At 42.0% G+C, this 72089-nt stretch overlaps 1 protein-coding gene across 1 annotated transcript; it reads right to left on the reverse strand.

The window, feature by feature from the left end:
* Positions 1-1287: 1287 nt before the first annotated feature.
* Positions 1288-32603, reverse strand: LOC309340085 (amine oxidase [flavin-containing] A-like). Its single transcript, XM_081858596.1, has 15 exons — positions 32416-32603; positions 20450-20544; positions 19699-19836; positions 15859-15963; positions 14467-14558; positions 12065-12206; positions 11058-11207; positions 10427-10586; positions 9136-9232; positions 8645-8698; positions 8170-8227; positions 6026-6123; positions 4674-4785; positions 3703-3765; positions 1288-3171 (listed from the first exon to the last, which is right to left on the reverse strand). The coding sequence occupies exons 1-15, from the start codon at positions 32459-32461 to the stop codon at positions 3010-3012; spliced, it is 1572 nt and encodes a 523-aa protein (XP_081714722.1). The 5' UTR covers positions 32462-32603; the 3' UTR covers positions 1288-3009.
* Between the last annotated feature and the right edge of the window lie 39486 nt (positions 32604-72089).

Here is a 72089-nt window from a genome sequence, read left to right on the forward strand (position 1 = left end):
AACAACAGATCCATAGTGTCACATCTTCTCTGACTCAGGGCACTTATTCACACACAGCAGTTCTATGGCAACAGTACTTGGATTCAGCCCAGTGTTCTGAGAAGAATGGTTTTGTCCTTGCAGCTAAAGCTCAGCATGTTCTTCACTGTATCTACTTTACAGAAAGATTTAAGTTTACTTCTGTTAAGTTTGAGCTGGTTGTCAGAAACATCAAAAAGTAGGAAGAAATTGGATGTATAAATTTATTCCGCAGCAAAAGAAAGATGTTGCTTCCAGCAGGAGCATCATGTCAGCAAGCAGCAGGATACTGCCAATTTTAATGAAAGTCTTTTAGTCGAAATCCCATTTGCAGCTCCCACAGTCATGAGAAGTGCTTTTCTCTGTGTGAAGTTTTGGAACACAGCACAAGGCAATGTTAAGTGATTGAAGATAGCAGCTGCAGAACAATACAACCACTTCACAAGCCAATAAAAGGTTCCCCCTAAATGCCCCAAATCAGCAAGGCTGATCCACTTGCAGAAGAAGTGGGCTGCACAAAGCAAAAGGCCATTCTGCATTGGAGCCATAACACACAACAGGAACTTCAACATGAAGTTGCACCAAAGAGAGAGATTTCTAAATGGATACTAATCTTGGGGATACAAAGTCATGTCTTCTCTTCAATGCTTCTTGGAGCCGGAGCCAGCCCACCCATGAGTCGTGGTGAAGCACCCACCTCAGGCAGAAGTGCAAGAGGCAGTCCTCTGCCCACCCCACCACTTCCACTGCCGAGAGGGAGGCTCTCCAGCATGCGTCATAGATGTTCATCTTCCCTGCCCTTGCTGAAGAAGCCAGGTAATCAGCATTGTTTTGAAGAACACCCTGGCTCCCGCTGAGTTCAGAGAGAGCCGGGACATTCCTGAGTGTCACAACATTCCTGAGTGCCACATTGCCATCTGGCCGTCCCTCCTCAAACACCCGCCCCCAAGAAATAATCTGAACACCCAACTCCCCCAGAGTTGTGCACATATCATGCTTGTTTCAATTCAGAGAGCCACAAACATAGCAAAATTCTGTGTGTACCCATTGCTGCACTTGTGAGAGCGTCACCCTTCTGTCCAAATGCCTCACTCCCCCTCTCCCTGCACCAAGGTCATTAGCATCTAGAGCTGTCACATCCTCTTTTACAGAGCTCTGAAATGTTTCCTAAAAGCTGTGCGTATATGCATTTGCAGGGAGGGTGTAATTTGCAGCAGACAAATTGCCCTTCAATAGACATAAAAATGACACAGCTTGAATGATCTGGAGTGTTTTAAATGGATACTTTAATGGCAATTCAAGGAATGTTCAAAGGCACATTTCACTAAATTACACAGATAAGAGGCACAAATCGTATCTACCATTTTATAAAGGTAGTTAATGATGAGAGGAGCACCCAACAGACTTGGATACCCTTATCACCAAATTGTCAGTTATCTACATACCTGTATAACATTGCCTGAAGTAAATTGTCTTTTCCAGGAACCATTGGTCACATTATCATTGGACATTAACAACATAAGAAAAAGCTGCTGGATCAGGGCAGTGGCCCATCTAGTCCAGCAACATATTCTCACAGCGGCTAATCAGATGCCTGTGGAAAACCCACAAACAGGACCTGAACACAAGATAACTCTCCCTTCCTGTGATTTCCAACAACTGGTATTCAGAAGTATCATGGTGGAGGCAGAGTATAGCCATCGTGGCTAGTAGCCACTGATTACCCGTAGAGTACTGTGTAAGGCTGAGAAGAACAGGGTTCAAATGCCTGTCCAGCCACCATGCTCACTAGATGACCATGGGTCAGTTTCTGGGGGACAGTCAACTAAGTTTTACTCAGAACAGACCAACTGAAAGTAATGGATCTAACTCAGTCATGCTCATCAATTTCAGTGGGTCTACTCTGAGAAACTTAGTTTAATTCCACTCACTGTCTGTCAACTTAAACTATCCCACAGTGTTATGAGAAATAAGGACGCTTAGCAGAATACAACCCATTTTCATTTAGCTGATTTATTTTTATTTGTTTGTGTCAGAAGGGAAACATTTTGTCTAGCTTTCTACACAAATGTGACTCTACTTCCCTAGTTTCTATTTTTAATTAAGGGGTTTGTAAGTTACTCCTATTTTAAAAATGGCAAAGCAACATCTTATGTGTTCAGAACATAGTGAGGGATTCTATACCTTTTTCTGTAAAGTAATACATGTAAAATAATTACACACATCTCGTATCGTAACCCCACTTTTATTTATAGAGCCTTGGGAATCCTAAATTATCTCTCTTGCCAACTTTATTACCTTGCTTTTGCACTTAATGCTAGTTATTTCTCTTTAGTCAAATCCATGCTGAACCTCATATCTTATAATAGCTGAAACTACATTTACAGTTGCAAAATTTACAAAATTACAGTTTTGTCATTTTAAATGGCAGTACACTAAGTACAACAGGCACTTGACAGCATAAACATCTAGTTTAATGAGCCACTAGAGTAAGCCTTTAACATTGATTTGTTCACTGTGAGATTTAAAAAAAAATATATTAAGACAAACAGAATTTTCCCAAAAGCATTGTGAAATGTGCAAAGTATCTGTTCTGGCTTGTTCTCAAAAGGCATAAGGGATAAAAGGCCACTGACTTTAATCAATAAAAGTAAGTGAGGAATGATAGAATTGTGGAGTTGGAAGGGACCATGTGAGTCCTCTAGTCCAACCCCCAGCTATGCAGGATCCTTTTGCCCAACATGGGGCTTGAACTAGAAAATAGAACTTTTGCTTCACTACTACTTGATTTTTAAATGGACACTAAAACTCTTTTTGATGTGTTGATACCTCTCTCCAAGAACAACATTTGTTCATTGAAAATATTTATAGGTAACCTTTATGGGTAAAACTCACCCACTCAAGGCCACTTATAAAAGCAACAGATAAAAATACAGTTCCCATGATAAAAATACAATACCCAGCATGAAGGGCGAAATGGAAACATTTTCTTCAGAAGCATTCTCGGAAGATAAGTCCCTTTTTATAGGCAAGAAGTCCAGCTGCAGCCAGCGAGGTGAGGAAAGCAGAACATCCAAGGAACCCCAAGAGGCCTGGGACAGATGGCAAGTTCCTCTCCAAAAACGTGGTAGTGATTGGGAAAGCTGGGACATCCTAGGTAGAATGTGCAGTCATTTTTAGAGCACAGCAATTTCAACAACAAAGAAAGCAACTGTACAATGCAGTTAAACAGGGCGCCAGAAACTAACTCTTGCTAGATGAAAGCTAGAAGAACCCCTATCTGGTATGTAAGCAAATGAGTGAGACTGCAAGACTATCAGGAACTAGAAGGAGGTGGAGACAGGTACTATGGGATAGAGATGGGCAGTTTGAGGAGCAGAATGAGAGACTTGCAAAGCATGGGAATGACTTTTCCCACTGTACTTAACTAACTGGAAACTATTTATGTGCAATTTTTCCAGTGGGAGAATGCAGGGCTGTTTGGGCTTCTGCTAATGAAATATGCCCACCTTGAATGCACACACTAGAAACTAGGCCAAGATTTCCATTTTAAGTTCATGGCTATTTTTCTATCAGGTATCCTCATAATAATATGGCAATCAATTATAGTGATGCAGTCATATAAGCCAGACAATGAAATGTTGGGTTCAGCCGTACAAAAAGAGCATGAGAAATCATACTTGCCTTTGATTCTGGTTCTGTCGCCCAAATTTCATTTTTTGAAATCCTTCCCATACTGCACAGTATCTGGAAGACAGAAAATGATATCCCACTAACAGTAATTCTTTTCATCACCATGCAAGTCATGAAGGCAGAAATGAGATAAAGACAACTGAGGGCCATTTCCTGCATCGCACATGGTGTTCAGACACTGTTTCCACATACTAGAATCCCACATTGCAAGGACAGATCTAAGATCAGAGACAGATCATACACTTAACTTCCATGCTAACTCTCTTGGCTTCCCAGAAGGTACACCACTGATGTGGTAAGCACCACATCGTCTGACCATCCTAAATGATCCGAATTTCAAACATTACCAGTATGTTGGTGGTGCAAAACCAGACCATGTGGAAAAATAAACACACCACAAGGGCAACTCATAATTCAGTAGGACAATGAGGTGAGATACGAATTGGTTCCATGTTTACTTCCCACAAATACGGCAAGCTAGGAAGATTCATAGATCCAAGTCCTCAATATCTAGCCTATACAGAAAATACCGCAACATTAACTGACACACACCTAATACCTTTATCGTTTGAGTCATCTGAAGTGGTTTACTTGATAGCTGAATGGTGCACATTTGACTACAAAGAGCTATTGTTTAAATTAAAGCAGCTGCTCCACGCCATTCAAGTTTATTCTGGCTTAATTAGCATTCTGTTTGAAAAAATCCTATTGTACATAAAAACTTTGATTCAGGCATTTCAAGGATACATTAAACAACAATAGCTGGGATTCATTAGCAGCTGATTGTTATAAAAGAATGTTAGTTTCTTTTGTTCTTCTTCGGTCCTTCTGATTTGCTGAGAATTCTCTCTTTAGCACAGTGACATTGAATTTGAATACCAAGAAGACCCAAAATCTCATTGGTACAGCTATATCATTTAGGTCTTTAATGAAGATGCCCAGTGAGTTCTGGCTCTCTTTACCTCTCTGGCAGCTCTCTCTCCAGCTTGCACTGCACCTTCCATGTAGCCACTCCACTGAGTAGCTGTCTCTGTGCCAGCAAAGTAGACCCTACCTACTGGCTGACGAATGACCCTGTAAAACAAACATTGCAACACATAAGTCCCACTTGGTAGGCACTGAGAGCAAAGAGATTTAGGCTACTGAACAGTAGCAGGCAGTATAGCATCAAATATTCATAATGTTCAACTTTTGCTATTGTTACAGATCTGGTATAAATATGTGTAAACATGTGTAAATAACTCAGATTTCAAAGACATTGCCGACTCTACTGTGTCTCATTTTCTCCAAAGGAACACAGACCCTGGTTGAGTGCCAAGACCCTCTTTGAAATCTCATGCACTGCTTGGCAGAGATTGGGGTGGCCAGTAACACTGTGAAAGTTGTTTCAGGGAAGGTGCAAATGTTTGGAAAACTCACAGAACCTTCCACTTCACTGTTCATTTTTTCCCCTCCCATTCATGATTACGCCATTACCCTAATTGGCTATTGTTTCAAATGGAAAGGAAAAGCATCTCTGCTTCCCAACTGTGCCACCCTTGACTGTTGACAGCATCATTGTCAATTTGTATTGTGCAGCAAGACTCTGCCCTGCCTCCAATTATCACATCTAATTATGCAGTACTAATCGTTGCAGGATGTGGACTTGGTTGAACATTCAGATGTGAATCTCTGTCCACATTCCAGTCCAAATATTCTGCTAATTGTGACTGGAGCTGAAGGAGAGAACACTGGGTCCAGTTGCCTAGCCAATGGTGACATACCATCTAACCTAACACAGTAAAAAAGGAATGAGTGGGTGATGTGTTCTGCAAGAAACAAAAATGCAGCCTTCCCATTTTGCCTCAGCACTAGTAATCCCCAGTTCCAGAGGTTTAAATATATCCAACATCTATTAATAGGAATCAGACAAAGGGAACTGGACATATGTGGGCCATTTCGGGGGTGGGAATCTCCAAACTGCCCCCCTGCCCCCCCGCAACTGTCTTCTCCTTCAGAGGTCCCAAGCCACATATTTGCTAGTAATCTGTAGTTAAGCCCCATGTCTGTAATTGAATTGTTTCTCCTCAATGATGCCTAAATCAGGAGCATGTTATCTACAACCTTAAAATAGATTATTATGCTTTTACAGAGTGCTTTACAGCATATTATTATTTTGCCTGCTGGCAATAGCTTCAGTTTTCTGGCATTTTTCTCACTAGGATAGTGTATTAGTATGCCTAAGTGTAGCAGGCTTCATATCTAGAAGGTTTTATAGTTCAACAAATTTCTGCTAGCAACAACAGAACAAGAGTATATTATTAGCTAGTTGTACCTTCCATATTGGCACATAATGCCTGGTGGCAAATAGGCTGAATAGCAGCCACCAGAATATTGTTCGGCACCCCAGTTCTTTTCTTCATAATGCACTGGCTGCAGGAATAAATCAAACAAAGTTTTTTTGTTTGTTTTTTAAGGCATTGATTCATGGCAGAATTTACATTGTAAATGCTGGATATTTTTCCAGGTTTCCATTACTGGATTACAGGGAGGTGTGTTAATTTACAAACGGAATACAATTCATATAAATCAGAGAAGGAGGTTATGCTACTTCACAGTGCTGACTCAATACTTTGGACTAAGCTGGGTTTCACTGTTACTGGCTATGAACCAGGCTGTGATTTTTCAAGCATTTCTCTAACACAAAGCCTGATTCATATCTCCGAAGAGCCGAGTGCTTTGAGGATTGGTAGGTAAGAGAAATGACTATTCTTGCAGTATGTCTATGAAGAAATGGTAATAATGGAGCAGAACTTTAATTTCCAGAACTTGCATTGTTTTCACATGTTGCAGTCCCATGGTATGGACTCATAGGTTATGCTCCTCAACCCCACGGGGCAGTCCTTGGTAGAAGTGACCCCCCTGCAATTTCCCCCCTCCAGGAAAAAGTGAGAGTCTTCATGCAAATGGGAAAAGTCTGCATTAATTTGTTCCTATCAGTATTGAACAGAATCTACTTTTTTCTAAACTTTATTGATTTGGCTTATTTTTTTTTTATTTAAATGATTTATATACTGCTTAACTATAATCATCTCTAAGATGTGTACAAGGAATACAGTACAGAAAATATAAAAAAATGTGCTACAACTATAAAACCAGACTTCAGTTAAAATGTCTTTTGGAACAAACAAAAAAGGTATTAAACAGGTATTGGAAGTTCAACGGGGGAGGGGGGCCTGCCTGACCTCAGCTGAAAGGGAATTTCATAAGATTGGAACCACAATGCTGAATGCACAGCTCTTGGTGGATATGAGCTGTTTTCATCCAAGCCATGGACAGTCGTTAATAGTGACTCCTCTGAAGATTTCAATGATGGGATACAAGGGATTAGGCTATGCTTCATAAACAAAGTGTTTCAACAGTACAAAAGAATATGGCAGTTGCCTTCTGAAACAATGTTCTAAGAGTAACGGTTAACATGTTTTAAGAAAGCATAATTCCACCTCTCAGGGTTGCCTTTGGATAGTCTGTAAGATAGGCAAACAAGTTCTGATCATCTTTAGATGTATAGAGATTGGTATGATTGCCATTGAGATTATGGTTGCTTCCACATAGATCCAAAGTAAAAGTAAGTTTTACCAACTAAGTTTTGCTCATAGGTAGTCCTATTGAAATTAATAAACTTAATTTAGCTTTGTTCTTACGTAAATATCAATGGAGCAACTCTGATTAAAAGGTAGTTGACTATCACTACATGGTTCTTCCTGCATCAGATCCCCAAACAACATTCCTCAAAGATACCTGCCTCTTTCTGCCTCTGAGATTCTAAATAATTAAAGACCATCAAGCTTCTTTTGCTAATCACCCATTTGAGGCAAGATAGGCACATAAACATTAATCAAAACCATTAACAAGATTGCTGTCATATGATAAATTACACTTCCCTATAACAGAAGCACTGCTTTCAAGCTAGATTTGTATTTTGCTTTACAAGGAAAAATAAACAAAAGAACACTACATTATTCAATTACATGCTGTAAAATATATATTTCCAAATAAAAAGAAAAGATTGCTTTTACAAAAAGGGGAGTTTTCCAGTACCTTATTTTGTCTTGCATTCTAATATAATATAAAAGGTCTTCATTCATTTTCAAAAAGATTGTTATCACATACCCTATTCCACCTGTAATGATTGTGCTAATTTACTTAACACACCTGTATCTCCTAATTTGTGGCATGCAATTTTGCATTTTCCTCTTATTGATTCTGAGGGGTCTGCTCTGAATATGACTGGATATCACCTGATATTTACATTTAAGGATTTCATTCAGATGGCAAGGGATAAAATAGTTGTCATCTATTACCTTTTCACCTAAGAAACAAATAATAATATGAACACAGACCTCAAATGTTCATATAGCTAAACCATAAGTTGTAATAATTAATACTCCACCAATTTTAGATGCTCTTCTTCCTTACATGTAAAGCTTCTTCTGATCCAAAGACTTTTGCATAGAGTTCACAGATTTTTCTCTTCCTACATGAAGAAGCAAAAGGAACAGACAAAATGTGAAAGGGCCCAAATCCATAATCATCCGGTTTTTGAAACTAATAGGATAGCAAAATAAGATTTCAAACAACTATCAAAACCACTGAACAACTCAAATCTTCCAGTGAGTGTATTTACTCAAAAGACTACATTTTTTGTACTAAACTGAAGTTCATACACAAAGATGGCAGACTTTCGCCTCTTCCAGAGAGTTAGAGCATGCTATTTAGTTGCTGCTCAGCTTGTTAGGTGACCTTGTCCAAGCTACTAACTCATAACAACCATGAAGTTAGGTTTGATTGTATGTATCTTAAAAATCTGACTTCTGCATCTTAAAAATGCGCCCATATACAACGATAAAGAATTAGTTATTGTTAGAGAATACAAACAGTTGCTTATTCTTACCTCTCCTCTTTGCTAAGATCTGCTAGTCTAAATGCCTTTCTTGTAAGGATAAAGCTAAACAGGGAGGAAAGTACATGTCAATATTGCATACACAAAGGTACCAATTGGGGGGGAAAGATACATGCGACCAAAATGTTTAGAAAAACCCAACAGCAATATGTAAGAGCTACATGCAACTAGTCTTATACTTCAGAAATTGGTAACTTCAATACAGTGCTGGATTCCTGCAATGGCATGTAGATTCCCTTGTGGTATGTGAGGATTTGTGGGCACAGCAACAAGTGCTAAAAGATAATGTTTGCATGTGTGTGAAATGAAGGACAGAGTTCAGGATATGCATGATGGAACTAATAGCAAGGCATAAATACATTTTTCTATAGGGTTCTCTAATGTTACCTAGCATATATTCCATATATTCACACCAGCTGGTCTTGCACAAGTCTTTCTGTCAATATTTTTTGCATCTAATATATAAATGCAGGCTTCATTACCCCATAATAGCAGGTACAGAGTCATCAGGTTTAGTATCATCTAAGGTGATTGAAATTGGAGCCTCTTCATCCAAAATCATTGCACAGCCACAAAAATCTGAAAGGAAAAATAGAATGGCCACCAGAAATACTCAGTGTGGAGTACTATTTCCAGGCACAAATGTACATTAATTTTAACATTAAGTATCCTGTTAGCCATTGCACATTTAGAACTCTTGTGCTGCATAAATCTTCCTGTTCAAACTTCCAAGGAATGCACTTTCTAATCTTAAATTCTTTACAATAATCATTTTTTGCTCATTGCAATATTCAAAAACTCTTTGATATGCCTCCCTGTCTCCCATTGTCATATACAATGATAATTATATTAAACACAGTTACTGAGATAATACACTGCATATCTATGTTGTGATTAATATGGGTTAGAAAGGGAAAGTGCATCAACACTAGTGATTGTACATATTGACAGGATTACACAACTTGTGTACCCGCCCATCAGACGAAACTTAGATGCTTGTTAACTCCACCTTTATTACAGTTTTACTTTGAATGTTGTTAGCTTTCTTGAGCTCTACCAGAGGCAGATTTAGGGCAGCATAACTGGGTGGTGCTGTGGTCTAAACCACTGAGCCTAGGGCTTGCTGATCGGAAGGTCGGCGATTCGAATCCCCATGATGGGGTGAGCTCCCGTTGCTCGGACCCAGCTCCTGCCCACCTAGCAGTTTGAAAGCATGTCAAGTGCAAGTAGATAAATAGGTGCCGCTCTGGCACGAAGGTAAATGGCGTTTACGTGCACTGCTCTGGTTCACCAGAAGCGGCTTAGTCATGCTGGCAGCATGACCTGGAAGCTGTCTGCAGACAAACGTCGGCTCCCTCGGCCAGTAAAGCGAGATGAGAGCCCCAACTCCAGAGTCGTCCGCGACTCTTTAAGTGGTTCTGCTACACTAGATGGATAGCCTAGGGGGCGCCACATGGCATTACAAGTATGACACAGTGAATTGAGCAAGATGGAAGGTGAGAGGTGGGTGCTCGTTTCGGCAGCACATATACTAAAATTGGAACGATACAGAGAAGATTAGCATGGCCCCTGCGCAAGGATGACACGCAAATTCGTGAAGCGTTCCATTTTTTAAAAAAAAAAAAAGAAAAAAAAGAAGGTGAGAGGTGGGGGGGGGGCCACAAGATTTTCACCTTGCACAGTGTGCTACTCAAATTTGAAAGGCCAAAGTCTACTCTGTTTTAGTAAGCAGAAAGTGGGATATAAATGAATCAATTCTTAAAGCACACATACCTGACTTCTTCCAAAAGGCTTCTTTGTAGTACATCATGCATTTGATAACGAAGCCCATGGGAATACGCTGGATTAACTGGTTTCTTTTTGTTGGTAGTTCTGGCTTGAAATGGATCTTTGTGGTTAAGGCTGGTGGGATGGCACTAATCACGTACTTGCTCTGCAAAATGTAAACAGGAAAACATAAGACGCATATCCCAGAAGAGCAACCATGGCAGTTAAAGGCTAACGCTGCTTTGTTAAATGTTGAAAGAGTAACATTTATCGTGGCATAAGCTTTTCATACAGATCTGTACGAGAAAATGTTACACACTTTTGAGAGATGTTCGCTCAGTACTTCAATCATTCTGACATTTACATTTGTACTGGATAAAAGCTGTGAGCACTGTAGTGGAAGTCCAGTGACATAAATATAAAAGAAAGGAAGGAAGCAAGTGACAGTGAGGACAGGAAAATGTCAGAGGCTGATGAAGCTCTCATAAATAGATCAATAAAATAGATTTCAAAGATTTTCTCAGTACTGAGAAAAGCAGAGTAACACACAAGGGTGGGGCTGATTACATTGGCTTAAAAGCTATAGCGGACATGCCCCCTATTAAATGCATACTATGTTTTATTCTTATTGGATTACCTTATATGTCTCATGGTTCAGTGTCTCCACAATGACACTATCACCTGATTGATCAATGTGGATTACAGGCCTCTCCAGTTTCACAGTGCCTTTGAGTAGTGCCATTATCTTCTCTGTTATCTGTCCAGAACCCCCGACAAACTTCCTCTCCTGGGAACACCAGCACCATCAGAGAAATAAGATAACAATGTTGTTATTTTATTTTATTTTAAATGGTGTAGTCCATCTTTAGTTAAGCTTGATAGAAAAAGACATTGAAAGCTGGATTTCCCAAGTAATCAAAATCAGCAAACATCTTCAACATGTGCTTGACCTGGTTGACTACTGGCGTCAGCCCTGAACCAGAACCATATCTGGACAAAAGCACATTAGTTCTCTTCTATGGGATATGGTATCTCTAATACATTTAGTATAATTATGAAAGAGGTAATCATAGACAGTATTTTGCTATCATTTCTAGGTCAGAAGAATTCACAATTAATACAAGCACAGGGAAAGCATAAAGCTTCCAGCTTATGAAATATTGCTTTTACTGGGGACAGCAGTGCTCCCGACAAAGTTTTCCTTGAAATATTGTCTCTTTATTACTTTCATGTTCTCAGAAATTATACAAACTATTTTATAAATTCTGCTCTAATTGAGGGACCTTCCCAAAGACCCTTGTGATTAGGTCAGGCAATAAGTAGCACTGTACTTTGGGTGCATGTTTATTAAACTAGAGACTCTGGGCAGGAGGTGGTGGTGATGAGATACAGAATTCTTAAGAACAGAGGTAACTGGCTAGTAACCATAGAAACTAAACTGGATCATTATCAGAATAGCACAGTAAAGCCTCCATAGTATGGGGTGTGTGAATGTGGGAGAGGAAATAATATTAATCTAATTTCAACAAGAGTCTAAATGTTCAAAATAGCATGGTCTTCTGTTTGTTTATTCCGGCACATTGAGTTCTTGTCAAATGCTCTTTCTCCATCAGTTAGGAAGAATCCATGTATGATTTCACATACCTGCCCTCCATTGGTTACAGAAAATATCCTGGTTGTTCCTCCACACAGCTTCACATACCACAGGAACCAGAGAGCAGAGACCATGTGTGACTCCGAAGTGACGTTGATATCAACAAAGAGTGTAGCAAAATCCCTAGTGGTTCTTTATACAATGAAGAGGTAGAAACAACAAAGATTGAGAGCTATTGATATTAATTTGATATTATCAACAGTACTTTTCTCTACAATTTTTTTATATATTATTATTAGGAGACCAAGCAAAGATTTATTTAATTGGCCTTCTTGGTAGTTCTGTCACCCTCGGAAGCTTGAGGGGTGGCAATGTGAGATAAGAGTAGCCCATAAACTGTGGAATTCCAACCAAACAGAGGTGTGCCTCCTGCAGCATCATTATTTGGCTTTTATCACGCATTGAAGATGCACTTATTTATCCAGGGCTTTGATAACTCAATAGTATTATTTTGGCCTACCTGAAAATTGTGAATTAATGTAAGGATTTTAAAATATTATTATTGATTGTTGGTTTTCTTTTGTTTTAAACTCTATTGTTTCTGCCATTACAACCTGCCCTGGGATCTTATGGTGAAGGGTAGGTAAGAAATCTAATAAATAATAATAGAAGAGAGTGAAGTGTTTTCTTAATCTGATGAGGAAAGATCATTTTAATGAGTGACAGCTCCTCCTTTGTTCATTAATTTTGTACTGCTATTGATTTGTTCAGAATTTATTGCCTTTATTACATTCCTAGATGTTATCACTTCCACTAAAAATAAATTGTCCAAAATCTCTGTTAATTGCAAAGATCTTAAAACTGCAGATAGCATATTAATATTGGTCTAGACCAGAATTGGCCAGCTGATGATCTGAGGTAGCTCCCAACTAGGCTGTTAGTCTACAAAAGCAATATGAATGTACAAATTATATGGATTCAACGTACTGTAGCCTTATTTATTCAATGGTTGCAGTCAATGATTAATATTTGCTTTGGGGAAAACTATATTTCACATTAAGGACACGGGTGGCGCTGTGGGTTAAACCACAGAGCCTAGGACTTGCTGATCAGAAGGTCGGCGGTTCAAATCCCTGTGACGGGGTGAGCTCCCGTCGCTCAGTCCCTGCTCCTGCCAACCTAGCAGTTCAAAAGCACATCAAAGTGCAAGTAGATAAATAGGTACTGCTCCGGCAGGAAGGTAAACGGCATTTCCGTGCACTGCTCTGGTTTGCCAGAAGCGGCTTAGTCATACTTGCCACATGACCTGGAAGCTGTATGCTGGTTCCCTCAGCCAATAAACCGAGATGAGCGCCGCAACCCCAGAGGCGGTCATGACTGGACCTAATGATAAGGGGTTCCTTTACCCTTTACCTTTATATTTCACATTTAGTGGTGATGTTTGCCTCTGCCCTCCAAGGAAGCCTCATTAAGCTCATCATTTATGTAATTGAAAAGGTTTTCAGCATCTCTTTTGAACCCTCAGTACTGGTGTGTGTGGTGGGGCATGGCATGGCTGGGGCATCATGGCTCCTTGTCTGGACAGGGTTGGGCTGGGGTGAGGCCAGGAGCATACAGCAGCAGCACTGTCACAAATCCAGCAACTCTGCCAGTGCAACCATGTAGTCCCAACCTCACCATGGCCCTGCCAAGATAAGCAGCAATGGCGTCAATGGCAGGAGGGTGGCTGTGCCCCACCACACGCAGTGCAGATACGCCTCATTGTGAGGAGTCTTCCCTTGAAGTCCACCAAAGTTCTCCCTATTCCTGTCTCTCAATGCATGCATACATTGAGATGTGGGGAAACAAGTGGAACTACCTCTTAAACTGTGGGGAATGGTAATAGGTACTATAATACCATATCCCAAAGCCCCTCCTTTCACCTTCAGAATCAGGAACGCGTTTTCTATACATCTTCCAGTATTCATGTTTATTATTCATTGATGCAATGAATGCACTTTTTAAAAAAACAGATTTTATGGAAGTGATGGGGAAAGCACTGAAACGTGTGAGATGGACCAATGTTTACCGGGAAGAAGTGTGAACACCCTGAAAACAAATCAGAATGACTACTCATTGTTGCATAACTGCCCACCAAAGAAATCAGAATGAATGCTCAGTAAAGACTAGGTATTGTCTAACCTGTGCATAAGCTTTGCACAAGCAAATCAGGATGGATGCTTAAGGTCAGTCTGTCAAGCATGTTCCACACTTTAAGTATATTCTACAAATTTTAACTTTCTGCTCCCAAATGTATTTCTCTAGCCACACTGTGTGATTGGTTATTCTATGACTAGAGGAGAGAGGCAACATGAATAAGGCTTTGATGTATGTAGCCTGAATATGGCATGCAGCAAGCAAAGAAGCAAGTATCACATTAAGATAAACTTTCAAAATGAATCAAATCACCTACTTGGTCCAGCAGTGTTTGTCAATGAATTCTTTCATTGTCATTTTGTCCCATTCTGCAGCATGTGGTGCATCCCAGGGAGCATCAGCTGGAATCTGAAGACCAGAGGTGGGATGTGGGGAAATAAGTCACTATTCTTACTCGCCAGACTACATACATCACAGTTAAAACTGAACTTCCATCCATGCACCGAAAGAGCATTCAGGCACTAGTTTCACTCCACAGCCCCAAATGCATGCTAATACAATTCTCTCTCTCTCTCTCTCTCTCTCTCTCTCTGTGTGTGTGTGTGCGCGCGTGTGTGTGTATGCATATATATCTACACACACACACACACACACACACACACACACACACACACACACGTGTATATATATTCATGCTTCATAGATGCAGAACACTCCATGTGGAATAAAATTAAATTGGTGAATTCTTCTATTCAGAACCAGTAGAACATTGTTTTAATCAGTCAGACCAGCTGGAGATAGGACAGCTATTAGTAGATATTTTCCAGAGCTGTCAAAGTTCACTATATGTACATTTAATACTCACTAAGATTTCAAGTGCAATCCTATACATGTCTACTCAGCAGCACTGAGTCCAATAGGACTTATACCCAGGTACCCAGTGGGGGCTAATCCTTTTTGGCCTGAGGGTCCCATTCAACCATAACCAACCCTCCAGGGGCTGCACATGCATCTTGTACATACACACACAGAGAGAGACACCACTTAAAGGCAGATGTTCAGGTGCAAAGTCTCCTTCTCTCAGCTGATCCATGCAGATCAACTGGGCAGAGACCTTTATTGCCCCATTTCTGCCCATCAGATGATCCACCTGATGACTGAGGAGGGGGCAATTTGCATCCCTCTCAAGGCACTGGGCTCCCCCCACCCCAACACTACCTCTGTTTTATTTTCCCCTTCTTTGCTGCTGTTGCAAAAAACTCTCAGGTGGAGGGAAAGAAGAAAAATTGGCTTGGACAAAATATATACCACTAACTCTGCTTCTGGGCAAAATAGAGTGAAGCTAGGCTGGGTCACATCCAACAGAGCCAGCAAAGCTGAGCACACAAGAGATTTCCACTATCTGTATTTCATTATTAGGATAGTGCCGGAAAGGCAGGTCTGTGCCTCTGGCACAGTTTATTTTCCTGAAGTAAAACACACTTGGTTGTTAATCATGCCAGATGACACCAACTCATTTGGCCAATACATTTCATAATTGAAGATTTCAATGTCTACACAATGATTATACAGTATAAAGAACTCTCTTTGATTCTTGATGGATTCTTACTGAATGCTATCTTCATGTAGCCCTAATGATTTTCCATATGAGCTTTTAGAAATATTGCAGATAATGATACATAGTATCCCTTCATTGTTTCTAGCATACCTCTTTTCCCAGTTCATCCATTGTCCTCCAAAAATTGTTAAAATCGAGATATACGATAGGATTCCACACTGGAGGAAATGCACCACAGAATGGATAGGACTTTCCCTGAAACAAATAAATATATGGAACATTGGATTTGTTTCCTGGCATGGATCTGAGGTCTCCATAGCAGCCATATCAGTTACAATCCACAAACAAAATTGGAAATGAATCCATAAACACAAAGTATAGAAAAAGATGGATTTTTCTGAAGACGTCAACCAATAAGCAAAGCTAGTTAAGGTAGCTTTCATACACAGAATATAATGTCCATTTCCGGGGTGTGGGTGTGTGGAATTAAACTTTCTACATGTTGTTATACCACAGTCAAAATCAAGGGGAATGTATTCCTTTTAGTGAGAATATAATATAATATTCAAATATAAGCCAGACCGACCCCAAAACAAACCCTTTACACTACATAGAGATTAATCAATAAATATTTAACTGGATGCAAATATTGCTGCATCATATGTCATTTATGTGATTTCATGAATATTCTTAAGTGAATGCCACCCTTCTTACTTTAGGACTATAAGGATCAGGACCACAAGGGCGTGAAAGGTTTAAGGTCTACCATTTCCTTTTGCTAACTGCATGAATGCTCTCATGTCTTCTAAGAAGAGCATAATTTTTTGCTGCTGAATCTACTACCAATTGATTTAATTTTGTGTCCCCAAGTTGTGATATGGGCGTGTGTGTCCAGAATGTCAGCAAAATGCATTGTAAAATCTGGGCTGAGGCTATGGCAAGAAAAAGCTTCGTCCTGATTTGCATGCATGTTTGAGTAAAACCTTTTACATTCATGCCATGTAGCTCATCAGAATGAAACTGCTCTTGAAACGGCTCTAAAAAGCAACATTTAATAGTGTGCTCTATATAATTCATCTGCACAGGTTAACAGGATGTTTCAAATATTCAAAAAGCAACAGCTAACAACCCCATTTATCCACCCCAACAAACTGAAATCAAAGAACACATAAGAAATGCAATAAACAAAGCTCAAGTTCATTGTCCAACTGCCTCAGAAATAAAGGTTAATGATTACTATGGGATGAGTATTCTGACCTCTAGGTATTGCAGAAACAAAATCTCCTACAGAGTTTTTTCTTCTTCTCTTCCTTCAGCTGTTCTCACCATTCTGCTTTTGCAAACTGTGCTCAGTTTGGTCTTTAGGACAGACACCCAAAATTGAAAACTTCATCTCCTAAGCAAATAGAGACCTGCCCCACCCATCCTGCCAATTGCTAAACTTCAGTAGAGAAGCAGGCTAGCATGCACAAGTTAGGGCATTGCCCATTAATTCCATGTCCCGTGTTTCCCTGGATGCCATAAAAACCACTGTGGTGAGACAAAGCCACAAAGTCACCCTCCTGACAGCAGGGTCTCTATAACACTGGTCTCAGGAGGATGGATCTGATAAGGTACATAGGGAGCTGCCTTATACAGAGTCTGACTATTGCTCTATTTAGCTCTGCACTGTCCTCACAGGTTAGCAGCATCTCTCTAGGATCACAGGCAGGGAGAATTCCCAGCCCTACCTGCAGATTCCGAGGATTAAACCTGGAACCTTCTGCAACATGCTGAACTCCCTTCTAGATCTCTGCTCCCCTATTGCATGGATGTGAAATGCAGTGTTTGAATAGCAACAAAACTATTGTTGTAGCTAAATAAACATAGTGTAAGGAAACCAAATAAGAAAAGTGCAGAAAACTTTTGGGCACTTAATCCTGTGTTGCTGCTCAGAGTGGCAGGGAGATAAATGTGAGTGGCAGTGCTCTAATGCAAGTTTTTATCCAAAGTAACTGAGCAGATAATCCAATTGGATTTACAGAAACATGAGAAAACTTGTCCAGTTATCACAGCCAAGTAGGAAACGTCCTCAACCCTTTCTTAGCTCATAATAACAAGATACACACCTTCTGGGAATAGAGGAACATGATCATTCCCATATAACTCAAGAGGGAGGGGGAAAACATCATCAATCAAGAAAGCAATTTCTCTTCCACAGTTAGAAATAAACATTTTGCTGTATCTTCTAAGTGCTCTGCATTCAGATTTAAAACTCAACAGTGAACTTGTGCTTAAACCAGTGACTGGAATTATGGTCTGAAAGTTGAGAACAGCATGTAACGTAACCAAGGTGGCATGACAGAAGTTATTTTTTATTGCATACAATGTTGGCTATCACACTCTATTGCTTTATTATTTTTTAATGACATTTGAGCTTCCAAAAACTTGTTTTTGTCTACAGTGTATTGGGGGGTGGGGAGATCACGCCTTGTAACTATGGAAACCCATGATTGTTTATTCAGATGTAAGTCCCACCGTGTCCTGTTGAACACACTCGCAGCAAAGGATGCATAGACATGCAAGTGCAGGGTTTTGTTCGGTTCTTCTCTATCCAGTAACTTATTTTCAAGAATACAATGTGTATATAAGGAAACAAGAATTAAACTGACACACTCTTTCTCCCAACCCCAAACCCTCCTACTTTTAGGTGACTAGTTACAGCCCTATTATTTCAGTGGATGTTTGGAGGAGTGAGAACCTGGATTTCTGCTGCTATTAGTAATTGTCATTTAATTATTCAATATTTTTTTTTAAAGATTGTGTTTTATGGAATGAAGAGACAGTTCCTCCACAGAAAGCATTTCCACTGATAAACATTCTCTTTAATTTCTAAAACCAAGATGGGACATTTTTGTTTTGTTGGAAACATGAGAACTCATAGCACTAAAATCTGTGGTTGTCCAAAGAAGCTGAATGCTGGAGGATTCAGAACAGACAAAAGGAAATATTTCGTTACACAGAGCAAAGTTGAACTATGCAATTTGCTACAGCAGGAGGCAGTAATAGTGAACAACTTAGATGGCTTTAAAAGAGGATTAAACCAGGCATAGGCAAATTCAGCCCTCCAGATGTTTTGAGACTACAACTCCCATCATCCCTAGCTAACAGGACCAGTGGTCAGGGATGATGGGAGTTGTAGTCCCAAAACATCTGGAGGGCCGAGTTTGCCTATGCCTGGATTAAACAAATGCATGGAGGTTTTATAGAGGTAAAGGCTACCAGTGGCTGCTAGTCAGGATGGCTATGCCCTGCCTCCATGGTTGGAGGCATTCTGCTTCTGAATGCTTGTTGTTGGAAGGCACAAGAGGGGAAAGTGCTCTTGCACTTGGATCCTACTTGCAGGCTTCCCATTGCCATCTGGTTGGCTACTGTGAGAACAGGATACTGGACTAGATGGGCCACTGGCAGGATACAGCAAGTTTGTTTTATGTTCTTATGAGTGTTTTCGAGTTTGGGTTTTTTTTTGTTGGAGGGCAATAAAAAAATTGTTCTGCAAATCTTCAGGTTCCTGAATCTATTAAGTCCTGATCAATTGTCTTCACTCAGCAGTGCTTCATGGATCATCCATATGCAGTAGGTAGTTTATTACAGTGGTACCTCGGTTTACAGACGCTTCAGGTTACAGACTCCGCTAACCCAGAAATAGTACCTCAAGTTAAGAACTTTGCTTCAGGATGAGAACAGAAATCGCACAGCAGCAGGAGGCACCATTAGCTAAAGTAGTACCTCAGGTTAAGAACAGTTTCAGGTTAAGAATGGACCACCAAAATGAATTGAGTTCTTAACCCGAGGTACCACTGTATTAGAAAAAGAATGCGTAAGAAACATTTCCACTCAGCTGTCAATAAACAAACAGAAAAGAGATCTATGTCCTCCTTATTACAATGCATCAAATGTTCTCCTGTGCACACTGCTGCCAAAAGGAGATGTAGAAAATGTAATTCTTACATTTGTATGCAGGATAACTCTCTCCTTTACATTTACTTTGTATGTTTCTATGCCAAGTTCTTTAGCCAAGCGCAGAATTCGGTTCTGGGTAGGTCCCACATAGGCTCCACCAACATCTACATAGTTTACTTGCTTGTTCTGTCAAAAGAGGAAAAAATGCAGGAATAACAGAACCTACTGGATGTTCCACACTGGAAAAATCAGGAAGTGCTTATGTTTCATAGCAGCAAACAAAGCTTCACCTCAGAATTAGGCCTAATTCACACATGCAAACTTAGAACCACAGTTATGTGTTCTACACAACTTTGTGATTAAGCACAACCTTTTGCAGAATTGGCACCCTCTTTCAAGAATGTCATATGCTAGTAAAGGTAAAGGGACCCCTGAACATTAGGTCCAGTTGTGACCGACTCTGGGGTTGCTGCGCTTTACTGGCCGAGGGAGCCGGCGTACAGCTTCCAGGTCATGTGGCCAGCATGACTAAGCCGCTTCTGGTGAACCAGAGCAGCGCATGGAAACACCATTTACCTTCCCGCCGGAGCGGTACCTATTTATCTACTTGCACTCTGACGTGCTTTCAAACTGCTAGGTTGGCAGGAGCAGGGACCAAGCAACGTGAGCTCACCCTGTCACGGGGATTCGAACAGCCGACCTTCCGATTGGCAAGTCCTAGGCTCTGTGGTTTAACCCACAGCGGTACCCGCGTCCCTACATTTACATAAAATATGGTTATTGGCTACTTGTTTCTTACCCTAACTGTGAAAGTCCGTCCTCCAACTCTGTCACGAGCCTCTAAAACCACAACATTAACTCCAGATTCAGACAACAACTTAGCTGCCGACAGACCTAAAACAAAGACAAAATAGTATTTTATTTTATTTCATCTACCATTAAAAAGTACTGGGTTGTCTTCAACAAAGTTGCTGCTTTTACACTAGGACCTCCTCTCCTCCCTGCCCTCTCAAGCCCTCTGCATCTGCCCCAGAGGGTCAGGGAAACCCCAGTAGAGATTTTGGGAGTGGGGTGCATGGAGGGAAGGGGGAGTAGGAGGGAAGGGGAAGTTTATTGAATAAGTGCAAACAGAACAACTCTGTTTGATTTGTGACATACAGTAGCATTCAGTTGGTATATTGTTTTAATCTGGTTTTTAGGAATTTTATGAAATGTTGAATGTTAATGTTTTTATTGAAACCACTTAGATATATTTAGATAGATATAAAACACACACACATACACACACACACACACACATCTGCTCAGAAGTAAGTCCCATTGAATTTACTTAAACTTAGTCCTAAGTAGTAAGTGTATATAAGACTGCTGTCATAGTTATGTCCCACTGAAGTCCATGGTGTTTGTTACAGAGCAGGTATTCTAGGATTGTGGTGCAAGATGCCCAAAGGGAAGCAATCTGGATTGTCTCTGGAAAATGGGAATCCACCTGGCAGAATGATGTACCCTCAATTTCATTTCCAGAAAACGTGGAAAAAGAAAAGGCTATGTACCAGGAGGGTACATAATTCTGCAGGGTTATTTTCCAATTCCCAGGTCATTTGTGCTTTGGGAACACCTGCTGCTGAGCTCCCAGCTTGCCTTTTGGGGTTTAGATTAAGAAAAAAACAAAAACTCAAAAAGACCACCACCCCCTGGCCACTTTGTAAGACACACATACTGCAGTTGTGGGCCATGAACTGAAGATGGTTGACCTAATGATGCAGGGCAAAATTATTGAACTGTTTATTTGATTGGGAGGTGAGAAACAAATTACGGTAAATGAACTCTTTTGGGGTAATCTCAAAGTGAAATAAATTGTTTTGCCAGCAGTTAAATTTAAATTATAACAATTATTTCTAAATTTGTACCTACACATAAATACTGGCAAATGCACATTTAATGCAAATTTCTGCCCTATTCCCACCCCCTTTATGGTGCATATTCTCCCTTTGGGGAATGTGCAAATGGACACTCTTGAATTGGGTTTAATCCTCCCTTTTTTAAAATTTATAACTGCATGAGCATGGAGCTAAATAACACAAAGAACCCCTCAAAATACAAAAAAACCTTCTTAAATACAAAAATGGCTAGATATGTAAAGTGTTAACTAGCCATATATTGGCTAGGAATATACTATGAGTGAGGAGGAAGAAGAAGAAGAAGAAGAGTTTGGATTTGATATCCCGCCTTTCACTCCCTTTAAGGAGTCTCAAAGCGGCTAACATTCTCCTTTCCCTTCCTCCCCCACAACAAACACTCTGTGAGGTGAGTGGGGCTGAGAGACTTCAAAGAAGTGTGACTGGCCCAAGGTCACCCAGCAGCTGCATGTGGAGGAGCAGAGACGCGAACCTGGTTCCCCAGTACATAAAATGCCTCAGCGCTCCCAACAGTCTGAGGAAGGAAATAGGTGTACTGCCAGTCTTATATGTAATCAAGCAATTGGCTCTCTGTACTATCAGCTAGCACAGAGGCAGGAAGGAAAAGCCCTTTGGAGCCCCATATGTCTAGTCTCAAGGTTTTGGATCACAAGCCTGGAAAGGACCTCAGGCTCACATGACACAGTGCAGTCTTACAACAACCCAGAGTTCTAAACAGGAAAACCGAGCAAGCAATTTTGGAATTTTATACTTATGCCACTTATTTTCCTCTGTTCCAGAATCTCACTAGTTCTTGGAGACTCCAAGTAGTAAGACACTACTTTGCCTTTTCTATGGAGAACAAAGACTACAACTATGATGGGGAGGGGAGCAAGCTACACATGAGAAACAGGTGCATGTAATGTTTCTTTAAAATCAAAAAGCAGCTTCATGAGTGGATGATCAGGAAGAGAGGTGGATGGGGCTTTATCCTTTCTCTGCCAGCTGTTTTTCTGTTTCCAAATTCATTTGGACTGGCTCCCGGTGGAGTACAGGATCAGGTTTAAGGTGCTGGTTTTAACCTTCAAAGCCCTATACGGCCTAGGGCCCTCGTACCTACGGGACCGCCTCTCCTGGTATGCCCCACAGAGGAACTTACGGTCTTCAAATAAAAACACCTTGAAGGTCCCAAGCCACAGAGAGGTTAGGCTGGCCTCAACCAGAGCCAGGGCTTTTTCGGCTGCGGCTCCAACCTGGTGGAACGCTCTGTCACAAGAGACAAGGGCCCTGCAGGACTTGACATCTTTCCGCAGGGCCTGCAAGACAGAGCTGTTCCACCTGGCCTTTTGTTAGGGCGCAGCCTGACTCCCTCCTTTGGCAATCTTTTCAAGACTTTAGCTTATGGTTGCCATTAATTTTGTTTTTAACTCATTTTTATAATGTTTTATAATGTTGTATTGTTTTAGTGTTGTTAGCCGCCCTGAGCCCGGCTTCGGCTGGGGAGGGCGGGATATAAATAAAATTTATTATTATTATTATTATTATTTGCCTGCCACAGTGTTTCTCTTTTGCAGTTCCAAGTATTCCAATGCAGCTGGACACAGCAGAATTTCTGTGCTGACTACATGACAGCTCACAACCATGTAGAGTCTGGCTACAGAGAGAGGTGGATTTTACCATTACCCCTCCCAGTAGTGGCCAGTGGGGCTGTGCAGCTGGGGTTGCATTGCTCTCCTGGCTTCCCAATGCTGCACATTGCTGTAGACTACCAAGAGGGGGAGGGACGCAGGTGGCGCTGTGGGTAAAACCTCAGCGCCTAGGACTTGCCGATCGTCAGGTTGGCGGTTCGAATCCCCGCGGTGGGGTGCGCTCCCATTGCTCGGTCCCAGCGCCTGCCAACCTAGCAGTTCAAAAGAACCCCCGGGTGCAAGTAGATAAATAGGGACCGCTTGCTAGCGGGAAGGTAAACAGCGTTTCCGTGTGCGGCTCTGGCTTGCCAGATGCAGCTTGTCACGCTAGCCACGTGACCCGGAAGTGTCTTCGGACAGCGCTGGCCCCCGGCCTCTTAAGCGAGATGGGCACGCAACCCCAGAGTCGGACACGACTGGCCCGTACGGGCAGGGGTACCTTTACCTTTACCTTACCAAGAGGGGGAGGGAAGGGAAGGCAGCAGGAAGTTCAGTGTGGCACAGTGGCAAGAACATTGGATTTGCTTCCCCACTGCACTGCACTGAATACAACCCCTTCTTCTTTCATCATGACTTTTAAGCACAGATAGTTCCAAGTCTGCAACTGTGTTGGAATTTTAGATGCTTTAATTGTGTGTTTGCCACCCTGGGTAACTTCAGGAGGAATGATGGGATTTCTTTCTTTCTTTCTTTCTTTCTTTCTTTCTTTCTTTCTTTCTTTCACCAGCCCTGGTGAACAGTACTCAGCTGCATCCCTCATGTCTTCCAAATGTACTCCTAGTTTCAAAAACCTTCATGCCATTACAATTTATTATAGACCTTGGCATTTTCTGAAGAAATTAAGCCTTTCCACCCAAAAGTCACAACAAAACATTACTATCACAAATTTGACTTATTCACAAGCTCCTACCAAAGTAGAGTCTGCTTATTATTTGGTCAGGGTAAATAAGTCATAGCCACTTGAACAGTTTGCCCAGGCGTTTCCATAGCAACTCAACTCAAGCTTGGAGGTGCTACAAAAAGGGGGGGGGCTGCATCCAAAGTTTGATTCTACAGTGCATTCAAAGACACTAAACTGCAACTGCCACATTCAGCACCAGAACTGACCTACTTTTAGAAAAAGCCCCCCAATCTCATTGCATCCAAACACAGATGCACAGCGATATATACAATTTGTGCTACGATCCAGTATGATAAAAAGGAAAATAAACTAATGTCAGGCTAAAGATTACAAGCCAGTTCTTCCCAGCTGCCCCCAAATTTAGCTAAAAGTCAAAACAAAACATCAGCAAAATTCTACAAGAGCTGCTTGTTCTCATCACCAACAAATCCTAAGTGTGTGAAGAACCGTGAGTGCTAAGTAGAAACTATCCATTTGGCTGCAGACCAGAATATGGTCTGTAGCAACCCCATTCACATTAAATTGACTTCTCTTGTGTAAACAAGCTGTAGACTGAGGGCTTTATCTTAGCATTACTTTTAAAAAACATGCGTAAACTGTTAGTTAACTGCATTCCATTTGCAAGGCTCCCTACCGGAACCAACTCAACAGATCCAAACATGTGAAACTTGGGCTGTTGTTGCAATACTCCTCACAATAACTATTTAATATGTGCAGGTATCTCTCAGCTAGAAATTGTTCTAAATGTATTTATTTATGTCAAAGCCTGTAGAGATGTAGCAAGGTGCAAGTTGTCAAGAAGGAAGTCAAAACACTTATTCATATATGATGTGCATGGGATACTAACCCAAAGGAGTGTATAATATACATTGAAACATCATGTAGCACTCCTCTCCACCAGCTTTGGGGGGGGGGGAGAGGATTAACCCACCAAGGACTGTGTGGGCTGCTGGGGCTTCCCCCGTGCAGGTGGGCAGGAGGCTCAGAGCCATGGGGAGGCAAGCTGCACCTGGTCGGGCCTTAGGGCTGGGGTGCCAGCAGTGCCTCCTTCTCCCCATGGTCAGCTTAGGGATGCTGAGCATGCCCTGATCCTGGGCCTGTGGAGAGGGAAGGAGGGGTAGGGTGCCTGGCCCCTCCATGTGTCGAGGCTGTTGGAGCATGCATGCACATGCTCCCTTCCACCCGCCGATCCGCCTCTGCCTCCCTGCAATCAAGCAGCATTTAAATTTTGTTAAATAAATAAAATCAATGGTTACTTCTAAGAAAGGAGGAAGGTGGTTTATATGATTTTCCTGTGCAGTTCTTTACTAATTAAGCAAGATTTTTTTTTAAAACTGCTAAAGTAATGAACAGCTAAAGAAATAAGTCACAAATATGAGCTTTATGCTAGAATGATAACACAAGCATCCTCCATGAGATTATGGTTATCGTGGTGCATTAAAAAAAAGTTATTGGCCTATTAGAGCAGTCACCTTGCTAGTTAACGCTGAACAGTAAGCACAGAAAATCCCTTTATGGTCTTGTCTTTGCATTTTATTTGTGCATTTATTTCCCAACATTTCTCCTTTCTTATTCACTGTCCACATCAGTTAGTGGTAAATAAGGCTAATCATTGATGTATCTTTATTACATTAGAGCTCCATGTACTTTTGCCATGATTTACGGTACTTTCGCTGCTTCCTCGATGGGGAATCTAATTATTCCTACACACAACTGAGAAATGAAATCTGGCAATGGCCCATCTTAACTTCAGCTCTCATTAGTCAAACAGGAATCTCTGTGCCAAGTAAAATGTGGAGCTGCCAATATGGGCCAGATAATACTTCGAAAATCCCCCCAGGGAAAAACTTTCCTGCCCATTCTTCCCTTTTCCAATATGCAGTTGTCTTTTAATGGTATTTTGTTAGAGCAGTTTACTGAAATGCATGGCCTAGACTTGTTTTTCCAATGCATCTTTAGGTAGCCACCAATAGTCAAAATCCCTTTCTTTTTAGGATTATACCGGACCATAGGATGCACCAGACCATAGGAGGGGGAGAACAGGGAAATTTTTTTTCCTTGTTCTCCCCCTCTAAAACAAGGTGCATTCAAGGTGCATTCACCCGAGCTTGTGGGGCTGGCGGTGGGGAGAAGCGCTGCTTTCCCCCACTGCCAGCCTCAAAGATCCCTGAAGCCTTTGCGCGCAGCCATCCCCAAACTAGAAGAGCGAGACGGAGCCCTCCGTCTCACTGTTCTGGCTTGGGAACAGCCTTGCTAGCCTCTCCAGGGCAGCGGGGTGCCTTCATCCCGCTGCCCTGGAGAGGCTTTGCCGCGTAGCCATCCCCAAGCTAGAACAGCGAGACGGAGCGCTCCACAGCGCTCCGTCTCCCTATTCTGCCTTTGGGCTTAGCGACGCAGCCTGCATTCGCTCTATAGGACGCACACACATTTCCCCTTAATTTTTGGAGGGGAAAAAGTGTGTCCTATAGAGCGAAAAATACGGTAATTCCCAGTGATAAACCAGTCATGAGGATGAACAGACACTGTGGATAGCCCAAAGACCATAGGCAGAATGTTTACCACACAGAAGTAATTGCATAGTAAATAAGGTTGTTGGTATTCTATCAAGATGACTTTGATATTGTGGGAAATTGCAGTCAGACATAGCAATGCATGAGAGCTAGCTAGTGTATAAGGGGTATGTTCTGTTCCTAAACTAGGTCACTTTCCCTTACCTCCATGAGGAAGAAAATGAAGCTTCTTCCCCTTCCTTCCTTCCTTCCTTCCTCTCTCTCTCTCTCTCTCTCTCTCTCTTTCTCTCCCTCCACCATTCTCCCATGTGTCAAAGAAGGACATGGCTATGCTTGCTCCCAAGCTTAGAGCAAATGTTTGGAACTATAGTCTGTATTTTCTACCCAAGAGTATTTTTCCTGTCTACAAAGCATATATGATATTTGCAGATGCTGTCATTGCAGAATTCACAAAGCACACCTATATTTTCTATTTTCATATATTTCAAAACTAGTTAAAATTATGATTTAGCTGGAGGAGCAATTCTATGAAATGGAATAGGATTCAGTTTTTTTCTTCTCAACTACTTGGTCATGTTTGATAGATAAATATGATAGGAAGCACTTTCATTTCCCACTGCTACCAGCAAATTTGAGAAGCCACTTTTCTTGGCAACATGTTTTTGATGTTCCAAGCAACAAACCACTTACTACTATATTCAGAGTCCTCTGTACTAAATGAGATGATGCTAATTATGAACATAGCTTAGTTTCCTATGTCTTAAATTTACTTAGAGATATACCTGACTGCAGGGTTCTTTTTGATGTTGCTTACATACTTCCATTATAACCCCTAGAACAAATACAAGATCACAGAATCCTGACCATGATTAAAGCAGCCCACAAATGCATTCAGATCCTTCTTCTCCGATATTATTCAGGGAAGTGGCCTGTATTAACTTCCTCTGTACTTTGATCTGCTATATAACATTGACTCAAGCTGATGCTGCAGGATCAGAACTAGGAAAAATTATTGAAACATTTCCCAGTATTCACCTCCATTTTATTTGCACTGTGGAAATAATCAGTACCACCACCCAACTCAAGTTGGGATACACGAATGATAGGAATACTATCATCCAATATCCCATCAGAGATCAATACAAGTTCCCAGTTAATGCATTTTATTAAGATCTGTGGTTAGTGGCCAATGTTATGAGGTCAGAAGTACCTAGTTCAGATTTCACCTCAGTCATGAATTGGTCTTAGGCAAGCCACACATCTTCACTCTTAGTTCACCTCCCCCATCTGTAATATAGAGTTACTAACAATAGCCAAGTTTGCTGTAAGGATTTCCAGTAATAAGGATATGAGTGGCCAAAACACTTTATTTTCAAAAAGCAAAATATAAGTGTATGTATTTTAATAAATAAATAGGCAGCACCTATTTCCTGGTGCTTATCCCTGGTAATTTTTTGGTTTTATTTGTATATTTTTATGGGGATTCCTTGTGTTGTTGTTGTTTTTTAAAAAACAACCCTAATTAGCATGCATAGGTTTTACACATTTTGTGATTTTTAAACTTTTTTGGGTTCTCTCACCCAAGGGTACATGCCCCAAACTTGGATCTTGGCATCCAGGGAATTCTCCTTTCTATATGCATTTATTTTCCCTTGCACCAACACAAACTAGCACACAAAATACATGAATAAAATGTACAGCAGGCAGATAAGAACTCTCAGAAATATGTAATGCTTGGAGAGAAGGGGGTTTTTACTATTATTAATTAAGCACCTCAGCTGGTTCTCTTAACGGGATGTATGGGGATGCTGGAGGGAGTGGGTGAGATTGCTCTGCACCCCATGTAGTGGAAAGGACAATTAAGACAAAACTTTTTTGGTCCTGGCCCCTAACAAATCTGGAACTCCCTTCTGATGGATGAATGTTCAAAAGTGATTTGAAATACTCATCTCCAGGTTCATGGGGAGGGTCATGTGAAATGTGCTTAGAGACTGAGGTGTTAGATTGCAAGTCTTCATGGCTGGGGCCATCTTTTGTACTGTGTGTCTCAAGACCTTCATCAGTTCACTGAACTTATAATTGCTGCCATAAAAATACAGCATAGAGTAATAATGAAATTATGGGACATAAATGACAAAGAAGGCTGAATTCTTATCCCAAGGCCAAACTACAGGCTAGGCTGAAAGATGCATGATTAGCTGATTCCCAAGTGTTTTTTTTTAATAAAAAAAAAGTCAGCCATGGAAGAGCGGAGGTACTAATCTGATTGGGGATAAATAGAAAGGGCTTGAGGTATTTAACCCTTGCCCCTGAACTGATCTTCCAATCTATATCACATACACATGGCATTTGCTCTGTCTTGAATAAAAATTCAGACATGAAAATAAGGGACTTATATTTCTCCCCCATCCCCCTACAACCCCCCCCCCAAGCATGGAGCAATATTTAAACTGGAAAAGGGTTAAATGCCACCATCCCCCAAATTAGCATTCCCTGCTCCCCCAGCTGCATTTAACAAAACAACAGATCTCCCATTATAACATGGAACTTGGACCTTACCCTGCTTCAAAACAGGTGACTTCTAATTCTAATAAAGCATTGCTCTGCTGCTGTAAGATACCAACATCAACAGGATGTGATATTGTACTTTTTGTTTGCACATCCTGCCTTATTCTATCCAGATGAGTGGGTGTGACATTGCTGATGTAGGTGTGGAACTTCACTCGACTAGATTGGGTGGGGGTCACGGGAATGGCAAGCACCATGTGGAGGAGGAAGCCAAAAATCAAATAATAAGCCAAGCGCTTATACAGTGGTACCTCGAGTTACATACGCTTCAGGTTACAGGCTCCGCTAACCCAGAAATAGTACCTCGAGTTAAGAACTTTGCTTCAGGATGAGAATGGAAATTGTGCTCCAGCGGTGCAGCAGCAGCAGGAGGCCCCATTAACTAAAGTGGTGCTTCAGGTTAAGAACAGTTTCAGGTTAAGAACAGACCTCCGGAACGAATTAAGTACTTAACCTGAAATACCACTGTACTTAACCCAAGGTACCACTGCACTCTCTTTAGAAGAGGATTAGACAGATTCATGGAGGATAAAGCTACTAGCCACAATGTGTTCTACCTCCACTGCCTCAGAATACAAGTTGCTGGGAATAACAGCTGGGGAGGGTACTGTTGCACTCAGCTCCTACTTGTGGGCTTCCCATGGGCTGGCCACTTTGAGAACAGGATGATGGACTTAGATGGGCCACTGGCCTGATCTAACAGGCCCCCTTTTATGTTCATTTAAGTGTGGTTGCCTATTACCATCCATGAGATTTGCATGCTAAATTTCTCAGATGAAGTGGCCTGGGACTCCAGGTTGTACAAAGTTATGCTCTGTAAACCCTACAGCCTTAAAACTTGTTGTTTTGGGGCTGGCTGTAGCTATTCATTTGGACTATGTAGAAAGCACCTTCTTAGGGTGCTTAGAGGCACCACCTTTATTCTTACTCCACATGAGATCTGGGCCCTGAAAACAAATTCAGCAGCTATGTTCTAGCTACAAATAAGCACCACTCCCACTGTTATTTAATAAGAGACCTCTGTCCTTTAATTTAGAATAATAATGCTGCTCTCAGTCTGAAGGGCTCTGTCTGATTTTTGGTAGCTTCCTGAGATAGAGCCTTGGAGAGAGGTCAATCAAAGGTTTTCCACATGCTCTCGCTGTGGCAAGCATCCAAGAAAGCAATATGATACAGCCAACTGCTACTGAAAAACAGGAACAAGGCTGGCACAATGTGTGTTTGCTCCCTTAGCTAACACATCCTTTCTTTTCTAATCTGAAGCACTGGAAGAAAAAAATGAAGAATAAATAAAAGTCTGACAGTGAAATAGCAAAATAAAGGAAGCTTTGCACCCCTATGCTAGGAAGACTTCCTCAAAAGCAGCCCCTCCCTTCAAAATTCAAGAGGTACCTGGTACTTACTTCTGAGGCAAGTGTGTGCAAGAGTGTAGCCTAATTGTGCATGCAAACTCTGAAGTAAGTTGTACTGAAATTCAGTAGGGCGTACTTCCTGGTATTTGTACACAGACTCATGGCCTTCCTTATTCTGTTTATATACTACTTTCCTATAGATGTGTTTTGTCATCTTAATTTTACAATTCCAGGCTGTAGCAAAGGCTTCTCCTCCTATGTATATGTAGATTATTTGCTTTGAAAACGCCCATGCTGCCATTCTGTAAAAGCACTTAGGGTGCTGAACAGTCTGCTCAAATAAACAATAAAAATATAAAACACCACATAAGGTCTGAATGGCATGGGCGTTCACTTTGGGACAACATTCATTTTTGAACATCCTTGAAAATATAATACAAGAGCTGGATTATATTTCTGCAAGTGCAGGCTTGTTAAACAGGACAGAACTGTTAGCGCCTGCAGGGAGCATGTCTCTTTGTTATAAGGCAAGTAAGTGGGTTATAGTTCTTCCAGTGTTATATTTCTAGCACACAAGTTATTCTCAAAAAAAGATGCCCTGTGTTTGAAGTGTCCAAGGGAATTAATTTTAATGTAACAGACAGTAGTTGGGGAGCATATATTGTGCAACAGGGGTAAGCACTGTGCTTTCAAGCAACCTGTTAACTGAGCATCCACCCAGACTTGTCTGCATGGGAATTAGATGATACCAGCTATTTAAAGAGCATTGATTCTGATTTGTTCAATGGCTGTGTCAAAACAAGTGCTACCTCACACTTTCCAGTGCATTTTCCTGTCCGTTTCCTTAATGCACGAGTCTAGTCTTGTGTGTGTGTGTTGCACAAGACCTGCCAATCAACTACAACTGTACTGCCACTCAGTGGGAAGTACTTCTGAGAGTAGGCACATGTAGGATTGCACAAAAAAATGCCAACCCCCTTGGCTGAGATACACGTATTCCATATCAGAATGCAAGTGTCTGCGTCAGGTAGGAAAAGAAACAGAAGAGGAACTCAACAGGTGCCAGCAGCTTTCCTGGGAGCAACGCTGCAAGTCAACAGTTTTGGTAATTTGTGTGTATGTGTTCTAAAGGGGCGGCTCAATGTATTGCTTTCGTTATCCGTCAGTGAAGGCTTTTAAACGCATACACACAATGGATCACAGCGTCTCCTCGTGAGAAAGTCTTCCCTAGCACCTGCTCAGGTCCTGTCCTCTCCTCTTTGGCGAAAACCTTCCTCTCACTGCTGATATGATCCGTCTGGGTGCAAAGCGCGCTGGGCGGGGATGGGCAGAACAAGCTCCTGGATTGGAAGCAGACCAGAGCAAAACCGATCGCGGCGGGACAAGAAACAAACCAACGAAACACTGCGAAAACGAAACCCCCTTGTACTCTCGCGGCTCGCCAGAACTTCCATCTCGCGGTGCAGTCGCCAAACTGCCTGACAACCCCCCTGTGGCTCCTCCGGACCCCCAGCCCCAAGGGAGTGGGGCGCGGCGTCCCCAGCCTTCTGACCCCGAGCAGAAGCCGGCTCCGTCCGCCCCAGGCAGCCAAGGCCGAGCCTCGGGGGGCCCTGGGCAGACTTGACAGGGGGCGGGGCCAGAGTCCCTGTCCGCCGGAGCCTCCGCCACCAAGTTCCTCTCCCGAGCTCGCCTCACCCCGGACGCCTTTCCCGGCGGGGCCACCACTGTCCCCAACGCGCCCAGACTGAGGGCGCGAGCCTTTCCCCGCCCTCGCCTCCCGCAGCACCGCCAGGCCGGTTTCCTCACAAGGGTCACCCGGGCGGGCAAAGAGCGGGGAAGCTCACCCACCTGAGATGCCCGCGCCGACCACCACCACGTCGCATTCCAGGCTCATGGCGGCGGCTGCTGCTCTGCTGCTGCTGCTGTGCCCTTCGCAGCTCCGGGCGCCGCCAGCCTCCTCGCGCGCCTCTCGTCCTGTCAGCGCCGCGCCCGCGCCGGGCTTCTCCACTCGGGCAAAGCGGCCACGGCGGCAGCCCTGGGAACTTCCCAGCTGGGTCTCCCTCTTGACGCCCCGCCCCCTCGCCGGAGCCGCCAATCAGGGCAGAAGGTTGGTGCCCAAGGGGCGGGGCGCTGCGCTGCTCTTGGCCAGACAGCGGGTCTCTCAGGCCCTTCTCGGGAGAGGAAGAGGGCGAAGTCCCCAAACTGGCGAGATCAGCCCAGCTTCTTCCCACTCATGTACACTAGTGGGCAAAATTGTGGAAAGCTTTTGGAGAAAGTGTATTTCTGAGGTCTGATGGCTCATAACACCATTTTATTTATTATTAATAATAATAATAACACACTGACAAATGCCCTCCTTATTTATGTTGTAATAAATAATCCTTCATAAAAGTTATTGCATTACATTCTTCATTATACAGTGGTACCTCGGGTTAAGTACTTAATTCATTCCAGAGGTCCGTTCTTAACCTGAAACTGTTCTTAACCCGAGGTACCACTTTAGCTAATGGGGCCTCCTGCTGTCGCCGGGCCACCGGAGCATGATTTCTGTTCTCATCCTGAAGCAAAGTTCTTAACCCGAGGTACTATTTCTGGGTTGGCGGAGTCTGTAACCTGAAGCATATGTAACCTGAAGCGCATGTAACCCAAGGCACCACTGTATTATTTTTCCATCGATATATAATTTTATGGTATTACTAAAAAGAAAAGAAAAAAGTGGTGTTAAGAGTCATCATAGCCAAAACAAGATGCTTGGCTGTCTTAACACTCCTATTTCTGGTTATTTGGCTATATCTTTTGATAGAATACAGATAATTGAACAAACCTTGTTGCATTACATTCTTTACTGAATTATCTTTCCACTGATATATAATTTTGTGTTATTCCTCCATAAAATTATATATCAATGGTATATAATTGGTAGGCAGGTAGGCAGGCCGAGGAGCGCCCACACCAACTATTCTTATTATAATAGGATCATAGGGTTGGAAGGGACCATGAGGGTCATCTAGTCCAACCCCCTGCAATGCAGGAATCTTTAGCCCAAAATGGGGCTCGAACCCACGACCCTGAAATTCAGAGTCTCTTCCTGACGTCTGTTGGCTGTCGGAATATCAGTCCTTTGAATCGGATCTGCTTTTCAGAGGCCCATCTATCTATCTTTAAAGCATGATCTTATCTCTTGAAGGCCATCATTTGCAACATCAATGAAATATTGATAACAGTTTTCCTTTGCAAGATTTATTATGATGTGATGATTTACTTTTAAGTATGTTCAAAGTTCTTTTGCGTAGTGAGAAGTAAGGCCAAGCTCAAACTGCTAGTAAATGCCACAAATAGATAAGCAACTTGATGAGAACTGACAGAATCAGCTTTATTCTACCTATCATAAAAAGCAGCTCTGTATTTCCTCCCTTTTATGGGTTCAAATGCTCATTCAAAATTGGCAAAGTAACTGTGGCGAAGCAAAGCAAGAATATACCCTCTGTGCAATCAGGAGACAGGTGTAAAATGAATGTCTGAGTTCACATAATATATTGACAGTTGTTAAATACATAATCATAGAACCAAAGAACCATAGAGCTGGAACAACTGTAGATGCCCACAACATCATTTCAGACCAAGTTAATCATGCAAAGTTGTTGAGAGCCCAATAGTATGAGGACAATAGTATGTCACTGAGCCCACCCTCCCTCAATAATGCTACCTATGTAGCTATGTTTGCAACATTTACACTTGTATTTATGTATACTGGTTTATATTTTAACTGAATCAGTTAATAATAGTTTCAAATTCTCCAATAGTGTTAGACAGGGAACTTTGTACTGTCAGCAGCATCACTGTGATGTTGTCACTGAGTTTGTCTCAATTTTGGATGTTTTAGAAGGACTTGTTTCTACATTTTTGCTTGTTATGCATCCTTCAAATGCTGCCTGTGCAACTTACGTACACAGAATTTATATTTGCAGTGGGGTTTTTTTTGTATAACAGTATACATTTTGATTGTATCACTTCATAGTAGTTGCTAAATGAGCAACATTGTTATATGTGGATGTTATAGCAGCTGCATGGCAAGCAGAATTTGAAAAGGTTTGTTTATCTCTATGACCAGCCTTGGTTGTTAATTATTATCTGACGAGGTTCTCAAAAAAATGAAGGTTGCCTCCAACCTTAGCTTAGAAAACCACATGCTAAAAATAACCAAGGCTTGCATTCCGCATAGTTATATGGCCAAAGTTCTGTCAGTGCAAGGGTTTTCCTTAGTCAAGAGAAACTTCTCCCCCTCTCCTCCCCTTGTGTGCCCTCTAAATATGCCCTGGGGTTTCCCCAACCCTCCAGAGCAGATTTGGGAATGGGGTACATGGGGAGGGGGGATTCCCATTGTGCTAGTGGGAATCCTTGTACTGGCTTCTACTAATGCAATGGTAAGCTGGACACAAACCCAAGATACAGAAGCCAACTTGCATTCATACAACCTCCCTTGTCTCAGCTGCTGATGTATACTGGGTCATTCACAACTGCAGGCTCTGGGATCACACTTTAAACTGAACAAGGGCCAGCAGTGTTCGAATGGGTCTGCCCCCTAACTCACCCCAGAGACTCCTCAAAGTGCTCATCCTTCCATGGGAGCAGTGGCACAGGAACACTGGCGGCTGGTGGTCTTTGGATTGTGTGGGGCTATTTGCTGGTCAAAGAAGTCGTCAGGATTGCAGACAAGGAATTTTCCTGGCCCTGCCTGGAGGTGTCAAAGAACTATAGCCCTTCCAAACAGATGCTTTGGTACAGTTTCCCCCTTATCATGAGTCTCAGCTGCTTGCTCCCATGTACAAGCCAAGACACAGGAAGGGAGAGAAAACAGCTGAAGTGCACGAGTCGGAGAACTCTCGAGAATTTTTTTGTGTTGGAGTTGATGCTGGGGAGGAAGAGAGGCCAGTTCAGGAGCTGTAACACAGTTGCACCATCAGGGTTTAATGGCCCCTATGGGTGCTACTTGTGCCCCACATGGCATCATGGAGGGCTTCCACCATTAATCTTGGCCATGCTTAAGCAGCATGCAGCACATAGGGATAATCTTTTGCTACAGTGGAGGAAAGTGTGCTAGCTTATGTAAATGTGAAGGCAGTGTGGTGTAGTGGTCAGAGTATTAGACTAGGATCTGGGCCAAATACCTGCTAAGCCCTGAAGCTCACTGGGTGACTTTGGGCCAGCTATTGTCTTTCAGCCTCACCTACCTTACATGGTGGTTGTGAGGATAAAATGGGTTGGGCATCATGTATGCCATCCTGAGATCCTTCGAGGGAAGGAGGAATAAAATGCAACTAAAGATAGCCAAAAAAGGGACGCAGGTGGCGCTGTGGGTTAAACCACAGAGCCTAGGACTTGCTGATCAGAAGGTCGGTGGTTCAAATCCCCGTGACGGCGTGAGCTCCATTGCTTGGTCCCTGCTCCTGCCAACCTAGCAGTTTGAAAGCACGTCAAAGTGCAAGTAGATAAATAGGTACCGCTCCGGCGGGAAGGTAAATGGCGTTTCTGTGCGCCGCTCTGGTTCACCAGAAGTGGCTTAGTCATGCTGGCCACATGACCTGGAAGCTGTACGCCGGCTCCCTCGGCCAGTAAAGCAAGATGAGCGCCGCAACCCCAGAGTTGGTCACGACTCGACCTAATGGTCAGGGGTCCCTTTACCTTTAAAGATAGCCAAAATTAACACATGTGTAATAGAAACCAGACTTGAATGCTATTTTCATTCTGAGAATCTTTTGTATGGTGTTCTGAAATCCTCTTTTAAAAGCATTTTTTAAAATCTATACAACAGAAGGATAACTGAAGTTCTGATTCTCTGCCAACAATATTGAAAGCTAGCAGAGTGGAGATTGGAGTCATTAGCTTTCCAGATGGCTGGCTGCCCTTCTTGACTGGGGGAAGCTTGTTTTGACATCAGAGTGCAGAGAACCTGGATAAAGGATGTGGAGAAGAGACTTCGTAGTAAAGCCAAAGACCTTGTCGATCACAGTATCACAGACTTCTTTTGTACATATGGAAAGCCATAATCGGTACAACAGCTAAAAAGCATGGCATTATTCCTGGGATGCATCTGAGGCAGAGTCTAAAATTGGTCATATCTTCTGTTTTCTTTCTTTTTCATTCCTGACTTTCAGAAACACAAGGCTTTACCATGGACACCCAACAGAACACTAATACTGGATGTTAAAACTTTCTTATCATGAGTAGATACAGTGGTACCTCGGGTTACAGATGCTTCAGGTTACGCGATTTCGGGTTGTGCACCGCGCAGAACCCGGAAGTACCAGAATGGGTTACTTCCAGGTTTTGGCACTCGTGCATGTGCTGAAGTGCTAAATCACACTTTGCACATGCGCAGAAGCACCGAATAGCAACCTGCACGTGCGCAGATGCGGTGCTGCAGGTTGTGAATGCTGCGGGTTGCGAACGTGCCTCCCACACAGATCACGTTCGCAACCCGAGGTTCCACTGTATGCACTTTAAGATTAAGATTAAATTTGTGTTTTGCTAAATTTCCATACTTGTATTTTTATACCACCTTTTTCTCCAAGGACCTCATAGTTCTGTTCCTCCTAATTTAATCTTCACAACAACCCTGTGAGGTTAGGCTGAGAGCCAGTAACTGTCCCAAGGTCAACCAGTGAGCTTCATGGCTGAGTGGGGATTTGAACCCTGGTCCCCCAGCTATGCTTCACACATTCAGACATAATACAGTCTCAAAGCACGTCAGTGCTTTCTTAAAAGTGCTCTTCCACCCTGGAGCTCAGTAGTAAGACAGTCCCTAGCATCAGGTTTACAGTCTAAAACACATGACACATAAAGAAAAAGGGAAGTGGGCGGAAGAGGAGAAAGGCAAGCACGAGCACCAATTTTTAAAGTTTCAGCCTATCTCTTGTGCTTCCTTGACTGGAAGTTAACATACACAGTGTGAAAGGTACAGAGCAAAGCAAGGAGGGGAATTGGTTTAAGGTGGATGAGTTGCCGGGGGCGGGGGGCGGGGGATGAAACTAATGCAAAGCTAATGGAAGCCCACTGTGATGATTTTGCAAGGGACCTTGAGGATGAAACCACCTGTCTCCATGTGGATTTGAGGGCTGGCCCTGACAGTGTCTGTTGAAGGGTCTGATATGCCACCCTATCTGATTTTGAGTCTGATTTAAGTTACTGGTGCCTGGCGTTGTGGACCTTTGCAGCTGTGTGGCCTCCTATATGCTATCTTGACTGGGTAGATCTAGGGTGTGGTGAAAGCACATTATGGGTTGGTGCCTGTTGTGTGAGGATGTAGGTGAGGCCATTCCAGGGGAGCAAAAACCATAATGAAAACAGAGATTTGTGCCAACTTCCACTCAGTCACCAATACACCCTTGGTGGGGGGCAAGATAATTGAGAGGGTGGGTGTTCAGATGCAGATGATTTGAGTTGGACTTTTTTGCCTGGATGTACAAGCTTTTTTAGAAGGAAACCAGAGAGTGCAACCTTGTTGCTTCTCCTGGACCTCTCAGCAGCTTTGGATGGTGTTGACCATGGCATCCTGCTGGACTACCTCTGTGTGTGTTAGGAGCACAGTTTTACAGTGGTGTGAAGCCTATGTATTCCATGTAGTGGATTCCCTTAGTTACTGGACAAGATGATGAAAGCATTAATGCGGTGTAAAATAAGATTAGTCAGGATCCCCACCCACCCCTTTGCCCCAGTTCAGAACTTGCAGGTTAACCAAGAAATAAGGTACTGTCGCAACAAAGGAAGAATGGCAAGTAAAGTTAATGGACTACGCAGAAATGGCAAAACTCATGGTAAGATTAAGAAATCAAGAAGAAAGAACTTTCAACAAAGAATGGGGGATTATTGTGGATATGTGGATTATTATTATTTAAATGTAAACAGTTAATACATTAGCAGGATTAATTTAAAATCTACCAGTTCATTTTTAAAAAAAATAATTTTTATTCAATTTCTTCCAATATAAAATTTATACAATTCATACATCTTTTTTATATCCATTCTCTCTTTTTTTGACTTCCCTCAACTTGACTGATACTCCTTCCCTTCTTAATTTTTTACACATTTCTAAAACCTTACTTCTAATATTTTTATAAATTAAATCTTATTTTACTCATATTCTAACATTTTATTTTACAGAGCTTCATTGAAGCTTACAAGCGTTATTTGATTATCACTTAATTTATGCATATACTCTGTAAACTTTTCCCAATCTTCTATAAATTTTTGGTCTCGTCGATTTCGGATCCTTCCCGTCAGTCTCTCAAGTTCTGCAAAGACCGTCATCTTCAGTCTCCATTCTTCTAATGTAGGTAGCTCCTCTTGCTTCCATTTCTGAGCCATCAATATTCTTGCTGCAGTTACTGCATATAAAAATAGCTTCCTTTCTTTCTGATTTATCTCATTTCCTGTAATACCAAGTAAAAACCCTTCTGGTTTCTTAACAAAAGTATTCTTAAACATTTTCTTCAATTCATTATATATCTATAAAATCTAGCAGTTAAAAGGTGGCTTTGGAAGAAGTATAAAGAGTAATAAACAAAAGGAGTTAAGGAAGAGATGCAGCTTTGCAAATGCTCATATAGGGAACCAAGGAAGGGGAGGAGGGAAGTCTAAACAACTATGTATGCCATCATATTTGATTATTATTGTTGTTGTTGTTGTTGTTAATTTGAAAAACTGAAAAATAGAATCATAAAAATAAAAAACAAGGTTTATTAACATACACAGCAAGCATAAAATTGCAGTCAAGGAAAAAAGGAGCAAAATGTTGGAAGGTAAATGATAGCCCAGGGGACTGAGACAGCTCTCTGGTAGAAGAAATATGGCAAGGCAAGTCTGAGCCAATACACAATCAGTGTCAAAGGTGAAGCAAAGAACACTCCTCATATATGATGACTGGAAGGTCAGCAAATGCAACGTTGCCCCCTAGGAGCAGGAGGCTGACTGGACTTATGGAGCATTCTGTGCTTCATATATTTTAATACATTCCATTTCTAACGCTCCATGGCAGGTGCATGCCCCAAGGAATAATAGAACCCGTTCTGACATCAGTGTAGGCTTGAAATATTGTCCTGCATTCCTGAGATCTGAGAGGGCTTAAAATCATAGCACTGTGTAGTTGGAAGGGATCCTGAGGGTCATCTAGTCCAACCCCCTGAAATGCTGGAATACCAACACATGGTCCTCCATCCAGTTCAAAACCATACTGGACCCTGCTTAGCCTTGCAAAAGTGGTAGCAGTTTTCTTGTTGCACCACTAGGAGGACAAATTTGTGCTGATTGGATATGATCCGGCCAAAGTTAAATGTTTGTCAGGATACCATCTTACGTACACATGTTTGCTCAAGTCCCCTTGAGTTCAGATGATACTTTTGAGGAAACATGCATAGAATCAGGCCACACTGATGTGCTTAACTCTCTCATTGAAATCAATGGGATTTCAGGGTGCTAACCCTCCGTTCCTGTACCAAGCAGTATTGTACCCCCAGAGCTTGTCCGAAGAGGGCTGGATGCTCCCACAGCATCTTCCACTCCCAGAGCTCCTGCCAGCGCTTTATCCTGGGTGGAATTGTCACAAATTGTGCCAGCTCCTGCCAGTTCTGGGATTGTATTCCCAGGTGGAACCCCAGCAAGAAAAGAAGCTGTGCTGACGCTTATGAAAACCCACCACTGCCTTCTCCTACTCTGTCCCTTGGTAAATTACATCGCTCTGGGGTGGGCATCTCTAGTCAAGAATATTCTCTTTCACAGTTGCACAAGTTCAACCAGTTCTCTCAAAAGGAATATTCTGGAGAGCTGCATATATGCTAATTGCATCTAATGAACTGTGGAATGAACAAAAAGGGTTGAAGACCAGGAATTCCAGTTCAGTAGCACTATTAATTCATTAGTGGACAGTGCTGATTATTTGATGCTTGAGTAGGCATGAAATTTCTCTAATAACCCTTACTTCATATTTATGCCTTTGATTGTAATATAAAAGAAAAAGAAAAGGGGGGGGGATTTACCCTGAGAGAGCAGGGCCTCTCATCTAATTAGCTTAAATTTCAAGAACCCTTGTAATAAATTGATGCCAAGATCAATGAGATCTCTAGGACTAGATAATAGCCTTTGCTTTAATATGCCTTCATTAAGTCTGCCTCCTTGAAATGCAATAAAGCACCAAAGAATGCATGCTGAGCCTGGTGTGTGATGCAAAAACCCCTATATTTTAGTCTCATAACTTTGTCCTTCAGTTTATTTCCTTAAAACATTTTAGGAAAATTAAACAAAAAAGAGAGAACTTGAACTAATATTGGGCCCCTACAGATTAACAAGGAAAGTGTGCAATCTGGGCAGGTAGTGCATTTATAGCTGTACTTACACTGGCTATTAATCAGATTTCAAGTTTAAAAACAAGCTGTTATCAATGTGGCCACATTGGCTTATAGTTGCTTCCAAATATTTTAAACGCTTTCACATTCCTACCTCTTTTAAATAGCATTCGTTTTGTACTGATTTCTGTTAACAATAGCCACAGTTGAGACACTTCCAAGTCCCATTGATTACCATGGAATATATTTAAGCTCACTGCTTAAACTCCCCATTGAATAATGAGATTCAAAAGCACTGAACATTGGCTAGATCCTACCCAATATTCTGTGCACTTTTAGAACAAGGGCTTTTTAGGTTGGTCAAAGCAAGGTGCCCTTACTGTTCAAGCTTCCTCCTCAAAATGCCACCAAAAGAAAACAACAGAAGGCAGCTTAGCGTGTATAAAAGTCTTTCAAAATGGAATTCAAAGTGGGGGAATGTGCTGTGTAGGGACATGTCTCCCTGACTGTCCATTACAATGGGTCAAAATCTACCCGAGTATATTTTTCTTCTTGATTAAGGAAAGGCTGTTGAACAGGCAGACACAGCCTTCTGGCAAGGATGCACCTTTCCTAGAAATTAATGCCTATGCTCCTAACTGAGGTTCGATTACATGTTTGGTACCATTCTATCAGGCTACAGAGTGCAGGGAGAAAAGAGAAGCAGTACCGGTAATTGCCTCTATTGATGCCAGATGCCATTAGTCCTCCTTCAACTGTCACCCAGTTGCAGCCATTTCATCAGGCTGCCATCATGTTTCTGTCCTAGCTGGAGATGATAAGAACTGTAATTTTAAGGACTGGGCCCTGTTTTTGCCCCCCCTTCTGCCCCCATTCCTTCTTTCTTCTGTGTTATGTTTTTTAGAATGCAGGCCTGACGTCGGGGATTGTCTTACTAGGAAGTTTTTGTTTTGTTTTGTTTTTGGTTAAAGAGCAGCGTAAATGACCATTTCATTAACTCATTAAATAAATAATAAATGTGTTCAGACAATTGTATGCTATTGTGTATTTAGTTCATAAAATAACGTGTGCACTACTTGATTGCAAAACAACAACAATCCTCAAAGTAAAAGGTAAAGGGACCTGTGACCATTAGGTCCAGTCACGGCCAACTCTGGTGCTGCGGCGCTCATCTCGCTTTATTGGCTGAGGGAGCTGGCATACAGCTTCTGGGTCGTGTGGCCAGCATGACTAAGCCGCTTCTGGCAAACCAGAGCAGCGCACGGAAACACCGTTTACCTTCCCGCTAGAGTGGTACCTATTTATCTACTTGCACTTTGACGTGCTTTCGAACTGCTAGGTTGGCAGGAGCAGGGGCTGAGCAACGGGAGCTCACCCCGTCACGGGGATTCGAACCGCCAACCTTCTGATCAGCAAGTCCTAGGCTCACTTCCGGAGGCGGCGCGAAGGGTAATGGCTGCCCTTTCCTAACGGGGAAGGGAAGCTCCGCTCGAGAAGGGTCGTCCGCTACGGCGCAGCGGAGACCCAAAACGGAAAACCGCAGGCAGCAGAAGCCTGCGGTCCTGGGACCCGGCGGGCGCCTGTAGCGGCCACCGAAACGTTGAAGGAACCCCGTAAGGGGCTCCGGATCGCGGAGGAGGCTGCGGCGCTGTGGGTCGTTCCGCAATCGGCGGAGTGAAGCCGCGTAGCTGTTGCCAGTGAGCGCTGACCTTTCTTCCTGAAATTTATGCCTTGAAAACAACAACCCGTGAGTAAACATCTGACTCTATGCAATTTGGGACTTTAAAATATTGAATTTGGCTGAAAGCGGAGTGACGAAAAACAGGAAGTCCGTCTTCCGCTCCCATTGAACTTGAACGCAAAGAGCTGGAGGAGTGGAGGCAAAGAGAGATCTTTTAAACTATTTGATCTGAGCACCCATTGAACTTTATTCTAAGTGGAACAATTACCCTATGTGTTGGACTCTTATGAACTTTAATTACACGGGGATATCTTTCTCCCTTTGGAGCTACATTCTAACTAAAAATCCCAGGCGCTGGAGCTGCCTGAGAAACTGAGCTGTCAGCTTGCAGTTTGCAGTTTGGATACTTTGAATCTGAACTTTGAAACAATCTGAGAGAGTTTGAACTTGTTACTTTAAGGCATTTGGATTACCAGCTTGCACCATCAGAAACATTGTTGCTGTACTAAACCCCAACTCTGCTGAAAAATCTTTTTATTGAAGGTTCCTGGACTTAGAAATCTGACTTTATTTTAATTGAAATTGACTTCTTTCCTGAAATATTTTAAACTCCCCCTAGAGGATTTGGGACTTATAACAGTGACTTTTATTTTACTTTCCTTTTCCCGGCCCTCTGTTGACTGTTACCATCTGGGCCGTGGCTTTCTCATGGGAACAACTCAGCTTGACCTTGACTTTTAGATAACTTTGGAATGAGTGGTACAAGAAGGAGAGGAAGAACTAAACAAACAACTTTGACAACTTTAACCGCAGCCTCACAGGCACGTAGATCATCTGTGCCTACTTTGCCTTCTGAGGTGGAAGCTGTTTCTCTGCCTCGGGCAGGGGAGGGAGAAACTGAGGAATTACAACTGGAAGATATGGCCTCAGGGGCAAGCACTGCTATCTTAGAGAAAATTTTTGAAAAATTAGAATCTTTGGATAAGAAAGTAGAATCTTTGGACAAGAAAGCCGATGAGCAAACATATAAAATTGAGCAGAACATAGAATGTTTAAATAAATTATCTGGACAAGTTGCACAGAATACTCAAGCAATCGGAGAATTGAAGGAGGCTGCAGGGGAAAATCGGAAATTGGCTGAAGATACCAGCCAAAAACTTGAAAACTTAGAACAAGAGGTAAGACCACTCTGTAAACAAGTAGGTGAACATCAGACCTATTTGTCCATGCTTGAACTGCGGAACAGGGAGAGCAATTTAAGGATAAGAGCAATACCAGAAGTGGAAGAAGGCAACCTAGCTGAGTTTTTGACTAAAGAATTCTCCAAATTTTGGAGTTTAGAGGAAAAGGACTTTAAAATCATTTCGGCTTTTAGGCTCGGAAGACTTCTAAAGAAAGAGAAGCCCAGAGACTGTTTGATAATACTGAGGTCAAAGGAGGAAAGGGATAAGATTTTGGGCCTACACTACGGAAAGTCACTGGATATTTTGGACAAAAGAATTGAGATCTACAAGGATATTCCTAAACAACTGCTAGATCTTAGATCTAACTATTTGGAGTTGACAAGACTACTAAGGAAGAATTCAATCATCTTTAGGTGGGAATTCCCTCAAGGACTATCTTTTACTTTTAGAGGGAAGAAGATCAAAATCAGAACATCAGAAGATAGAGATAAATTTCTGAACGTATACGGAGAGGACCTTCACAAAGGAATTGACCAACTTCCAGGGCCTGAAACACCAGAGGTACCTGCACCCTTGGACCCTGAAGATCCTCTGAATAAGATACCACCCCTTGAAAAATAACCAGATTTATTCAGGATGTCTCTGCAACTTATGAGTTGGAACATTAATGGCTGCAACATCCCGGAAAAAAGGAGGAAAATTTTTCATATATTAAAAAAAGAACAATTGGATATTATCTGCTTACAAGAAACACATGTGACTAGGCTCCATAGAAAGGTGTTAATAAACAAAAGACTTGGTCAAGAATTTATATCTTCGGACAGAGTAAAGAAGCGAGGAGTGGTGATATATGCAAAAGAGAGCCTGTCACCTAAATTCTTATTCAAAGACGAACATGGAAGAATATTAGGAATTGAGATACAACATCAAGGAGAAAAGATTCTGATATTAGGAATTTATGCACCAAATGACGGGAAATCGGAATTTTACAAGAAGTTGCATGAGATCATGCTGGACTATCTGGACTACAACAACATCATTATGATGGGAGATATGAATGGGGTCGTATCGACAAACATGGATAAGTCACAAAATCAAAATGTTACAAAAGACGGCAGACTGCCAAAGACCTTTTTTGAAATGGCTGACAATATGGACTGGATTGACATTTGGAGAACTAAGAACCCCCTGGGAAGAGAGGGAACATTCTTCTCTGAAGCCCAACTGACTTGGACAAGAATCGACCAAATATGGATATCTAGAGGTCTGGCACCCAAGGTCAGAAAAGTGGAAATCTGCCCAAAGACCTGCTCTGACCATAATGCGCTGAAGATGGATATGACACTTTTGCCAACCGGCTCCTTTAGATGGAAGATGAATGATAGCTTGTTTGGAGATCAGGAGATCGTTAAGAAGGCCCAAAAAACTCTGAAGGACTATTTTGAAATAAATATGAACACTACGGTGGAAAAAAGAACTATCTGGGACGCAAGCAAAGCTGTGATGAGGGGGTTCTTGATACAACAGAACACTGTAAAGAAAAGAACACAAAATGAAAGGAAAGATAAGATTTTGCAGAAAATCAAAGAATTGGAGAAGAAATTAAGATCAAATCCGAAGTCACAGCCGATTCTGAGAGAAATTAAACTATATCAAGCTCAATATTCCAAATTGATAAACCAAGAAATAGAATGGAAGATTAAATTAATGAAACAAAAAACTTTTGAATCGGCAAATAAATGTGGGAAACTGCTAGCCTGGCAGTTGAAGAAGAGACAGAAACTAAATACAGTTACAAACCTAGAAATTGAAGGAAGAAATATCCAGAACCCCATAGAAATTAGAAAGTGCTTCCAGAGATACTTTAAAAAATTATACACTCAAGGGCCGCAAGATGAGGTTGAGATTAAACAATTTTTGGAAAGAAATGGATTAACAAAGTTGTCACAAAAAAACAGATTAATCCTGAACAACAAAATAACACAGCAAGAGATTGAACAAGCTATCCAGAACATGCAATTGGGCAAATCTCCAGGGCCAGACGGCCTGACCTCCAAGTATTATAAGACATTAAAAGACTATCTGATCCAACCATTGATGGAGGTCTGTAATGAAATTATGGAAGGGAAGAAGGCGCCGGAATCGTGGAAGGAAGCTTTTATCACATTGATACCAAAATCTGAAGCTGAAAAGACACAACTTAAAAACTATCGTCCCATCTCCCTTCTGAATGTGGATTACAAAATATTTGCAGACATTTTGGCAAGTAGATTTAAAAGAGTTCTTAATGAAGTAATTCATAAAGACCAGGCAGGCTTTCTCCCAGGCAGACATATGTTTGCAAATACTAGGAACATTATTGACGTTTTGGAACTTTTGCAAACAGATATAAATACAAAAGCAGTGTTAATTTTTATAGACGCGGAGAAGGCCTTTGACAATATTTCTTGGAAATTTATGAAGGGAAACTTGAATGAAATGGGAGTGGGACGGGGGTTTGAGAATGGGATTGACGCAATATATTCAGAACAAAAGGCTAAACTAATAGTTAACAATGTGGTTACAGAAGAGTTCAAAATTGAAAAAGGAACACGACAAGGCTGCCCGATTTCCCCTTTGTTATTTATTTCGGTTCTGGAGGTGCTCTTGAACTTGATCAGAGGGGACCGGTTGGTGGAAGGGATTCAGGTCGGAGCGAAACAATACAAATTGAAAGCTTTTGCAGATGACCTAGTTTTGACTCTGCAGGAGCCAGAATCTAGTACGAAAAGAGTATTACAACTGATACAGGATTTTGGTCGGGTGGCAGGATTTAAATTAAATAAACAGAAAACTAAAGTGTTGGGAAAAAATTTGACAGATATAGAGTCGGAACGGTTTCAGAGAGAAACAGAACTAACTATGGTTAAAAAAGTAAAATACCTAGGGGTAAACATAACAGCAAAAAACCTGAGTCTATTTAAGGATAATTATGAAAAATGTTGGTCTGAAATTAAGAGAGACTTGGATAGTTGGACAAAATTGAAGCTTTCTTTGTTAGGCCGAATTGCTGCTATCAAGATGAATGTATTGCCAAAAATGTTGTTTTTGTTTCAAACATTACAGATTGTGGACAAAACGGAGTGCTTCCGGAAGTGGCAGAAAGATATATCCAGATTTGTCTGGCAGGGCAAAAAGCCCAGAATTAAGTTTAAGATATTAACAGATGCGAAAGAAAGAGGGGGCTTTGCCCTGCCAGACTTAAAGTTGTATTATGAAGCCGCAGCTTTTTGCTGGCTAAAAGACTGGCTACTTCTCGAAGACACTGACGTGTTGGACTTGGAAGGTTTTAACAATGCTTTTGGTTGGCATGCATACTTATGGTATGACAAAGTTAAGATCAATAAGGCCTTTAAGAACCATATTGTCAGGAAAGCAGTGTTTAATGTCTGGACAAAATACAAAGACTTACTGGAAAATAAAACTCCAAGGTGGCTCTCACCTCTGGAGGCTAAGGCCCTAAAAAGACCCAATATGGAGGCCAAATGGCCAAAATATTGGGAAATATTAGAAAAAGATGGAGACAATTGGAAATTGCAGAGTTTAGAGAAAATGAAGGATAAGGTGCGAGACTGGTTACATTATGCTCAGATCAAAGAAGTTTTTAAAAATGATAAAAAGTTAGGGTTCCAGGTGGAGAAATCGAAGTTAGAAACTGAATTGTTAGAACCAAAGACTAAGGTATTATCTAGAATGTATAACTTGCTGTTAAAATGGAATACACAAGACGAAATGGTTAAATCGGCCATGATAAAATGGGCACAGGACATTGGGCATAACATTATGTTTGAGGACTGGGAAAGGTTGTGGACCACTGGGCTGAACTTCACCGCATGTAATGCTCTGAAGGAAAATGTAATGAAAATGATATATAGATGGTACATGACCCCAGTTAAACTTGCCAAAATATACCATTCGTCTGATAATAAATGTTGGAAATGTAAAGAAAATGAAGGAACATTCTTTCACCTCTGGTGGACATGCCCTAAGGTGAAGGTCTTCTGGGAAATGATATATAATGAGCTGAAAAAGGTATTTAAGTATACCTTCACTAAGAAACCAGAGGCCTTCCTTCTGGGTATTGTCGGCCAGAAGGTGTTAAAGAAGGACCGAACATTCTTTATGTATGCAACAACGGCAGCAAGGATACTCATCGCAAAAAACTGGAAAACTCAAGATCTACCCACACTGGAAGAGTGGCAGATGCAACTGATGGACTATATGCAACTGGCCGAGATGACTGGCAGAATCCGTGACCTGGGAGAAGAGAAGATGGAGGAAGACTGGGAGAAATTCAAGAAGTATCTACAAAAACATTGTAATTTGGTTGAATGTTAAGAAGGATGCTAGATTATAAAAAATTGGCCACCACTAAATTAGATTTGAAATTTGATGATAAGTGAGACCAAAGAAAATATAAAATTTTTTGGAAGAAGTGCTAGATCATATTTGAATGTGTGGACATGAGATTGTAAACAAGTTGATAATTTGTTTGGAAAAAACTTTTAACGATGTAAATGGGAGCGGGAGACGCGAGGGAGTCCAAAGAAGTGATGAAATTATGTCTGTGATAGAAGTAAGATTGTTTATTATTTGTGCATTTATATTTAAAAACTTTAATAAATATTTATAAAAAAAAAAAAAAAGCAAGTCCTAGGCTCTGTGGTTTAACCCACAGCACCACCCCCAAATCCTCAAAGTACTTAACCAAAAAACCCCTCCAAAATAATATCATTAACAATAAGAATGAACAACCATAATTTTAAGACTTTCAAAAAGTTAAAATTGCAACAAACCAAAAACAGATTAAAACTCACATCAACTTTCTAAATTTCTGGGCAGGCTTGTCTAAACAAAAAAATGTTTTTAGCAGGCGCTGAAAAGAGCGCAAGAACGCTAAAAGATAGCATTCTTACAAATGCAGAACAGGCATTATGTGGTATCTGTAACAGGGCCAGTTCCACAAACTGAAGCAGTCAAATGTGGTAAGGTGATTATATAGGCAAAGTGGTCCCAAGTTGTAAAGTTGTTACTATATACTGAGGTAACACCTTGAACTTGGCCTCGTAGCATACAAACAACCAGTGCAGATCCCTGAACACAGGTGTTATATCCTGACAAGGCCTCAATTCTGTCAGCAATCACGCTGCAGCATTCTGCACTAATTGCAGCTTCCAGATCAAGTGTGAGGTAAGCCCCACATGGAGAGCACTAAAGTAATCCAGTAATCCATTGCTATAGATTTCAGGAAGATTGTACTGATTTGGTATAAATTTGGCATATAGGATTATGCTGGTGCCAGAATTTTGAGAATTGGTAAAATGGGAATATTTTATTAGCACCACTTAAATCAGGGGTAAACACTCACCAGTAGAGCAGGGAGTACACACTGACAGAGCAAGGATATCTGCTGAAGCTGAAATGACAAGCTCTGTTATTAAGGACATTGTAGAGAGGGCAAATGTCAGGGGGCTGAGCTCACCAATAATAATAAAAAGTGCTATGCACGTAGGTTCAGTTCTTGGTAAACCCAGGCAGAGCTGAAAAGGTGACTCCTCTCTGCCACCCTGGAGAATGTTTGCCAGTGCATGCTGACAGTGCCGAGCTAAATAGATGAATAATCTGAGGCAAATTTCAATATGGGAATTGAATGCAGGATCAATACTGCAGAGGCTGAAACAGAGTCATTTAAGAACTACTCTCTAGGGATAGCAGGAATGTAAGAAATTGCTTGCAAAGCACATAAAAAGGTAGTAGTAGCATGTTGTAGTTTAATCCACTCAGAAGTGTGTGTGTGAGACTCTGAAAAGCAATTCTATTATGCCTGTAGTATTTAGTCATTAAAGAGTAAAAGATTATGTCCAGTGATTATGGATTGGAGCGAAGACTCCATCCTTAAGCTTGTGATTACTTTCATTTTCCTAAATAGTTGTGTGCTAACCTGTTCATCAGTTATCAGCCTCTTGTTCTGGGCCTGTAAAGTGTGCAACCTTGCTGTATATTAAATGAATAAAACACCACCATTTAACAATGCCAGTATTTACCACATGAAGTGTTTTACAAAACACAATATGCATGAGCCATTTCACCCACAGGCTGTTTCTGTGCTTAAACACCAGAGCCATTTCACCATTTATAAAGCTGAGGCTGCAGGGTGAAGCGAGATGAAGTTATGGATTAGGCTTATTTATTTATCTTTACATTCCTATCTTAGGCTTCCACAATTATGCTTAAGGCAGTGTGCAGCATGGAGCTAATAAAAAACATAGTGACATTAATAACACAGATTAAACCAAGAAACCTATGCACATTAATCAGGGAATCCTAGACAAGCAACAAAACGCCCAAGTGCATGGGAAACACTGGAAATTGTAGTCCCAGACATCTGGAGGGCACCAGGTTGGCAAAAACTGGTCCAAAAACTACCTTACGGAACTGCCTATTGGTGTAAGAGCAAAACCAGAAAACCCGATTGGTACTGTGATGGTTCTAGGGGTTGCTTATGCGTAAACCGGCACCACACCTGGCTGGGTTGCCTGAGTGAACCTTTTCTGTCCGGACAGCCACTCGCCCGTGGCTGTCTCAATCGCTGGCAGAATCCGTCAGTGGGCGTTTCTTGAACTTCTTCCAGCAAAGAAGCTCTTTGACGCCTAGTCTCTGCCTACTCTCCCTGCGCGGAAGTCTTCTGCGCAAGGAGGGTGTGGGCAGCGGAGGACCCGTGCTCTCCCCGCTGGTCTCCGGCGAGGAGTCATGGAGCCCCCTCGCTGATTCTCCCATCTGCCCCCCTTCTCCATTGGTGCTACGCTGATTTCCTTCCCCAGAAGATGGGCTGCTTCTCCTCATCCCGGGACGCTCTCCAGAATCCCTCTGGAGCCCTCTCTCTCCCTCTGGCTCCGATGGCAGTTCCCTGACAGGTACTCTTCCTGGAAAGTCGGAAGGATTTGATGGTTAACAGTATCAAAGGTTTCTGGGAAGTCTGGAAATATATCAAGGGGATCATATCCTTCCTCTGACTTTCTGCAGATTCTCCACAAGGGCCAATTAATTGCTTCTCTTCCATAACCAAAAATGGATATCAATTGAGATCACCTGTTACCTTCATGAATATTTGGAAATGTTAAGCACCAACATCATACCTTCCAAGTGTCCTGATTTAAGCAGGACATCACAGACTTGACAGAAGCCACCCTGGCTTCTGATCCACATCCTGAATGTCCTATTTTGGCTCTCGTGCTCTGGCCATGCCAGGACCAAAAGATGGGTGTTTTGGGGTTCTGCGCTGTGGTGCAAATCAGTTGGCTCACTCCAGAGCATGGGACCAAAAAACAGAAGGAAAACCCTGTGCATCACCACTTTTCTTCCTCATTCTGTCGTGGCGCCATCTCCGGACACTGCACAGGCTGGTGCAACCTTCCAGTAGGCCATGCCTGTCCCTGCAGCATCTCCTGACTCTCCCCCTAGGCTGCGGAGGAGGAGGACAGCGGACAAAGGTAGGGGGTGAGTGGGCAGGCGAGGAAGGGCTTGGCAGCAGGAAGAGGGCAAATGACGGGGGCAACGGGATGGTGTGTGTGGGTGCCCTGAATTGCCCTCCCAAAATGTTGGGGGCTAATCAACATGTTTTACTATGTTATCCCAAAAAGGTTGACTGTAGTAAGCTTGTATGGCTGTAGCTCACATTAAAGGTAAAGGTAAAGGGACCCCAGTCGTGACCGACTCTGGGGTTGCGGCGCTCATCTCGCTTTACTGGCTGAGGGAGCTGGTGTACAGCTTCCGGGTCATGTGGCCAGCATGACTAAGCCGCTTCTGGCAAACCAGAGCAGCGCACGGAAACGCCGTTTACCTTCCTGCCTTTTTATCTACTTGCACTTTGACGTGCTTTCAAACTGCTAGGTGGGCAGGAGCAGGGACCGAGCAACGGGAGCTCACCCCATCGCAGGGATTCGAACCGCCGATCTTCTGATCGGCAAGTCCTATGCTCTGTGGTTTAACCCACAGCGCAGCTCACATTACACCATGTCATATAGCTAATGTTATCATCGAGGAGCTTGATCTCACTGCCTCTGCTCCTGGTGGGGTTGGTTTTGCCAACCCATGGGAACTCCTCTGCTTTTGTCTGTGGAATGGATGCTCTGTCACCGACTTCCAGCCCTTTCTCATATATACCTTTGGCTGTGCTGAGGTCACCAGTGTTGAGCAGGATTCTGACTTACAGAAAACCTGCCATTAAGACTGCCATCAAATTACCTGGGATTCCATCTTACAAGTGTAAAAGGAGCCACCATCAAAGCAAGATAAGCCATCTAGCACTGTAAACTTTCTTTTTCATTGTTTAAACATACAGTTCACAGCAGAAGCCATTAGTGAGTCATTCTTATGTGTGTTGCCTGCATAATGACCAAATAGATCGTTAAAAGTTGATGTCAAGCTCGGGTCCTTATCACCTCCCTTTGGCTATTAATGCGTAATGATCAAAAGAGGAAAATGAGATTTCATTACAGCTGGTGGTTAGTTGCCAGCTATTTAGAGTCAAACAATTGCGGCTATTAATACCTAACTGCATATTCCTAGTATGAGTACTGTAAAAAACAAGCTTATTTGTTACAGAATCACTTTGCTATTTAAATTTCTCATGTTAATGAACTTGGTATGAGAATTGCTCCTCGCATAGTGTGCTGGTGTCCAGGGCACTTAAAAAAGCCATTTTATTGATTGCAAGTGGGGGGTGCTCATACTGCATATGTATGAGCTGCACAAGAAAGCATCTATAAAAGTAACTGCTAACAAATTTCTCATTCCTATATCTTCTTTTCTTTCAGAGGTAGCCTCTTGTTCAAAGACTCTTACTCCCCAAGCGTAAACAAGTCTGCAGTGATTTTTTGTTTGAGTTTAATATAATATTATAATCTTGTTTGCAATGGGTGGCACTTTGGCAATCATTTTTTTGTTGATATAAAGGTAAAGGTAAAGGTACCCCTGCCCGTACGGGCCAGTCTTGACAGACTCTAGGGTTGTGCGCTCATCTCACTCTAGAGGCCGGGAGCCAGCGCTGTCCATAGACACTTCCGGGTCACGTGGCCAGCGTGACGAAGCTGCTCTGGCGAATCGGCACCAGAGCAGCACACGGAAACGCCGTTTACCTTCCCGCTATAAAGCGGTACCTATTTATCTACTTGCACTTAAGGGTGCTTTCGAACTGCTAGGTGGGCAGGAGCTGGGACCAAACGACGGGAGCGCACCCCGCCTCGGGGATTCGAACCGCCGACCATGCTATCGGCAAGTCCTAGGTGCTGAGGTTTTACCCACAGCGCCACCCACGTCCCTTTTTGTTGATATAGTAGGTAGTAAAGTAGCGAATTGTTGTGAATTGTTGCCAGCCTTTTAGAGATGAAAAATGTTTAATGGTAAGGTCTCCTAGCGAGGGGAAGGTTGTACAGTGATACCTCGGGTTACAAACACCCCATGTTACAAACCATAGCTGTCAACTTTTCCCTTTTCTTGCGAGGAATCCTATTTGGAATAAGGGGATTTCCCTTTAAAAAAAGGGAAACGTTGACAGCAATGTTACAAACACTTCGGGTTACAAACTCCGCTAACCCGGAAGTAGTACCTCAGGTTATGAACCTTGCCCCAGGATGAGAACAGAAATCATGCAGCGGCAGGCCCCATTAGCTAAAGTGGTACCTCAGGTTAAGAATGGTTTCAGGTTAAGAACGGATCTCCAGAATGAGTTAAGTTCATAACCAGAGGTACCACTGTACTTTGCATGCAGAAGATCCCAGGTCCAGTGTGAACAATACACAGCTTGATGGAATAATGATCTTCATCTATGACCCTGTCATGGACATTTCTACAGTTGCCTGGCAAGTGTTCAATTTGTATGGTTCAAAATACAGGTAAGCTCTGCCCCCCATAAACAATCGCATGACATGGCACACACACACACCATTTGAATGGCAATGCCCATCAACTTGGGGAGGGGGGGCTGCCTCCCTCAAATATTTTATTTGGGAGGCCAAAGTGTCCTCAGCCCCATGGGCCTAGCACAGAACATGACCATGCCAAATAAATACTAAAATTAACCTCAGATCATAAAATAAATGAACCAACATTACTGTGGTACCTTGGTTCTCAAACATAATCCATTCCGTGAGTCCGTTCGACTCCTGAAACTGTTCAAAAACCAAGGCGCAGCTTCCGATTGGCTGCAGGAGTTTCCCGCACTCAAGTGGAAGCCACATGAGACATTTGGCTTCGGAAAAATGTTTGAAAACCAGAACACTTTGTGGCGATTGGGAGCCAATTTGTTCGGGAGCCAAGCCACACAAGTACCAAGGTACCACTGTATACTGAAGAAAGCTAATATCTGTTTTTACTGGTGCATCTGAGAGAACATCACATTAAGTAGCTTGAGATATGGAAGAAATTCACCAGCACAATGAATGCACAATATATATATATATATATATATATATATATATATATATATATATATAATTTTAAAAATCAACTGTTAAAGGAAACACAGCCATGTGAATCAGCATCTATGTGTGTGTTGCATGCCTTGAGGAATGAATGTGCTCTGACCATAGCTGTCAATGTTTCCTTTTTTTTAAGGGAAATTCCCTTATTCTGAATAGGATTCCTCACAAGAAAATGGAAAAGCTGACAGCTATGGCTCTGACCTAGTTTTAGTTACTTTAATTCAGCAGGAAGGTGAAGTTAGGGGTTTAAGGCTATATCGTTGTCTTTTTTCAGATTTGTAATGTGCTTTGTACAAAAGTCTGAAAAATGCATTTAGAGACTATGAGTGGTATTCAGCTAACTGGCTCCATCAGAGCAAGGGTTTTCACTCGTGCAATGGAACTTCCCCCTTCTCGGCACCCCACACCCTCCCCAAATCTGCTTTAAATGGTTGGGGGGAAACCCAGAACAGATTTAGGGAGGGTGGGTAAGTTCCATTGTGCAAATGGACATCCTTGCTGTCATCCATAATTGCATAAAAATAAATAGATGGATTAGACTCGTGCTCATTCTGGAAGATCCCCTTTCTGAGGAAGGCTTGAAATATTTATTGGTGGATTAGATGATTGTTAGTTTTCCATGTATGTTTGTATCAAACAACAGATGTTTACAGCTGGACATGCCTGCTGGTAGGTGTTCACTTAAGAAATTCCACCAGGGGGCAATAAAGGTTTAGGAAACATTGATTTTGCACAATACAAGTTCAAGGAGGAAAAGGGGTGGGAAAGTGAACCAGGATTTTTGACAAGCTATATTGGAGGCCTGTAGAGTGACTAAAATCGATTGGAATAGCAATAGGTCAAAAGGAAAGTGGTTTTTGCTTTTTATTTTTAATTTCTCCTGTTCCAGAATTGAGCATGCAGGCAAGTCACCACATAGCCAATCATTTACAGTGACAGATAGCAAACAACTCAGTTCCTCTTGTTTCTGAGAATGGTTAGGATGTTAATCATATGCATAGCTACTGGAAGCATGAGTCATGCTTCTGCATTTGCACATACTGTTAATGCCTGAAGCAGGGACTCCCTTCCTCCCCCACAGGGAGGTGTGGGTATTCACTGTGTAGGCATAGCACATTCAATTCCACACATGGGAGATGGCAAGGCTTCATTTTATATGTTAATGATATGCACAAATACAGAAAGTGCAGGTGAGTATTTTGCATGTTATTAATTCCAGAATCTGCTAGTTTCCACAGACTTCTAAAGGCCTTTGTAGTTTAAAAATACTCCGCTTTCTGTTTTTTAAAATAACTTTTATTCAAAATTAAAACAAAACATATCCAGAAACATATCCTTATTCCCCCCCATTCTTCCTCCCTCCCCCTCCCTCCCCCCACAGAACCCACCCACCCCCACCCCCGACTTCCCTCAGTTCCAGTCTTTGATATCTCTAAAAATGCTGTTTTCTGCATGTTACACAGTTGTGTAAATCCTCAAACTATTTAGCTCAATAAAAAGTTTCTGAATGTTTATTCAAAACCAGCCAAGGAGTCCAGTTCACTTTGTTGTATCTTCAAATACTTTGTAAAGGATTCCCATTCATCTTTAAAGTCACAGTTATCCTTGTCCCGTAGCTTGTATGTCAGTTTTGCCAGTTCTGCATAGTCTATCAATTTTTCTTGCCATGATTCTTTGGTTAGGGTTTCTTTAGTCTTCCATCCTTGTGCTACCAGAACTCTCGCGGCCGTTGTCGCATACATGAAGATGTTTTTCAGCTTTTTTGGCAGATCTTTCCCTACAATCCCTAATAAAAATGCTTCAGGTTTTTTAACAAATGTTAAATGGAACATTTTCTTCAATTCGTTGTATATCATTTCCCAAAAATTTTTAATTACCTTACAATCCCACCACATATGATAAAATACTCCGCTTTCTGAATTAAAGGTCTTTTGAGGAAACTTTGCAATGAACCTCGGAAAAGTCTGTAGGATTAGAACAAAATCATTTCAAAATACTGTATCATTTTCTGCCTTGTCATGAATGCTATTTCAGAATTCAAAGAGCATTTATTGAAGCCATCCCATAGTCAGAAGATCTACCCACTCCAATTACGCCCAAAACAACGTTGGGTCAAGCTCCTCTGAATGGCTTTTACCAGTCCAATTCACTGAGCTACTTTATCGTCAAAGCACCATGCAAATTGCTCACAGTGTGCTACTGAGTGCTCCAGAAGCCCAGCCACCACTTGTGGCACAACCAGTCTCCGGTTGTCTTTTTTGTCTTGTGACTCTGGCAATCTACAGAACCTAAAAGAGTGCCAGGAAAGTGACATGGGAGATACCACTTCTCAAATGGAGAAAAATCTCAGATAAGCCTATGATGAATATAATTTCAGCAAAGAAGCCATTCTAAGAATAAGAATTTTGATGGTCTTATATCCCATATAATTAACTCAAATATCTAAAACAGTTTCCCCAAACTATTGTTGAGTAGTGTAAATAATCATATTTCCAACTTTGGATGAGAATGTCTTGGATGAGAGTCTTCTTTCGGGAATCTGTGCTCACTGAAATCAATCAAACAGCAGCACATGACTTGTTGCCAGTGCCCTCACTGCCATTTGTAGGTATATGGAGCAATCAAAAGAAAGATGGGGAAAGTAAAATTTTAGACAGATTTTTTTATGGCTGCAAGAATATTAATCTTTATCTATTGGAAATATTTGGAGAGCTTTTCTATAGAGGTGTGGTATGAAGGGGTATGGTTTTTGGCATTTTCAGAGACACTGACTGAAAAAGAGACACATTTTACACCATTTGATCTGACTTCATTGATTATATAGCAAGATCAGAATATCCCAATGGAGTACCAGATCATATGGAACCAATAATGTCAGCTACTTTTCTTCAGAATCTGGATGCCTCTGATAGGCACAATGAGTTGTGATGAGTTAGACATTTCTGTGACAGATAACAAACACATTTTAAATTTAATTAATATTTGTAGATATGATTAATATGTATATTATGAAATGTGGTTCTGGGGAAGAAGGCTAGTTGTTTCTTTGTGTGTGTGTGCTTAATTCAACAAAGTTCTTCTTTTTTTGGGGGGGAGGAGGAACCTGGAGGGCACCAAGTTGGAGAATCCTGCTTTAAAGGGTAGGAGTAAAGGGTCTAGAATTTTCAGTTCATGGACCATTTGTGGGGGTGGGAAGTCCAACAGGGCTCCTGCAAACCAAATGTGCACCCCAGAACATGTGGCACTCCATACCATTACCAACCAGTGAACCCCCAAAGCTAATTGCTTGACTCAGCTACAGAGGTAGAAATAGAACCACTGTAACACAGTGCTTCCAATTCCCATCCCAGGGAGCCAGTCCAGGAGGATACCATGGTCAAGAACATCAAAGGCTGCAGAGATATTAGGAATAAGGAGCAAGGTTGCACTTCTCTAGTTCTGTTTTCGATAGTGATCATCTATCAGGGTGAATCAAGGCTGATTCAATTCAAGAGTCAGGCCTTAAACCAGATTGGAAGAGGTCTAGATAACCCATATCATTCAAGAATGTCTGCAAGTGCCCTGCCATGACCCTCTCCAACAACATCCCTAGAAAGCAGATATTATTGTATCTTATATTAATTTGACTCACTGTATTTGCCATCTCTGTACTGCCATTTGATATTAGATAACCCAGTGCCACTTATGCTACCAATATTATGCAATTAAAGTAACCATTCTAATTACTGCAGTTGGTCTTCAGAAGGACGATGAACCTGGGCTGCAGAGATTTTAAGGACTGACACCATATTTTGTTTTTTAATTGGATTAGTGTTGTTGTTGTTGTTTTTTAAAAAAGCATTGACTGGACTGCTGGAATTCCAAACCATTTGGGAAATAGCTGAGCTCATGTGAAACACGCTGCCTTTCCCCTTTGTAGGTCTAGATCAAAGAATGGCATGAGCTTGCTAGACATTATGTTTTATGTGGCTAATATCAGGCATAGTGTGTTCTGAAAATGCATTTGACAGGCCTCGTTGATTACATGCCTCTTGAAGGACTTAAGAGTTATAGGACACTTTGGGAATTTCAGTGTTTGCCAATGGCCATATATTTATTCTAGCACAGCTCAGGTAAAAGTCAATAGAATTCTTCTCATCTTTTTAAAGCCCTTAATAGGAAGGGATTAGGGATTGAGGTATAAACTACTGGCCAAAGCCTTGTTTACCATGACTAGACAGTCATCAGCATTAGCACAATTTAAGACAAGCAGTGACTGCATCTGGCCATTAGCATACTCCTTCCAGCAAAATTAGGTCCCAAGCAGGAAGGGACAGATTTGCCCATTTCATTTTTTCTCAGTTTCTCTCTTTTTTAAAATCTTAAGTGTAGTTGACCCCATTTCCATATCGGTTTGCAATTTTCCGCTCCAAAGGGGGAAAAAATGTGTGAATTTTCGTGCTCATTTTGCCTAATGTCCTCATTTTTGTATGCAATTATCCTTAATATGCACTATGCTAGTCCGACTCAGAGGAGACCAATTGAAATTAATTTCAATTATATTCTGAGTATAACTTAGTTGTATATAACCTGTTAGTTATATGTTTTTAGGCATAGCAGAGTTAGAAATGCTGGTGCCTATTGATGTCAATGGGCTTCAGTGTGTCAGATTAAATCAATGGGTTTAAGCATATCTATCTCTGATCAGGTCTGCTTTAGGCCCTGTATCACAGGGTTGATTTCTCAAAGCCGTTTCACACATGGCATCCTACATCCCCGTGTTGCAAAAATTATGTATGCCAGTGCATGCTTATAAGCAAAAACTGCAATGAATTAGACTAATAGGAGACTGAACGATAAACCATACAACCTGGAACTTTACCAATTTACACATAAAATTTACTAAACCTTCAGTGCAGCATTAGCCCACAATGAGTCTTTAAATAGCATTTTATTTTTATTTCCAAGCTGCTTATCACAGCCATTAATGAAGAGAAATGGTGGTTGCACCAAAACATTGCCAAGCCAAAATGTCAGCAATAAACAATAATGAAATTACATATATAGGCCAATGCTCAGGGGGTTAATTGTTAATCTAAGCATTAATCCTAGCTATACTAATTCTTCCATGCAATGAAAGTGATAATATTCACCATCTATTTTCAGTTCTGGTTTCTGCCAAGTCATTAAAACAAGGTACAGTGTTAACTCGGGTTACAGACGCTTCAGGTTACAGACTCTGCTAACCCAGAAATAGTACCTCGGGTTAAGAACTTCGCTTCAGGATGAGAACAGAAATTGCGCGGTGGCAGCGGGAGGCCCCATTAGCTAAAGTGGTACCTCAGGTTAAGAACAGTTTCAGGTTAAGAACGGTCCTCCAGAATGAATTAAGTTCTTCACCCGAGGTGCCAATGTATGCTGGAGATCACGTTAATTCCTGCACACTCATTATAAATTTCTGTCTTATTGACAATATCTAGTATACTTACAAAAGCCCAAACAGGAATACTTTGAAACCTAAATGGCAAAAGGGTCTTTATAAAACAGAAATGTTGGCTGCTGACAGCCTGTGTATGAAATCAGGCCATTTGAGGGGAGAGTTATGTGCCATTTCACAGCTGCTAGCTCCTCTTCTTTAAGCACCATGAATGGATGAAGAGAAATGTCCAGAACTTCCATGTTCTTGTCTGCCCTGACTGCTCCCCAGTGTATAGTTGAACAGTGAAATTCTCTCCCACAAATGGAGTGAGGGCCACCAACTTGGATGACTTTAAAAGAGGATTAGACTAATTCATGGAGGCTAAGGCTAGAAGCTACTGTCCACAATGGCTGCATCCTACCTTTGCTGTTGGAGGCAGTATGTCCCTGAATGTCAGTTGCTGTGAATCACAAATGGGAAGAGCGCTGTTGCACTTGAGGCCCTGCTTTTGGGCTTCCCAGAGACATCTGGTTGGCCACTGTGAAACAGGGTGCTGGACTAGATGGGCATCTGGCCTGATCCAACACACTCTTCTTATGTTCTCCTTGGACCCTCACCCCAAGCCAGAAACAGGAGGAACAAGATGAGCCTGGCGAACAAGAGAGGTGTTTGCCCTTTTACTCACATAGTTTTCTGTTATTCCTGACTATAAAAATTGATGGGGAGATTAGGGGCACTTGCAGACTGTCACTATTTTCAGGTGGGATTCAGTCACATTCTAGCACATTTGAGTCGTGCAATGAAAGTTGATTTGCACAACAACCCCTCCGCGCCCCGGTTCAGACTTTTTGTGATAAGGAAAAGTACTGGAAAGTGTAGGGGCAGCAACTGCAAATCACATTGCTCGACATGTTTTTGTATAACCTCCTCATATCAGTGTGAATGCTCCCAAAACAACTGGCACCATCTAAACCTCCCTGCAAACAAATCAAGATGAATGCTCAGAAAACTGAAGTGTTTTAAGACAGGAAATATTGTTCCAGAAACGGCTGGAGTCAGAGAATGGGATCTTCCAATCAACAAGCTGTTCTGTCAGTTAGAAGCATGGCAGCTTAAGTGATTCCCCACACTCCGATGTTGCACCAGGCTCCATTGTGGCTTCATTCATCTGCTCAGCTCATTGATACCTAACATGGTACAGCTAAAACTGGCCCCCATTGCTGTCTCTTATTCTCTTGCTTGCCCAAGCCCAAGCCCTGACTGGCCACTGGCCAGGCTGCCTATGACTATATTATTATTTCTATGTGGGTTATATGTAGACCAGCTTTCAAAAGTCTGTCCACAGAATGAAGAATCAGGCAGATAGTACCAAGCTTTTAAGAGAACAGCAACCTTTATTTCAACTACGACGCAGCCTAGAACATGGCTGAGTGAAAGCATCACTGAGTGCATGAGAGTGAGAGGAGAAAAGTGATTTAGGAGTAACAGCAACGAGCCTCCTAAAGATATATTCATGTATGTCGTATCTATAGTCCAGCATCTTCACCCCTTAGTCTGCTGCTCCACCACAAATCACCTATGGATTTCCCCAGCACAATGAAAATACTCTAAGGGAACCAAGATCTAATCCTATTCTGATAAGCATGGTTGTTAATCTGACACGTTCCAAGAGGAATCAAATGTATACTTTAGTAACAAACAGAAGTGCACATATTGAAGTGCTCACCTTCAATAATATTTAAAAGCAAACTCTGTACTAATTTGTGGTATAAGTACTTAGAATGGCATACTTAGGTCAGCTGCTCAAAGGACTGTGCGATCAGCATGGAACCATTCAGAATAGGGAATATTTTAAAAAATCACACCAGTCACCTTCTCAGAGCAATGCTTCACCTGGTTCTGTGCTAATATGTGATTTGTATCAAAATTCAAAGAAATGCAAGGTTTGCTGGACTGGCTACTACAGAGAAAAGCAGAAGACTTGACTCCATTACAATGCATGAAGGATCAGATTTTTGTAGAAAGATTATTTGCTCCGTGAAATAATGAATTGCCTTAATTTGACATTAATAGCTTTGATCTGATTTGCTTTGTGACTAACCAGTGTGTCTGCCAAGCTGGAGTGCAGGTGGGAAGGACATCTTACTCTTTGCTTTTTGCTTTTTTAAAGTCCCTTCTACTACATTACTTGCTCTCCCACCCCCACCCCCCCGGTGGAAAATGATTGCCCCATATTTCTAGAATGTCAGAACTCTTAGACAACACAATGGGCGACTTTTATTTCAGAGACACTACATTTTAGGGGTATCATTTGGTTTGCATATTTAGGATGAAATTTTGGTGTGGGTGTGCTAGTATTCAGTCTCTGTCAGTCTTGAAGGAATGGATATACATTATCTCAGTGCTTCTTTTATAAGGCAAGTCGCGTATGGTGTGTGGATGAAAGATAACAGCATACCTAAAAATACCAAAACTGAGATGAGATTTGAATCATGGCATTTTAGGTCATATCAAAGTGATTCACCAACATTTTATATAATGCCTACTGACGAAAGCTACCTGCTCTTGTGGCGAAGCGTCATTATCATAGGTAAAGGTAAAGGGACCCCTGACTGTTAAGTCCAGTCACGGATGACTCAAGGGTTGCGGCGCTCGTCTCGCTCTATAGGCCGAGGAGCCGGCGCTTGTCCGCAGACTCATGTGGCCAGCATGAGTAAGCCGCTTCTGTCGAACCAGAGCAGCGCACGGAAACACCGTTTGCCTTCCCGCCAGAGTGGTACCTATTTATCTACCTGCACTTTGATGTGCTTTCGAACTGCTAGGTTGGCAGGAGCAGGGACCGAACAACGGGAGCTCACCCCGTCACGGGGATTCGAACCGCCAACCTTCTGATCGGCAAGTCCTTGGCTCTGTGGTTTAACCTAATCAAACATTAATTCATCATTTGCAAAAACTTGCAGCAGCATTTACAAAATAATGATGAAATGTGACAAGAGGAGTTCCTACAGAGAAGGAAATGTCAAAGATGAGCTTTGGGGATAACAGGGGAAGGGCAAGTCTCTCAAAGAAGTTTTTGAGAGGCTGATATTGGCTGAGGATCCTAGTGGAGCAGGAAGCAGGCAGTGCATGGGTTGCAAACATGCTAGTAACAAGGAGAGCTCCTGAGATTTGTATGTCTGCTAAAACTGGTACTTGAAAGGACTGGGGCTTGTAGGCTGCTGGGGACTACGTAAGTTAGGTGTAAGGCAAGTTCTTATTTTGTGTGTTGTAGTACCAGCCCTGTAAGCATCTGAACCAATGATCTGGTGAACCTTCTTTGAGCATGCTGCACTCTGAGAAAAAAACAAAACACCCCTGTGTGCCCTGCTTTATTCTTCCTATCTTCCAATCATCAAAAATGGTTTCATAGAATCATAGAATCATAGAATCATAGAGTTGGAAGAGACCACAAGGGCCATCGAGTCCAACCCCCTGCCAAGCAGGAAACACCATCAGAGCACTCCTGACATATGGTTGTCAAGCCTCTGCTTAAAGACCTCCAAAGAAGGAGACTCCACCACACTCCTTGGCAGCAAATTCCACTGTCGAACATTAGGAAGTTCTTCCTAATGTTTAGGTGGAATCTTTTTTCTTGTAGTCTGGAACCATTGCTCCGTGTCCGCTTCTCTGGAGCAGCAGAAAACAACCTTTCTCCCTCCTCTATGTGACATCCTTTTATATATTTGAACATGGCTATCATATCACCCCTTAACCTCCTCTTCTCCAGGCTAAACATGCCCAGCTCCCTTAGCCGTTCCTCATAAGGCATCATTTCCAGGCCTTTGACCATTTTGGTTGCCCTCCTCTGGACACGTTCCAGTTTGTCAGTGTCCTTCTTGAACTGTGGTGCCCAGAACTGGACACAGTACTCCAGGTGAGGTCTGACCAGAGCAGAATACAGTGGCACTATTACTTCCCTTGATCTAGATGCAATACTCCTATTGATGCAGCCCAGAATTGCATTGGCTTTTTTAGCTGCTGCGTCACACTGTTGGCTCATGTCAAGTTTGTGGTCAACCAAGACTCCTAGATCCTTTTCACATGTACTGCTCTCAAGCCAGGTGTCACCCATCTTGTATTTGTGCCTCTCATTTTTTTTGCCCAAGTGCAATACTTTACATTTCTCCCTATTAAAATTCATCTTGTTTATTTTGGCCCAGTTCTCTAATCTGTCAAGGTCGTTTTGAAGTGTGATCCTGTCCTCTGGGGTGTTAGCCACCCCTCCCAGTTTGGTGTCATCTGCAAATTTGATCAGGCCTTTTCTAGTGCCTCGCTCATTATCTACAGTTTGTCCATGTGCATGTTGGGTCAGTAGGATAATTGTGACAAAGCTCTGCCACCACCATATGTACATTCATGTGCATGTTTCCAACATGCCTAAATACATCATTTGGTCATATGTGCAGTTGTGGGACTGTGCTTTTTGCAAATCCCCAGGAAGCACATACAAGCCTAAGGGTGTTCATTGTACATGTGTTAAAATGCCTGAGCAGTGCTGGTACTGTATATCTCACAGTTGCTCATTTAAATTCTTCTCATTATCCTGCCCAGTTCTTTATCAATCTCCTTACCCTGAGCAGTTTCAGCATTTATATTCATGACAGCTGACCTTGTATTCTCTTATTTCCCAACTGTTTTTTTAAAAAATATTATTTGATCCTGAGCACCATATTAACTCCCTCATCCAACTCTGCAGTGTCACCAAAAAGCCCTTGGTCTTTCTCAGATCTTTCATTCTTTCTGATCAACACTTGATCTCCAACAGTTCTGACACCCCTTTGCTAATCTCTCATGCAGTTCTCAAATGCTTTCCCATTCAGTGTATAAACTAGACTTTTTTTGGGGGGGGAATATTTTTCACACAGTCTATCACATTTATATAGCTTTTTAAAAAATGGGGGGATTGACAGATCGTCTAAATTTGGTTAATACCATTTCTAAAAATGTTCAATTCAAACTCTCTTCTATGATTCTATTCCATCCCATTTGCACGTTAATGTGCAGATTTTATCTTTCTTTCTTTCTTTCTTTCTTTCTTTCTTTCTTTCTTTCTTTCTTTCTTTCTTTCATCTCTGCATGCTATTCTCAAAAAAGAAATAAATTTATAATCTGATGAAGCGACCTGATAGCTGCCTTTAAAATTCATTCATTCATTCATTCATTCATTCATTCATTCATCCATCCATTCATTTTATAACATTTATACCCCGCCTTTCCCCCCAGGAGCTCAATGTGCATACACAGTTCTTCCCTTCCTCATTTTATCCTCACAACCAAACCTGTGAGGTAGGTTAGACTGAGAAACCTCACAAGGATTCAAACTATGGTCTCCCACTAAATGCTGCACTACACTGCCTCATAGCTGCTTGGAGTGGCTAGGGAACACAAGTTGCAAAGGAGTCGTGAGTAAATTAGGTCCATTAATTTCAGTAGGTCTACTCTGAGTAAAGCCTAGTTGACTACCTGGGGCTGCTAATGCTAGCATGGGAATACTCACATATCCAAGTAACCACACAAAAATGAAACAACATGTAACGAGCTGAAATGCATTATTGGCAGAAGGAGATAGGATCTGTCCATGTGATGCCCACCTGGTGGAAACTCTAGCTCACATGGCCCTTAAATGTAAAACGTATGGTGATCTCCGCCAACAATTTCTAGACCATCTATGCATTCCAACATGGAAACCAGAGACAGAGGTTATACGCTTCTTATTACAGGGGAGAGACCAGGAGCTCACCAAGACAGTAGCTAAGTTCCTCTATTTGTTTTTTTTTTTATTGCCAAAGTACGCTACAGGATCCTGCCCTTGCTGGAGACCCACAGAGATGAAATAGATTGCTCGCCTCTTCTTCCCTTTGGCAAATGACTGTACTGTTGAAATGGTGATGAGATCGCACTGGCCTATTTATTCTGAATGTTTGTATATGATGCCAATAAAGGTTTGATGATGATGATGATGATGATGATGATGATGAAATGCATTATTTACTAGTGGAGCCTGAGAGCAAGATATAGGGAAATGATTTTGTAGCAGCAAAACCACTGCCAAAGTAAGATATGAATTGACATTTTCATATCTGCTGTTGTAGAATTTTAATCAAGATATTGTGTCTCATCTATGGTCAATCAGTTCAGATCCCAAACTGGGTTAGCCCTGAAGATGATGCACAGGTTTCCCTAAGTGCTGAGCCAGTTGCTGTAAGATTGCCTGACAAATCAGAATTGCTAGGGCACAGCAGTTATTGGAATTCCCTCACGTGCAAAGATGCAAACAGAGGTGGGCTTGAAAATTATGTGCAAGCAGGATTAGCCTGACCTTCTGTTAAATCAATTCTCCTATCGCACTGCTCATTATATTCTGTTATGCGATTTCAAATGTCCAGGAAGACAGATTGACTGTCCTAGGCAGTGGGCTGCCCAGTGGAGAGTTTGTTGGGGCAATGAAGCTTTTCATTTTGATTGCAGAATGCTTTTGTCTGAAATATCACCTGTCAGATTGCCCTAATTATGGAGAGACATTTGCTAGTGTCAAAGTCAATCTGCTATGGAAGCTATCTCTACGAAGTGAGTTCTGACAAGAACAGTTCAGCTAAATCATGACTTATATTAACTAATACTATGAAAACCAATGTCGGTTTACAAATTAAATTTTTGTTAGTATTCTGTCATATATTGATTAGGGTTACAATGTTTAGTTGATTATATGTTTAGTTAATTATAGAGTAATCCTAGCCATCACTATTCAGAAGGACGTTTTACTAAATTCAGTGGGGCTTGCTCCCAGTTAAGTGGGAATGGGATTGCAGCTTCAGTCTATGCAGCTGCCCTTGAAATAACCAGACTGTTTCGTTAAAGTTCTTAATGCAATAGTTTACAAATGCGTCTGTGTCTTACATATGGAAGACCATGCCTCTTCTAGGCAATGCAATTGTAACGTGTTTCAGCCCTTTTCAGCTCCTCCCAAAGCTGTTGTTTTTATATGCAAATTTATGTTAATTTAATCAATAACTAATCTATTTGTCAGCTAAAATTTCTAGCGTGGCAATCTTAATATTGATTAAATAGAGATACAGCATGTATTATTCCAGATATTCAGAAATATAATGCTACCTGTTCTCAATGAGACTAGATCGAGTATAAACTTTAACTTGGAGCCATTTCATTTCCATCCAGAGATATAGAGAAAATTTCTTTGCTGACCATAGAAGTCAGAAGTAATCAATCAAAGCTGCTGATAGTCAGATGGACTCAATACATTTTGCTCTTTGATCTGGAAACTAAGCAAGGGAAAGCTTGTTTTATCTACATTCATCATCTTCTCTTGTCAGGTTTGGCAGGATGGCCTACTTTCATAAGTGAACTAATAGCTCTTCTTTATTAACATCATTAAGTCAATGTTGTCTTGTAAACTATCCTTTTATCTCAGTATGTAATCTTGCCTGCCCTGGAGAGTTTTTTTCTTTTCTTTTTAAAAAGAAGTTGCTTCCCAGAAGCATGCACTTCTCCATTGTGCTTGAATACACACTGAAAGAATTGATTTTGGGTGCAGCACTAATGTACAATGTGTGTGTGTGTGTGTGTGTGAGAGAGAGAGAGAGAGAGAGAGAGAGAGAGAGAGAGCGAGCATGGGAAATGCTTGTCTTAAGCGTATGGGTGAAATCCAATTTTGCTATCCTGTTCACATTATGAGTTTTAGAAGAAGCGTATAAGGATGGGAGGCAATTTTCTGCAATTGTTCTCTTCCCATTATAGCTCCCTGTGCTGGTTCGGAAGGTTGGGGAGGAACCTACAGAACAAGTTACAAGGGGACAGTGGGAGGAGGGATTGAGAAGATTCCCTCTCTTCTATTACATTAGTGCAGGGATGAGGAACCTCAGGCCTGGAGGTCAAATGTGGGCCCCTAGCGCCATCTAAATGGTTGTCAGGACTCCTCCCAGGCCAGGCACCATCCTGAGGTTCACCCCTCACTGACTTTGCTGTGCACCCTTCTTTAGTGTTTTTGCCTGGCAGGAATGCGTTTTGGAATAAGTAGTAGTGGTAGCAGAAAAGAAAGCTTACTTTTCCACCACCATTGTATCTCTAGGTAGCTGTTTGGCAGAGCTTTTCCAAGGGGTGAATGGGCTTTTGACATCTGGCCAAGAGAGTGTTGCCAAGTGTAGTTCCAGTTCATTTCCAGATCTAATTCAAGGTGCTCATGTTAGCATTTAAAGCCCTAAATGCCCTCCAACATTTACCTGATGAAAATAGGGACATCCTATTCCATAATAATTTTATTAACAATAATTTTACTATGTATACGCCACCCATCTGACTGGGTTGCCCCAGCCACTCTGGGTGGCTTCCAACATACGGTATATAAAACATTAAATATATATTAAAAAATCCCTATACAGGATTGCCTTCAGATGACTCGGGGGTCAGATAACGCCATACTCACCAACATTTCTCCAATGAAAATAGGGGTGTCGGACACGACTAAATGACTAAACAACAACAAGAAAAAGTGGGACATTTCAGAATCAAATCAGAAACTGGGATGGCTTCTGTAAATCTGGGACTGTACCTGGACTACAGTGGCACTTGGAGAGTCTGTAAATGACCTAGGCCTCAAATATCTGGGAAGGGTCTTCCTCCCCTACCGACCCTCTCAGGTGCTAAGGTCAACAGAGATTTGGAGGGTAGTGGCCTGATACCTGTCTGTGGTAGTCCCTAAATTGTGGGATTTCCTCCCCACAGAGATGCATCTGGCATCTTCATTCTATAGCTTTTGGTGAATCCTGAAGACACAACTCTACCCTGCCTTTGACACTTGATATTGATGCTTTCAGAACCCACCCTATTCCTGTGACTTTAATTTGTTCCAACTGTTCTTAATTTCTGGATTTTAAATGGCTGCAGCCTGCCCTGGAGCCTCCAATTAAGAATGGGTAATCATAGTCGTAATACTTTCAGTTTGCCTGGATGGAGGACCATCCAGTGTGTATTGAAATCACCCTACCATGGAAAAGTAAAATTCACTTCATCCCTCACCTCTGGCCCCTCCCTCCACCAGTGTCTGATGCCTGGAAAGTTGCCTGGAAGGAAATGTGTCCCTTGGCTGGCAAAGGCTTGCCCCTCCTGTATTAGTGGACTCCTCAGCTGCACCAGCGGGATGCTGGTGGCATTGTGGGTTAAACCACAAAGCCTAGGACTTGCCGATCAGAAGGTCGGCAGTTTGAATCCCTGCAATGGGGTGAGCTCCCGTTGCTCGGTCCCTGCTCCTGCCAACCTAGCAGTTCGAAAGCACGCCAAAGTGCAAGCAGATAAATAGGTACTGCTCTGGCGGGAAGGTAAACGGCGTTTCCGTGTGCTGCTCTGGTTCGCCAGAAGCGGCTTAGTTATGCTGGCCACATGACGCGGAAGCTGTACGCCGGCTCCCTTGGCCAGTAAAACGAGATGAGTGCCGCAACCCCAGAGTCAGTCACGACTGGACCTAATGGTCAGGGGTCCCTTTACCTTTACCTTTACAGCTGCTCCAAAAGCTATTCAATGAGTGGGACCGCAACACTAGTTTTCACCCTATAGCATTATGTCTTGTTTAATATGCCCTCCTCTCTGTGTCTCTTTGTCAAAGGCTGAGAACAACTGAGAACAATTTTTACTGTACTGAAAGCCAAAACCCACAGTCCTATTTCACTAATCTTATGGAGAGAACTCAAAGAACGTCTATCCCGGGAACTGTGCGCCTCGATCCACACTGCCACAGGGGGTCTCAAGGCAAAATGAATATTTTTCTGTTTGCTGGCTTGTTTGTACCTAAGAGGATGACAAGCTGAATATACTTGCTGGATTTGATTCCTGCCTCTGTGAATCTGCAATTTGTGAGGCTGCTGCCTATTCATGGTACATTTTGAAAGGAAGAGCTGCTAGAAAGGGGAGAGATTGTTCTGCGTAAATGGAAACACTGCAAAGCAAATAAATAATTGAGGGCTCAATCCTAGACCCAGTGCTTTTTTCTTGGGGGGGGGGACGCAGGGGTAAGCATACCCCTAAACCTTTTATGAATCTAAGTTTGGCCCCATTGAGGGGCAGTATTTTAATATGAGTAGGAAAATGAGAGTACCCATAAACATTTTTTAGAAAAAAGCACTGCCTAGACCCATTTACTTGGTAGACAGCCTCATTGAAATCAATGGGACTTACTTGTGGGGAGATATGCATAGAATTGCACTCTCAAATATAGCATGTTGTGCCAATAATTTCAAGTTTGGTAGATTTTTAAAAAAATATGTGTAATCATTTCTGACATAGCAGCATATAGATACGCTGCTAAGTTTTTTTTTTCTTTTGGTGAGGCATGCTATTCTTGCTCACAGAAAGAGGTGCAGCTGTACATTAGAAGGCACAAAAGACTTTTGAAGTTACTTAGGGGTGTGACAACGTGATCCAAAACCACAACACATTTCCTTAGAAATAAGCCTCATTGATTTTAATGAAATTTAGTTCCATTGAAAACACAGCCTACGTCCCATTTATTAGGCTCATAAAAGTGAAATGATGAATTTATGCAATCATTTTAACAAGGAACATATGAAGCGGAGTTTTATCAAAGCAGAGTACTGGTTCATCGAGCCAGGTGTTATCTACTGTGACTGACAGCAGTTCTCCAAGGTTTCGGACAGAGACACCTGCTGTGAAAGATCCTGAAAACTGAAGATAGTAAATCTGGGACCTTCTTTATGCAAACAATTCCATTTCTTCCCCATATTGGAGACACTAATTTGCCTGTGTCATGTCTTTTTCATCTACTTCGCACAGTTGGGTGTTTGTGTGATTGGAGTGGTGTTTTGTTTGAATTTGGCTAATTGGCATTTGGGGTATATCGGACAGAAGCTTTACACAGGTACCATGAACACTTAGAGTGCACCAGACAGGGAATTTACACATGCTCCATGTGTAAACCCTCTTGTGAAGGACCTCTGTGTGTGCATTGATGATGGGCATCTCCTTCTGAAGCTCTCCAAATCGCCAGTGCAGGGACAGAGCTGGCCCATGTGGCTGCAGCAGTCTGTGGGGTGGCACAGGTAGGGCAGTGTAACTCACTTGGCTTTCCAGTGACAAACATCAGTTGGTTAGAGCAGGCTTCCTGAACCTCAGCTCTCCAGCTGTTTGTGGCCTACAACTCCCATGATCCCTAGCTAGCAGGACCAGTGGTCAGGGATGATGGGAATGGTAGTCTCAAAACATCTGGAGGGCCAAGGTTGAGGAAGCCTGGGTTAGAGAACATGGTGTTGATAATACCTAGGCTGCAGGTTCAATCCCCATATGGGATAGCTGCATATTCCTGCATTGCAGGGGGTTGGACCAGATGATCCCTAGAGTCCCTTCCGACTCTACGGTTCTATGAATCTATGATCATTTCTGGTTACTGAGAAAGGGAGAGGCAAGGGAGCCTTGCTGCAGTGTGGGCACACATTGGCGTGTCATATTGGCACCACACTGAGCTGCCCGTGCATCTCCCCCTCTCCCTTTCAGTACCCAACAGGGATTCTCAGCATTGGGGAGCCTGGTGAGCAATGCCCCACCCTGCACCGACCACCACTGCCATGTGGCCCACTCTTTCAATGCAGACCCCTTCCTTATATTAAACCAGGGGTCAGCAAACTTTTTCAGCAGGGGGCTGGTTCACTGTCCCTCAGACCTTGGGGTGGGGGCGGACTATATTTTTGGGGGAGAAATGAACAAATTCCTATGCCCCACAAATAACCCAGAAATGCATTTTAAATAAAAGGACACATTTTACTCATGTAAAAACGGGCTGATTCCTGGACCGTCCGCGGGCCAGATATGGAAGGCGATTGGGCCGGATCTGGCCCCCGGGCCTTAGTTTGCCTACCCATATATTAAACTATGCCATAAAGCTGCATTCTCTAAATGCTGAAACAGATAGCAGCCATGAGATCTCCTCTTTGTGACTGATATGCAACAAAAGCCTTGAGAACAGCTTCATTTTTTTTATAGCAGTGCTATTCTAGAGCAGCAGGACGCTTTTCTGATTTTTCAGATTGCAGATTATATCAGTCTTTTTTTTTAATTTTTTATTTTTTGCCAAAACAGAGCTCCTAGCAACCATGCCAAGGATGAAGGCTAATTTTCAACCAGTAAATGTTAAGCTGAATGGCACCTTTTTTTTCAAAAGCTACCCATCTCTGGAGCTGCCATGTTGGAAAATGGCCATTCCTGCCCAAACAAGGCCAAATGAGGACTGGCCCCATACCCTATTTTGCTCAGCATGACAAACATAGCACTTGATCCAAATCTCATGCTTCTGCTTCAAATTGAGCAGGATTCTGGCATTGGAGTGAGCCATCTCATCACTGT

This window comes from Podarcis erhardii (genome assembly GCF_964252035.2).
Source record: "Podarcis erhardii genome assembly, chromosome: 4".
Taxonomy (NCBI): Eukaryota; Metazoa; Chordata; class Lepidosauria; order Squamata; family Lacertidae; genus Podarcis; species Podarcis erhardii.

Coding starts and splice junctions, on each gene's coding strand:
- LOC309340085 (XM_081858596.1), bottom strand. CDS start 32,461: ATGAGCCTGGAATGCGACGTGGTGGTGGTCGGCGCGGGCATCTCAG. Junction 12,207..14,466: donor GACAAACACTGCTGGACCAA/GTAGGTGATTTG, acceptor CATTGTATAAAG/AACCACTAGGGATTTTGCTA. Junction 8,699..9,135: donor TCTGTACCTGCTATTATGGG/GTAATGAAGCCT, acceptor CTCCCTGTTTAG/CTTTATCCTTACAAGAAAGG.